General features: G+C 39.6%; 4 protein-coding genes and 1 long non-coding RNA gene across 7 annotated transcripts; all 5 read left to right on the plus strand.

Moving 5' to 3' along the window:
* The first annotated feature begins 6,174 nt into the window (after positions 1–6,174).
* Positions 6,175–7,423, plus strand: LOC121684097 (putative gustatory receptor clone PTE03). Its single transcript, XM_042064027.1, has one exon. The coding sequence runs from the start codon at positions 6,193–6,195 to the stop codon at positions 7,132–7,134; it is 942 nt and encodes a 313-aa protein (XP_041919961.1). The 5' UTR covers positions 6,175–6,192; the 3' UTR covers positions 7,135–7,423.
* Positions 7,424–10,269: 2,846 nt separating this feature from the next.
* LOC121684098 lies at positions 10,270–21,824 on the plus strand. Of its 3 annotated transcripts, XM_042064028.1 has the most exons (11): positions 10,270–10,393; positions 11,519–11,605; positions 11,701–11,841; positions 11,982–12,115; positions 12,287–12,380; positions 12,533–12,632; positions 13,130–13,198; positions 20,112–20,302; positions 20,420–20,606; positions 21,080–21,208; positions 21,302–21,824. In XM_042064028.1, exons 4-11 carry the CDS (start codon positions 12,099–12,101, stop codon positions 21,328–21,330), a joined length of 816 nt encoding a protein of 271 aa, XP_041919962.1. In that variant the 5' UTR covers positions 10,270–10,393; positions 11,519–11,605; positions 11,701–11,841; positions 11,982–12,098; the 3' UTR covers positions 21,331–21,824. The 3 variants fall into 3 exon arrangements, with proteins under 3 accessions (XP_041919962.1, XP_041919964.1, XP_041919963.1); XM_042064029.1 differs by lacking the exon at positions 10,270–10,393 and having other exon boundaries at positions 11,427–11,605; XM_042064030.1 differs by lacking the exons at positions 11,519–11,605; positions 11,701–11,841.
* A 1,114-nt stretch (positions 21,825–22,938) lies between these two features.
* Positions 22,939–31,826, plus strand: LOC121684096. The gene is made up of 2 exons (XM_042064026.1): positions 22,939–24,416; positions 30,811–31,826. The coding sequence occupies exons 1-2, from the start codon at positions 23,645–23,647 to the stop codon at positions 31,638–31,640; spliced, it is 1,602 nt and encodes a 533-aa protein (XP_041919960.1). The 5' UTR covers positions 22,939–23,644; the 3' UTR covers positions 31,641–31,826.
* A 454-nt stretch (positions 31,827–32,280) lies between these two features.
* LOC121684099 lies at positions 32,281–36,425 on the plus strand. The gene is made up of 5 exons (XR_006023029.1): positions 32,281–32,358; positions 33,593–33,686; positions 34,222–34,294; positions 35,559–35,650; positions 35,747–36,425. It is a non-coding gene; the product is annotated as an uncharacterized LOC121684099 (long non-coding RNA).
* Positions 36,426–47,936: 11,511 nt separating this feature from the next.
* Positions 47,937–48,872, plus strand: LOC121684523 (putative gustatory receptor clone PTE03). The gene has a single exon (XM_042064587.1). It carries the CDS (start codon positions 47,937–47,939, stop codon positions 48,870–48,872), a length of 936 nt encoding a protein of 311 aa, XP_041920521.1.
* The last annotated feature ends 23,217 nt before the right edge of the window (positions 48,873–72,089 follow it).

Genomic DNA, 72,089 nt, shown 5'->3' on the forward strand with positions numbered 1-72,089 from the left:
TGCAGTATCAGTTTTGGCCACAATCTTACATATGGTTCCTTTAATATCAATATGCAACACTACCAACATATTTGTTCAGTTTGTTCATTTTGCATGGGGAATCTAATCTTATTTTTTTTAACAAAAAAACAATATTTTTGTGCAATTAATAATTTGGGTTACAATGTGTACCCAATTTATACCCACCCACCATTATGAATTCAGGGGTTGTTTAAGTTCTGATTTCAGTGGACAATTCGGTTTTAACATTTCAATAGTAATCACCCACACCACCCTAACATATGAAGTCTCCTTTTAAAGTTATTGCACACCTGAAATCTCTCCATGATCTGACAAAAAAGGTAATGTACAGTCCTGCTCAGTCAAGCATGCCACAACATTTTCAGCGCTATTATACGGCAGTAGCCTACGGAGGAGAAAAGACCTGTGAGCTAAAGCAATTGTTTTTCAGTCCTTGAACAATCATGCAAGAACCGTATTTGACGAACATAGAATGGCCACAGAACATTTGCAAAGATATGCTTCCATTGGCTACACCAGACGAGCAAGTTTTTTCCCCTTTACTGTGTATGCGTGCAAGCAGCATGTATTCGCTCCGCTTCTGTTGTTGTTTAAAGATTGAATGGGAAACGGATTGGAGCCAAAGGCTAAAATTTAAAGGAGAATTCCGGTGTGATATTGACCTAAAGTGTGTTGAAACATGATACCGAGTGTGAACGTATGTCTCATAGCCCATCTCGGCTTGTCCCCTGCACTGCAAAATCTGGCGCTAGTTAGCCGATGCTACCAACAGCTTTTTCAATGGTGGTGCTCCGGCATCGAGCTAGCCATGCAAATAAATCACTGTTTTACACCATTTACGAGGCTCAATGTATCTCCACACTTCATTGGTAGACTTCCGAGGGCCCTGACATTTAAAACGAGACATTGAGAACTTTGAAAAAGCACTGGTAGTTTACTTACAAGACGATTTATACAGACAGTATCTTCACGAAGTTTAGCGTTTGCAGCCATCTTGAATTTAGTCACGATAAGTCGAGCGACGAGTAAGAATGAACAGGTATGATAAGGGATCAGATTCCAAAAATAATTCAGTGGAAATGCATGTATTCCAGTTTCTTCCAATAGCAGCAACTGGAATCCATGCATTTCCACGGAATTATTTTTGGAATACCATTGAAAAAGCTGTTGGTAGCATCGGCTAACTAGCGCCAGATTTTGGAGTGCAGGGGACAAGCCGAGATGGGCTATGAGACATACGTTCACACTCTGTATCATGTTTCAACACACTTTAGGTCAATATCACACCGGAATTCTCCTTTAACGCAGCTACAATTTGTAAGGTATCACCAATATAAATTTAATGTTACAGATGTATGGCTACATACATTCTTAAAATGGTTCTAGCCTAGACTTAAATATATATTGAAAACTTCACAATGGAGCGTGTTTTTAGAGCGTGATCTGCAGGCGACCTGTTGGCTATTTTTAGAAGGTGCGCTGGGGGCGCCTCATAGCCGTCCCGCGGGCTACCTGGTGCCCGCGGGCACCGTGTTGGAGACCACTGCTGTAGGATACATGATGGAACAGCATGGCGTTATTAGGCATGACGCCAAGCGGAGCTTGTAGCTGTTCTAAAATCAGTGTAACATATGGACTCGAGTGGCTTATTCTTTTAAAAATAGTTACTACATACAGTATTTCTATCAAGATTTCATAAAATAAAGGCACAGCAACGAGAAATGAAAAATGATTTCATAGATCAATTTCAATAGATAATCATTCTTCTGCCAATATTATTGAGACGCAGCAACTTTAATGTTTTTATCAATTCATGCCACGGTAATATAAAATGAAATGCGGTCAACATGTTGGGTTATGCTGGATTTTATAACATCAAACATGATTCAGGCAATTATAGTCAAGAACCAGAACTATCCGTTTTGGAATCTGTAATATACCCAAAAAACAAAGCATTTGTGAGCATTTCACCAGGGGTTCACAAGCAGGCACTTCATACATGTTTTATCAAGTAAGTAATTTTGGAAAACTTTGGTTGCACGTTTGCATATAAACTGAGAAAAACTGAGTTTTAGACAGCCAACGTATGCGCCAGAACTTGCATGCATCTGCGGCAAAAGTGCGACCTATGTTTACATTTTCATTTGGCTATGGCAATCATGGATGCATTCAGAGTAGCAGACGGATTTAAGTTGGTGCATACCCTTTTCGTCTGTTTGCATTTGCAAATACAGTTCAAAAGAGAAAGAGGGAGGGATTCGTTGCTGTTGTTGCTATTTTCGGGATTCTGATTGGCTAATGGGGGCTTCTCGTTGCACTGCCACCTACAGGTTTGCGGTATATTTACACAGGTTAGTGACAAAAATCTTTCTGAAAACTGGTGTGCATGATGTTATTTTTGAAAACGGAGAGGCTGAAATGTGGGCTACTTTTAACGTCCCAGATAGCAAAATCAGATTGGCAGATAGCGGACTGCTGGTGGTATGCCGCCGGTGGCGTGCCACTTGTGGTCCACTGTTGGACCCCCATCTCTTTAAATTTAACTTGTCATGCACATTAAGAAAAGTTATTAAAATGATATATGGAGTATTACTGAACAAATTAAAAAGATTTTAGACCAATAGTGGCAAAATATTGGGCAATTTGTCTGCAACACTAGTGGACCCCAGTGGGCCACCAGCCCCTTGCTATCTGGGGTGATTGGCCGGTTTTTTCACACCATACTAATCACACATTTCATCAATTAATTTCAATAAATGCAGTGCAACCAGAAAGTTTTCAGACCCTTTCAAGTTTTCTACATTTTGTTATGTTTCAGACTCATCTTAAAATGTATTTAATTGTTTTTCCCTTCTACACAAAATATAGATAAATATAGTTAAGTTGGATAGGTTTTGAGCTATGTCAAGGTGGGGGAAATATAAAAAGCACTATACAGAAAGGAATGGGAGGCTGATGAAGCTTTAAAAGCATGGATCGCACCTGTCATGCAAGATCCGTCCAAGGCACGGTGCATGTACTGCAGGCGCTATAAGCTATCTCAAAGACATTAGAACATGCTGATCTATGTTCATAAATGTATATTTCCCTTTAAACTAAAGGGATATTCCATAATTTGGGGAATTACAGTACACTCATTTTCCACATCCCCTTAAATTGATTTTTATATTTCTCCAGTTCATCCAGCCGTTCTCTGAGTCTGGCGATACCACTTTTAGCTCCAGCCTAGCATAGATCATTGAATCGAATTAGTCCATTAGCATCTCGCCTGCTAGCATCACGTTTAAAAGTGACTAAGATTTCCGGTAATTTTCCTATTTAAAACATGTCTCCTCTCAAGTTAGAAAGTGTATTAAGACCAACAGAAAATCAAATGTAGCGATTTTCTAGGCTGATTTGACATGGAACTATACTCTCATTCAGGCGTAATAATCCAGTCACTAACCGATTCGTCTGCTGCAGCTCAACCTTGTTGCTCAACCAATACAGAATGGGCACCCAAAAGTTAGTGGGAAATGACACCTTAAGTGTTTTTCTACTGTGTTTGGTTCCAATGTGAGGCACTTTTGAATATTATTGGCGGCCATCTTGAATTTGACCTTTCCCGGGCCTCAGAGGTCAAATTTGACTTCCCTCCCAATCTGAAAATAAACCTTATGGTATAACCTAACTATGGCAGAAGTTTCATGTTTCTTTCAAAAAGTGCACAATTTTCATGGTTACCCGCTGTACTACAGGAACTATTTTCAGGTGCTGCATTATATCATTGTGCTGCTGTGCCCATAGTGTTCCTTGATTATTAAGCTGGAATGAGAGTATAGTTCCCTTCTACACAAGCATGAACCCTAAAATCTATGGTTGCTACAAGCGGCACATCCGTGCATTTATTTACTTAAAGTGAACAGCATGTTATTTTATGTCAGCTTACATAAACAAATCAAAACTCAGACGCCTAGCCTACAGTCCATACACAACGTCTACCCAGAAAACCATGCCTGTCACAATCACAGACCTAGGCTACTACAGAGTAGCCTACACAAGTCAGGCGTAGGCTAGCGTACCCACAACAGGTTCTCACCAGGTTCGCACGTCTCTGCAAATAGTTTCCACTTCTACTTGAGCGAAACAAATGCAATCATCGATACTACTCAATCACAAAAAGAAACCTCTTACTCACAAATGGAAGTTCGCTCCCCCGAGTTTATTCACCAATTCCACAAGTTGTGCGAGAACATCCAAACACATTATTGTGACTGAAGTTAAATCTAATTAAGTACTGTCTCTGATAGGCCTACAGGCTACATTACAGCGGCCCTTGTTCTTGTACAAACACAAAAACAAACATCAACAGAATTTGCAGAGGCATATTGAAATAAAGTTAAGGATAAAACATCCACGAACAAACGCTAACCATTCTGATGACTTAGCGCCTGCATTTTTAAAACATGGCCACGCCCTAGTGGCGAAAGACGTTATTGACATGTCATTTTCCAGTGAAACTACTTGAATTTCAGGTTTAATGAAAATCCATGTATCTTCAAAAATGAAAAAGCAACCAAAAAATCGTCACAGTTCTCACTGCTTCATTTCCACTTTAAGACTTCCCTGAAGATATGATATAGCAGCCCCGCCACAAAAGAAATCCCAATTTAACCCCTCGTTATATTTTGTATTAAAGGTGCGATTTGTAGGATTGTTACCGAACGTTCTGTAGGCCAACACTGGTGAACGTTCTCAAGACTACCAGACGTGAGCCTCTTCTGGGTTGCCAGATGTAATGAAGACTTAGCTAACATTAGTTGACCTGCAGCTGCTTTAGTTTCTCCAACCATGACCCAGCTACACATTACGGAAACAGTGAAAACAAAAAATACCTCTCTAACCAACGTAACATATTTAGCTGAAGTTAGCGATGAAGTTTAGCATAGGCTACCTGTTGTGGAGAAATATGGCCAGCTCTGCGTCAGACTTGATATTCTTGGTTTCACGAAGACGTCACCATCTCAGGAAGCTCCTCCGATGTCCACTTAATTTGTTTCTTGTTTTAATTTTGGAAATTTGCCTGCCTCTCATAGGCTTTCATGACTACAACTGACAGCTGTTGACAGTTGGCCTTTGCTAATTTGGCAACCTAAAATAGGAGGACGCGCTAGCCCATTATTAATACGCTATTCTAGAATTAATTGTTCAAAACATAAACGAAAATTCCAAGAGATTCCGCCCCGTAACTCATTTTAGGTTAGAGTAATGTTGTCAAATAAGCCATTACTTCAATTCATTGTGTTTTCTTACTCTCTGACAACATATGGTGATCATTTTTGGAATGGTTACAGATTGGTCCTTTAAAATAGAAATACTATCAGAAATATTAAATATTAGTTGTAAAACAGAGTAGTTTTATTTGTTATGAATATACAGCCCTTCTAAAATGCAAAACAAAAAGATGATTGAAACTCAAGAGCACTGTAATATGTGGTTTATACCCCTGAGGTATCCAACGGTAAGGTTTAAAAGTGGTGTGAATGCTTGGCTGTTCAGACGGGTGTTTAAACTGATGAGGCTTAAGGTATAGGAATAAATGCACTCACTATTATTTTATAGTAATATTCCTTAGGGTCACTTGACATTCATTTCTTGATGTTAATCCTTACATACAGCATATTTTTTGTACTGCAGCTGTGTAAGATGTTGTTGTTAGGGATAATGAGTTATTCATTAAATAATGCTACTGAATGGTAAACAAGAGGCAATGAATGTACAAAATCCAGTATTACAGTTTTGCTGTAGGTGAGAACACTTTTATTCTCTCATATCACAAAGCATTTAATGCTCATTGATGTCTCACTCATTTCAAAGCAACCATAACACTACATGTTTTCATTTCTTATAGAATATGTATTTGCTAAGACTGGCATTGGAGCAACTTTTATTAAACCATTAAATCAGTCGGCATGTATATCTTTCTGAATATAATAGGTGTAGGTACGTCATGTGTAATAAAACCAGTATGTCCTATTCAGTTATACAGATATGCATGTACTGTGTGTGTGTGTGTGTGTGTGTGTGTTAATATTAATTCCTACATGTGATACATCAGTGACCATTGATTGAAATGTATTATTAACAATAAATTATTTTCCTTGTTTCAGAAGACCTCAAAAGGATAGTGAAATGGAAAATGAGACAACACCATCACACTTTTATTTCACATTATTTAAGGGTTATGAAAATGTAAGAATCATTTATTTTCTGTTAGCAGTGGTAGTGTATCTTCTCATCATACTTTTCAATCTAAGTATCATACTGGTTGTATTCAAGGAAAAGTCTCTTCATGAACCAATGTACCTTTTAATTTCTTGTCTGTTGTTCAATTCTCTGTATGGCAGTTCTGCTCTTTTTCCAAGACTCTCTGTTGATCTTCTATCTAAGAGTCACTCAATTTCCCGTCCTGCATGTTTCACACAGATATTTGTTATCTACACTTATGCAATATCCGAATTCACAGTATTAACTGTTATGGCATATGACAGATATGTAGCCATATGTGAACCACTGCAATATCATAACATAATGACACAAAAGAGAACATTTCTGCTTATTCTCAGCGCATTTTCCTGGTCAATCTTTTGGATGGTCCTTGTCATTTATTTTTCTATAAGGTTACCTCTGTGTGGCAGTCAAATACCAAGAGTATATTGCTCAAATTGGTCCATAGTAAGACTTTCTTGTGTGACAACAGTCAGTAATAATATTTTGGGATTTTTTGTCACTGTAACTACAATCTTCCTGCCTGCAGGTTTCATATTGTTCACATACATTAGGATTCTCATTGTCTGTCACAGAGGTACATCGGAAATTAGAGGTAAAGCACTACAAACATGCTTGCCTCACATTGTAAATTTTGTAACCTACTCATTAGCGACATTTTCTGATATTGCACTTAGTCGTTATGAACCTGGCAAAATTCTGAGTGCTATAGCTTTGATGATTTCCCTGGAATTTATTGTGATTCCTCCATTACTAAATCCTCTGATATATGGCCTAAATTTACCAGATATACGTAGGAAGATTCTGAGTCTGGTTGTTTCTTCAAAAAATGTCCTCAGTTCTTAATAACAGTTATTTTAACAATATACTCAGAAAGCTTTCCCTATTAAATATATCATTTCAAAGTTTTTGTACCATACAACAGTTACTTTTTGTTAAAGCCAATACCAGTTTTTCACAATGACCCTTTTGATAGCTATTGGAAAGCCTGCTTATCTATCTGCATAGTTAAGACACAGGAGTAATTTTGGAAGATTTAACACTATTTGATGGAATAGTACAAATGTATGTGCACATGACTCTGTGAACTAAATACATCTATAATGTTAACACTAATGGCACAATGTTTTATACATGTTGCACACATAACTCATATAAAAATAAAATTTGCATTAGAATGCTCTTACAGTCCTCATGACATAAATGCATATATAGTGGTGTGAAAAAGTGTTTGTCCCCTCCTGATTTCTTATTCTTTGCATGTTTGTCATACTTAAATGTTTCCGATCAGACAAATTAAATAGATAGATAGATAGATAGATAGATAGATAGATACTTTATTGATCCCCAAGGGGAAATTCAAGGGTCTCAGTAGAATACAGACATCACACACAACATGCACTTACAGCAGAAATGGTAAACATAAGTATAAGTATAAACATATAACTAAACTCCACTGTACAATAAAGACAGTAGAAGATAAGAAAGATAAGAAAACTAACACAACTAAATACTAAATACACTATATAAATTAAATTTAGAAAGTCCAATGTGCTTGAGGGTGATTAAGCATAAGACGCTTGTAGTGACAGGGCCGGGACTGGTAAGGTGCTAAAGGGAGTGAGTGTCATGGTGAAGGTGCAAAAGGTAGTCCAACATTAGTCCAACAGTGCAAGAATAAGGTCTAGGGACCAGCATAAATAATATGGACAAATAGGAGAGTAAAGTATAATGTAGACAAGGTAAAATAAAAAACTATGTCAGTGCAAGAACAGGTTGAGGTAATAGGGTTATAGCCATTCATTCATTCAGTATTGTAGCAGAAGCCTGACCGCAGCCATTGATCATGTGTGCTAATATAGCATGAAAAACAGTGTAGCAGTAAAACAGTAGTGAAAACATTAGGCTGTGTACATTAGTAAAACAGTAGTAAAACAGTAGTAAAGCAGTAGTGGGCAGTCAGTACTCAAACATGGAGAGGGTGGAGAGGCAGACAGACTAAGCAGAGAAGTCTATCTCTCCTCTTCCCTTTAGTGAGGCATTGAAAAGTTCAATGGCCCTGGGGACAAATGACTTCCTCAGCCTTTCAGTTGTGCATGGCAGTGAGCAAAGTCTCCAGCTGATCAAGCTCTTTTGCTTTTTGATAGTGCTGTAGAGTGGATGACATTCATTGTCCAAGATGTTGATCAGTTTGTTCAGGGTCTTTTTGTCAGATATTGTGATGCACTCCAGTTCAGCTCCCACTACAGAGCCAGCCTTCCTTACCAGCCTGTCAAGTCGCCCAGCATCCTTCTTCTTTGTGCTTCCTCCCCAGCATACCACTGCATAGAAGAGGGCGCTGGCCACAACAGACTGGTAGAACATACTGAGGAGCTTGCTGCACACATCGAGGGCTGAGAAGCAAGAGGGCGTAAGTGACATTTCACCAACTTTACAGTAGAGCCAAAACAAAAAATGGCCATAGTTTCCTCTTACTTTCTGTACTGATTTGACCTATTTAAAGCACATTTATTAACCCAGATGGATGACGCAATACTAAATGAATAATAATTTATCTTTATCTTTTTAAAAAACTATTTTCTACATTTCCAAATTTAAGAAATAGTCACATACGCCTTTTTGGCACCAATATTTTAATGTCATTTGGATATGACATATGGTCGTATCTGATTATTTCATGAGCAAAAAAGAATATGAATGTGCTTGTAAATGAGCAACAGTCATTTTTACACAATGAAAGGCAGTAAAAAAGATTTATATTAGATGATTTATTTCAATGCTATTTATTTTTTATTCATTGCACTATCAATAGACAGACATTAGGAGAGGTGCATCAATATCCATACATTAATGACATTAACTAAACTAATCATGTAAACAAAGTGAATAAAATATTTTGAAAACTTTTTAAAATTGCTATTATGTATTCATCTCACTTGTTGAACTCTGATTCCATATCAGTGGATTAGACAACAATATGTATTAAAATGTTTTCAAAGTTTTAAGTATGTGCAACAATATTCATTAATTCATGACATTGACTAAACTCATGTGAACACAATATTAAACAAATTTTAAAAAATGTTGCTATACAACTAGACAACCATAGGAATTAATATGTTTTTAAGTATTTGGAGTATGTACAACACTATTCATGAATGAATGACATTAACTAATCAAGTGAACAAAATGTTCAGAAACTTTTAATCTACTGTATGCATTACATCTCAGTTGATTCAGAAGCCTTCAAAGACTGGTAAAAGTCCAAATAGGAACTGGGGATACTGCCATTTGTGCATAGTGTGATCAAGTCTTTTTTTTTTAGTGCACTGATCCCTGGTTGGGATTTGTTCAACTTTTTAGGCTCAATTGCACGTGAACCTCTTGTCTCCTGTTGCCCAACCTCAAGAATGCGGAATTCGTCTCTCGTCACTCGTCAATTCATACTTGAATTGGATACATCTTGGATTTTCCTTGGTGTAGCGCAGCCATTTTAATTTCTGCCAGCGGATACTGTCTCCCTCTGTGTCTTTGGTTCTATTTCGCATTGTTTGTTGTGAAAAAGACTTGAAATCAAGGAAGTCAGTATGGCCAAGTTCTATCACATCATATGGCTTGTTTTTCCTTGCCATCCTTACAAGTGTGTAGTATCCCTGTGGACTGTATACAGGCACAATTTTTCTTGCAGTCTCAATAGCTGCATGGACATTATCACATTCCATTTGGCTGTGTCCAGACTCCATGAACTTGTGGTCAATAATAGAAATGGGCAGATTCACAGCATGGAGACACATGGTGCTGAAACCGGCATTTCTGTTCTGTCCTCCACATGTGTTAGAGTACAGCACCAAGTGATCAGTGTCTGAAAGTGAGGACAGATACACAGTAAATTCACCAGTGTCAAATATGCAGTGTAAAAGTACATTTACTCTTTCCGAGCAATTACAACAACAGATAGAGTAAGCTGCTCTCCAGTGTCAGTGAAAAATCACGTTGTTAAAATACGTGGTGTCAGAAGTGCTCTGGAGAGCTCCGCCTACATTTTCCTCATTTTTCAATTCGAACAGAAGTTTCCCGCGCCATTTTTTCTCCTCCGAGGATTTCGGTAAGTGTCTCCTATTCACATATTAAACGAATAATATGACATGTGAATAAAAGTCGCATGATAGAATGACTTAACATTCTTGTTAATCTTATGCTCCGGCTGGTCTTTCATCTTAAAATACCAGATTTTAAAGTGATAACGTTAACTTAACGTATGACTTGAGGGCTAACACTTGAATGATGCAAGCAACGGTCCACGGTAAAGTTATCTGGTGCTAATGTGTGTTATATTACATTACACGTAGCGAAACATTAATGCCGTCTAATTTAAGTAATTCAATGAGTCCCCATGTTGTAATGTTTTTGAAGCGAGCTAGTTGCTAACTTTAACTAGACGATATCAGTATGAGAGATAACGTGTAGAGGTGTGATCGGGTCTTGGTCCATAACGTTAGTTAACGTTATAGCAAAGGCTGCACATGAAGGGAGTGGTTAAAATGGCAAACGTTAGCGTTATGCTATGCCAATACCTGGGCAGTCACGTAATGTAGTTTGAAATAGCTAACAATGTCAAGCTAATAGACTAACTAGCTAACGTCTGAATCGAGGCTAGTCGAGGTAATCATAATCTTGTTGTAACATTATGGAGGGGTGATTATGCATTTTGTTTTTTTGCCATGTCCATAACCAGGAAAATATTAATGCCTGTATTGGGAGCCTCAAAATTGGCTAATGTGATGTTAGCGTGACTAGCGACACGTGTACAGGCATGTAACGATATGACATGGTTCAACACGTGCTGGCAACTCGAATGTATTCATGGGTTTCATCAGGTCCCTTTCCACAGGTGTATTAATCAAGCACCATGCAGTCTGCATTGATAATTAAGGTGCTTGATTTTATACACTTGTGGAAAGGTACCAGATGAAACCCCATTTTTGTAATGTTTAAGACAGGGTCATACGTTGGTAGCATTACATTCAAGTCAATTTTGCAAAGATAACCCCCCCCCCCCCCCCCCCTATACTTAAAATATGTGCTTGAATTGATCTACCACATTCAAATTGGCTTTGCAGCAGAGTTATTTTGTGCATGAATGACCACATAGTTTTAACATATTTATTTCAATAATTTTTGTGGACTTGTATGGACTAACCATAAGGAATGGTGCTGTTCCTCTCTACAGGAAGGATGCTACTTAAAACAAAACTTGGTGATGTCCAGAAGTTTGTAAGAATAACAGAGCTTAATCTTACAGAGTTTCTGAATGCAGGTAAGAAACTAACATGTGCAGTGAGTTTTATAGAAAATAAATAATGAGATTAATTGATCTTTCTGTTAACACAAGCTTTTGTGCTCGGTTTTTAGCATTTGCAAAGTTTGGTGTCCCACCTGTAACAGAAGGTGTGAAAGTTTTTGACAGTTCTGGGACAGAGGTGGATGAGGATGTTTTTGAGGATATAGTAAATGATCCCTCAACTGGGGTGTTAACCATCAAATTTGATACAGGTTTGTTTCAGATATAGATAAAAGGGATAATGTGTATATTTAAATGGAAATATATTTGTCAATGCAATGCTATGTTTACATTGTGAATCAGATTAATGTAAGGAACATGTATACACCCTTTTTTGTTACATTTTTGACAGAGTCTATCTCCACTGTGGCTTCTCCTGAGTATTCTCAACCGTCATCCCTTAATTCATTGGACTTGTAGGAGACGGTCATCATTCCAGATAGCCCTTCCAGAAAACGCCAGAGGCTGGATGCAGAAGCCAAGCAAGTAAGGGTTGACACAGATATCAATGCTTTCTTGTGAATTAATTCATTTTGACTTAAAATAATGTTTCATATTACGTCATGAACATATTGTTGAAGTCATATTGCATTATCTTATTCTCATTAACTTTAATGAAAGGAAAATGACTGAAAATTCCTTTCTTCATTGTTGTAGTACATCACCACCCAGACAGGTGAAAGAAAAGTATGCCAGAGGAATTGTGACCTTATTCCCGTACCTCAGTGACCCATACTCTAGGAATGGCTATGTGAGTTACATTCAGTTGGTTGTGGTAAATGCTAAACATATTAAAACGGTTACATATTTTAAATCTTACCACAGTATGTTGTTAACCATTTTCCACTTTTAAAACCTACTAATGAGGAAATATAATTGATGATGTCCTTTTTTTTGTTCAAGGAGCACTATTATGATGGTGAGAGTGGCAGTGGATATCTTGCTTGGAGGATTAAAACGATTCAGAGAGGCTCTGCTAAAGACAGACGAGCATCTTTTGGAGGTAACGCTATGAAGAAAATATTGCAAAAATGTAATGACTAAACCTGTTGCAAGATCACACATTGTTTGTGCAGCCTATCATTAAAAAAATCCAGTTCAGTCAAATTAAAGCAACACCAAAGAGTTTTTTGTACTTTAAAGTAATGTTCCCAAAATCGTTTCAGTGGTTCATCAACTCGTAACAGGGTGAACTGCAATTCTGCTTTCGCTTCGTGGCCCTCTATTGGCTATAACCGCACTATGTAAGTTTGCCAGATCGGGTAGCGGATCTGTAGTTCGATGGAATGAGACTTAAGAAACTACAAATTTGACTTGCATCTGATGTCGCAATGCATCGTACTTTCATAAACTCCTGCAACATATTCTACCTTGTCTGTGGACATCGTTATTTGCAAAGCTGGTGATAACCAAATAGCGTGTGTGCGACAGAGGAACAGTTCTTTGGTGTTGCTTTAATGTTATAGAAAGTGCATGTCTACATTTTGCCCGATTGTGTAGATTCAGCAGAAGGACCATCTGGTAAAGACATTTCTGGAGGACCAACTGTCAGACGAGAGTCCCAATACATACAGTGGGCAGTGCTTCGAATTGGCCAGCTTCACTCGCGGTCCGCGCGTGGGATCACGCGGTATCACGCGACTTTAATTTGTATTTTTCCAGTGAGACGCTGCAACAACCCAAACAACCGGTAGATGGCTCAAGTGAGCAGGGTGTGTCATAAAAAGAAATGGAGCCTGGAAAACCCTACACAGACTTCACTACAGACTTTAGCAGACTGGTTTAGAAATAATGTAATAGCCAGAAATATGCCTGCCCTAATAAAGAAATATTTGGTTAACTGCGAGTGAATCCCGTTTGCAGCCGTAGAGACGCAGGACAAATTGAACATTCTGGTTTTCTCCGAGTGCAACGATGATAGACAGACATCATTTGGACAAAATATAGAGTATTAACCTCCGTTGCTCAGCCAAATGCCTTCCTGTTACGTCCTGTTATCACGGAGTTAGGCCTACAGGCGATAAACGATTTTTGATGGTCACAAGTTTACTTCATTAGGGACTATTCGTTATTTATTTAAGGGGCTACCGGAGGAGTTTGGGGAGCATTAGTCCAAAAAGACGTGACCCTCCCTCGCCACCAATACATTTTTCTATGACCCTCCAAAGTGATTATGAAAAAATCACTGTCAACTTTTTCCGGGTTTATCGCCTACTGTATTTTAACGTTTTCACATATTTGGCCATAAGCCGTTTATCATAGGCTATCACGAAACCAAACTACAAAGGCGAACACTTTAACAGGGGGAATTGATTGGGCATGAATCATGCTGAACGCTATTTCGCTACCTTAGAATAATAAGGTTCTATCTGCGTTTTGAGTAGGTACAACCGGGACGATTGAAACGGGGACGAATGAAACATTCCGGTTTTCTCCGAGTGCAACGATGATAGACAGTCATCATTTGGATAAAAAAAAAATATTAATATTAACATGGAACATATTAACCTCCGTTGCTCAGCCAAATGCCTTCCTGTTACGTCCTGGTATCACGGAGTTACGAGCGATAAACGATTTTTGATGGTCACAAGTTTACTTCATTAGCGGTTTATTTTTTTGGATTATTAAAGAGTGTTTTTCATTTAAAGGTTTGACTTCGTGCTTATTCAGAAGAGCATTTAGTGCTCTCCCCAATCCCAGACGTTCACATTGCATGTTTGTTTGTAATGGATGCAACCGCGAGATAGGCTATGCGTTTGACAATAAGTTGTTAACAGAACCAAGACATATAGCCCAGCAGCAATCTAGGGACTGATCGTTATTTATTGAAGGGGCCACCGGAGGAATTTTGAGTGCTTCAATTGGAAGTTGCATGACCCTCTCTTGCCTGCTAGAAATTGTTCAATGACCCTCCGACAGAATTGTTAAAAAAAGACATGACCCTCCCCTGCCAATTGTCTTCCGCCCGCGCCACAACCACACACTTTGTGATAACATTCTTAAATCAATCTTTCCCGTGAGCTTGCATGCTACCAGTCCTTCCTTTTCAAATGTGTTGCGCCTGTTTGCACAATTTCACAAATAATCATATGTGATTAATAGTATGACAAATAATCCTTGTGCACGGGGACCGAAACAATGCATGCCAACTTTTTCTGTGTTTATCACGTATTTTAACTTTCCCCGCTGTCTTGCCGTTTTAATGTTTTCCCGAGAATATCCTATATTTTAATACTCTCATAACAGCCCTGCCATCGGGCCTGTCTCTGTGTTGCCCTGTTGCTACCCCTTGCCCTTCCAACGAAACAGATGTCTTCAAATCATCGTTTTCCTTGCTTGAAGGCGAACTTAGAGTGATGTTAACCTATTTAAGTTTAACGGCGCGATTGCCGTAAGAGCACGATTCATTGGCGCTTGCATGTTCGGCCTTATGTCTACGTGCGCACCTGAGGCTACTCAGCTGCAAGAGAAATAATTTCCCCTCTTTGTATGTTCACTGCAAGTTGGCCTACCATAACTTACCAACTCTGCACTGTAGACTGGCTATTTATATTTTTCTGTGAAATAAGCAAATGTATTTGTTCAACTTTATGAAGCAGAATTACGCATAGGGTACTTGGAACATAATACATTTGACAAAGGACAGATGAATGTTGCTAGTGACAAAATATTAACTTTCAGTGTTTTAAGATGTCTTTGTCATGGGGAAGTGTTTTTCCCCATGCATTTATTCTAGGTTACTGTCAGTGACTGCCGTGAGAGAAGCGGGTTCTGTGTTTCGTTCATGTCAGTGACTGACGCGAGAGAAGCGGGGTCTGTGTTGTGTTGTGTTGCGTTGCGTTAATTTATTTTCATTGGGCATACCGTGCCGTGCCGTCCACAGCTCTTCAGTTCTGACAAAGCCAAAATTACTCCTTTTGAAACAATGAGTGCAGGAGGGGGGGGGGGGGGGGGGTGTCCCAAGCAGCTTTCAGCCATAAGGCTACTTTGAGAACATTTCAATTCACCCGACACTAATATTCAAAAAATTTAAAACTATTTCGGCATAGCCTATAAAGCAGTTTAATTAAATGGAATGTTAGTTGTAAACAAACGAGCTACTTGGTGAGGCTTGGCCTAACAGATGCGCTCGTGCCTTAGATGGCAGGAAAAATCTTCACGATAGGCCTATTAACTAACCACCCGATTCACGTTGGCTGGGGGGAAGGGGGGCCATCAGACAATTGTGCCCAGTTAATCCGGCCCTTCCCCCAAAAAATCACACCTTCCCACCCCTGACAGCTTAAAAGAAGTCAAGAGGACTCCTTACTCACAGACCTAGTCACAAACCTGCGGTTTTGAAATCCTATGCAGCTACAGGAGCTTCCAATCGCGAGGAAGCAATTTTGCATTGTAGGCATAACTAACATGCAATAACGCCGCCAACAACAACCAAAACTAGGCTAATCATTGTCAACATGTAAATTAAATGTAACATTATTGTCAATCAAATTAAAATGTTCTCTTTTGCAAACGTAGGCATAGTAACAGAATAATTTAATAATGTTACAAGATACTACATCAATCCGTATGTTTCATTGGGCTACTAGGCTATTTGTTTTGCCTTGATTCATTTAGGCTAGGCCTTTTTATTCAGGGGCCATATTCACAAAGAATTTTAAGGCTAAAAGTAGCTCCTAACTGGCGAATTTAGGAGCAACTCCTAAAAATAATGGGCGTGTCACTCCTAACTTTAGGACTCCTAATTTTTTCACAAAAAGTAATTCACGAAGCATTTTAGACCTAAAAGTAGCACCTAAGTCTGGGACAGCTTAAGTCGAGAGGACTCCTAACTCACTAAGACCTATTCATAAACAGCTTTTTTGTGGCATTTTACGTTGCGATGTTTTGAAATAGCCTATGCGCAACAGGAGCTTCCAATTGCGAGGGAACAATTTTGCATTCATAAAAGGGATGCAATAACGCCACCAACAACAACACAAACTACTCATTGTTAACATGGAAATGAAATGTAACGTTTCATTGTGAATCAAATTAAAATGTTCTCCTCTTTGCAAACGTAGCCTAGGGATATGGTGACAGATTAATTTAATAAATGTTGCAAAGGTAGGCTACTGCATCAATCCATAGGCCTATGTTTCATTAGGCTACTAAGCTATTTGTTTTGCCTTACTCTTCATTCAAGACTAGGCCTTTTTATTCAGTTATTAATCATCTTCCGTCCTTCACATTACTTGTGTAGCGCACGCATTCTCCGACCTGTCACCTGTCAGTCATCATCGGAAGAGAGGTGTTTGGAATTCCCGCGTTACAATCGTCAGCCAATCAAGGTGGTCACTTCAGTCAAGCTCGTGCATGAGTAATGACGTCATCCATAGCCACGAAGACTCACTCCTAGTTTAGGAGTTGTCTGAAAGGCTTTGTGAATAACTTTTAAGAGAAAACTCCAATCTAAAATCTTTAAGTGCGATTTAGGAGTAGCCTACTCCTAGTAGTAAGATAAAAGCCTTTGTGAATAGCCTACGGCCCCAGTTATTCATCATCTTCCGTCCTTGTGTAGCGCACGCATTCTGAGACCTGTCACTCATCATCGTAAGGGAGGTGTTTGGAATCATGCCCGCTTTACAATCATCAGCCAATCAGCCAATCAAGGTGGTCACGCTTGCCCATTTACCCAAATTAATGGTCGAATATTACTGATGATCATTGTTATTTAAGAACATGCAGTGTGCGTAGGGTACCAAAAACATCTTGCTCGTAAAAAAGCATCATAACGCACATTCTGGCGGGTCTGTTATTTACTGTAGGCTGCGCAAACCACATGCCTTTATTTTGGGCAAGCCTGCATTCATTCATTCAACCTTTATTTATTCTAGGAGGGTCATTGAGGGAAGCCCTCATTTTCAATGAAGCCGAAATTACAGAAGCGAAGCAAAGCGCTCCACAAACAAGACAACATTCGAGGCCTTCTGTTGAAGAATTTTATATAAAGCCTGCGCTGACAGTAATCCTCCTGCCCCTGATAGGCCTACCACAGCTGTGGATAGTGTGGAATGTTCAAGTAATAACACAATCCAATGTGTGTCTCAATTGTCCCCCGCTGACCACCTCACACATTTCTCTAGATTTTGCAACGAACTTACATGACACAATGCCATAAAATATGCAAGTTTTAGGACACAGAATAATGTTTGTAATGATACCAGGTAGGCCAGGTATTGTCGAAGGTGCATGGTGAAGTGAAATTCTTACTTTGGAAAACAAACATTTGCCGATATCATCGCCGATCATCAGAATATTGCAATAGATTCTGTGTTCTGGACTGCAGGTAACTTGTTAAGCCAAGTGGTTATCAAACTTTTATTTCATTCCCCACTTTGATCAAGGGGCATGACTGATGATAGTGGAGATAACGTGTTATCCCGAGGCTATTGCAAGTCAGCATCTTTGACGGTAGTCTATTAAAAATTAAAAAAAGTTTTCGATGTCCTAAACGGAGAGCCATACTTTATTGTTTTTAACGATCTCTATGCTACTCACAAAAATGTAGGCATGGGGACATGATGAAGTAGGTTATCCAACTGTCGTGTGTTAAATTATTGTGATTACGAGCCAGTGGTTTTCAAACATTATGTGTGACTCGGACATCTAACTAAATGCAACAGGCTCATATCGTCCTCGCATTCGCAAAATGAGGACCAGTGTTTTGTCAAATTGCAAATAGCTATTCGTTTTAACTATTTTTTTTATGATAGTAGCCTATACAAAAAGCACTTCATACTATCTTAATCTTGGAATATGGGGAGGGAAGTGGCGCGTCTGCAGTCAGCCAAATATGAATGTAATTCTGCGGCATAAAGCAGATGTAATTGTTTATTGTACAGAAAAATAAAAATGACATGTCAAGCAGTCAATTGACTACATTGCAGTCAAGAAGTAGGGCAAATTAATTTACGAAACCAAAACGTGGGTCATAGTTGTCTAAGCCTCTATTGCGTAGCCTGTTAAAAACGTCGCCAGTCAAGTCAAGTCAAGTCAAGTCAAGTCAAGTTTATTTATATAGCACATTTCATACACAGAGGTCATTCAATGTGCTTTACATAAACAAAACCAAACGATAATAACAAATAAAAGCATAGAAGGGCAATATAGTCAAAGAATAGTTAAAAGGTAAAGATCATAATAAAAGGAAAACATAAAACACAAGGTAAAATCATTTAAAAATAAAGAATAATTAGTAAGCAAAAACAAAGGCAAAAGTAGTAAAAAAAGTAATAAAAGACAAAGTAGAATAATTATCGAGGCAGATTCAGAATTTGTAACTCGGCACAGTTAGCAGAAAGCGTCTGAGAACAGTTTGGTCTTAAGTCTAGATTTAAAACTGGCTACAGTTGGGGCCTTTTTAATGTCATCCGAAAGTTGGTTCCACAGCTGAGCCGCATAGCAGCTAAAAGCTGCTTCACCATGTTTAGTTCTAACTGTAGGTTTTACTAGCAGGTTTTTCACCTGGGACCTGAGAGGACGAGAAGGTGTGTACTGCTGAAGCATGTCTGACAAGTATTTAGGTCCTGCTCCATTTACTGATTTATAAACAAGCAATAGTGCTTTAAAGTCAATTCTGTGACTTACTGGAAGCCAGTGCAAGGACTTAAGAATTGGAGTAATGTGGTCAGTTCTTTTAGTTTTTGTTAGAGTCCTAGCTGCTGCATTTTGTATCACCTGAAGCTGTTTAATAGTCTTTTTAGGAAGGCCTGTGAACAGTCCATTGCAGTAATCAACCATGCTGGAGATAAATGCATGAATGAGTTTTTCTAAGTCATGTTTTGACATCAGCCCTCTGAGTTTGACAATATTTTTGAGGTGGTAAAAAGCTGATTTAGTTATCGCTTTCATGTGGCTGTTGAAATTTAGATCACTGTCAATTAATACACCAAGGTTTTTAACAGTATCCTTTGCCTTCAACCCTTTTGTGTCAAGGAGAGTGGCAACCCTAAGTCTTTCCTCATTTTTACCAAATATAATTACTTCAGTATTTTTACCAAATATAATTACTTCAGATAGTATTAAATCGGCAACAACATTGTTTTCTGCAGAAGCCTACCCAAGGATACAGATTAATTCTGAACAGTTATTTCTCTACTGGCTCAATTATCACACCACTGTTTTGATTTGCGTAGTTGCGTTAACCCCAACACTGACAATAATGTAGACAGCAAATTTCGATTTCGATTTTCGTGTAGTCAAGCCTTAAGCCATACCCAAGTAGCCTAAATCGAGGTAATGTTTAATTATGCATGATTTATTTTGTTATTGAATTCGTAGGCTGGGATTACTCTCGGCAACAATTATGTAAGGGACGGCAGGCAGAGCGATGTACAGTGGCAGAGCGACGCACAGTGGCTGAAAGTGGTACTAAAGCTTCTCGCAGCTTCACGCCGCGTAATGCGCGAATGAAGTGGTCATTTGAAAGCGATGCCCACTGTACCAGATACTACCCTCAGTGAAGATCAGTGCAAGGAAGCGATCTCGTTGATGAAACATTCGACGGATGAGGACACTGTGATGAAGAAAATGAAGCTGACATTTGCCTATCGCCACAACTTGGTCCTCAACCCGCAGCATTCAAACAACATACTCTCAGATTTCCCACGTTTTAAAGACGTCAAAGGCTTGGTAATTATCTTGGCACATCTATCTTAACTTTGAACAGTAGACCTGAGTACTGAAATACTGAAACTAGAATAACTCATACTATTTACTTCTGAAATTGTCCCAACACCCCAAACCCAGATTGAACAGGATTTCATTCTGATGTTTGGAGAGGATGTATCAGGCAAGCTTCTGGAGCGGTGGCCAACCACATTTAAGAAAAAGATCATCAAAGAGTCCAGAAAGCTTCCGTCCATCAGCGAGGTTGAAGAACTCCTCCTAGCTGCTGATCCTCCTGAGGATGCCACTGAAGTGGATTTTGACTCTGGTAAGTTTCTGTTGCTAGTTGTATGGCACTCAATTTTGTATTGACCTCATGCATCATGTCTAAACATCGACATCAAGGTAAAAGTCTAATTTCTAATCAGAGTGCCTCCAAGTTTTTGGCTGATGCTGTATGTTGAATAAGACCTCAAAAGCAGAAATAGTTGGTGTATTTGTTTTAGATAGATTATATTAACTTTATTGTCCCAGAAGGGAAATTTGTTTTGGGCGCACATACATCCAGCTGCCTAGCATTCAACACACATCAGTGCAATACAACATAACACATAAAACACATAAGAGATAGATTGATATCCAGACAGCAAGAATAAGATAATCAGTACCTGAATCTACAAAAAATGTCTAAACCATTATATTGCAGTTATGCCAATAAATTAATATTGCAACCTTTTCCAGTTATATTGCACGTTTCCCTAAAACTCTATCCACATTCATTGAAACCTTTGTTTTTTACAGCTTGGGACAGTGATCTGGCATCAATTCTACTGCTGCTGCATCTAATTCCACCGACAGCGCAGGGTCGGAAGAGACCAGGCAAAGTTGCGGCCTCCCAAGCAGAAAAAACATCTTGTTGTTTTCAAGAAGGTTTGTATGTTTACTTCTTTATGACAAGAAGTTTATGATATTCTTACAGCCACATTAATGTAATTGCCACTCCATGTGTATTTGTCTTCTCAGAGTGGAACAAGCATCCAGGAACATCTTGATGCAATCAGAACCAGCGCTCAGCCCTATCTCCTGGCGGTCGGACCGAAGAAGAGTGAGCTCCACCAATTCTTCATAGTCCTTGACCAGAACGCCAAAACATGCAGGTCAACCTCGTCCCTTGGTGCCTTCGATGAACTCTTCAAGGCACATTTTGTCTTTGGTACTTCGTACAACTCGATGCTGCACAGCATGTATGTTTTTATTCAGACTACAGTGTACAACATTGATGTTTCCAAAGTCAAAGAGAGTCCTCGTGTAGCTGAAATTAGGGCAAGACTGCTTCGATAGAGCTGAGTGCTGGTCGTTAATACTTGAGATTTCACTATAATGCAGTGTTTTGTTTGTAAGGCTGAGTTAGATGGTTCAAATAAGCTTGTTAGGCATATACGATCAGTTCATGGTAGGGGTGTAACGGCACACGGAAGTCACGGTTCGGTTCATACCTCGGTTCGGACATCACGGTTCGGTACGAGTTCGGTACAATGGAGGGAAAAGCAAAACAAAAATGCAGAAAGCATTTTTTTTTTATTATTGTGCATGTCTCAGGCTGTACCACCTAGTGCCATACAGTCTCTTCCCTGAGCTATCTGCAACAGCCTGAAGTGTGTAAGATGTAGGCTAAACAGTACAATAAGTACCCAGACTCCATCTGTAACTTGTAAACAAAATAAGACAATCAGTTATAAAACTGAAAATAGGCCTACAGCATCTCTTATTTCTGAAAGTGCAAATTACATAGAATAATGATTTTAAAAATCCACTTAAGCAAGACCTACAATTTGCCTCAATATTTGTCAGTGTGTGTACAGTAATAATCTACTAACTGTGAAAATATCACACTGTTTTGCCTTCTTTTAAAAAAACGAAATCGCTCCTTTCATTTCATAAACAGACTAGGGCCTACAACTAGAAGTCACGTGACTTTGCCCTTCGACTTAACTCACTGTAGCATGGTTTGTTTATTAGCCTGGTTAGCGTTGACACTTTCTTTTACCGTCTATGCACTTAACACTACCAGCTCCTCATGTAAGAAGTTACCCTGACATAAAGCTTTCTGTCATTACGAAATAATTTAATTTAAGCCATAGGTTTTGGCCCTGTTTGTATGTGTATCCAAAGGCTGGTGAAGCGCAGGGGAGGTGTTTTTTTCTCGTTTCAGTGATTGGTAGCCTGTCTGGGTGATGGCTTCGAATATATGTGTAGCATGTTCGATATAGCCTATTTCCACTCACATACCCAACAACTGCTGAACAACGCCGACACACAGTTTCATCTTATCCACCACTCTCTCGCCTGTACCACTGTAACTGAAGTTCTTAAACTTCTTGATCTTAAAGAGATCAGCGGATCCTCTAACTCTTGTGGGTCGCCACCACTCGCTTAGTGCTGCTATCTCTGACTGACTGACTCGACCGACGACCTGACAAAAAAAAAACATAGGCGCCAATCAGAGCCTCAGAGCTAAGGGGAGGCTACAGATTAGCGTTAGGTGTCGCTAAAGAACTCTCATAACTCTCGTACTTAACAGTAATTGCGCATGACATTAATTAATCCGCACACAAGTTTTATGTATTTTTATACCGTGTATTCTCCGTGTAAATTCATGCACCGAACCGTGACACCCGTACCGTTTCGGTTCAATACGAATACATGAACCGTTACACCCCTAGTTCATGGTAATTTTCCTGGAAAAAATCTTCGCCCGAGGTGTGTTCAGACTGGATGCAGCCGTGTGTTTGGTACATTTTCTGGTTTTAGGAAACATTTAAACACCAAACACACAGACAATATTGGCCAGCAGGTTGACACTGCTGTCCATTTAATCAGTAATGAAAAAGGAGGTGATGACTAATGTAGACGAAACAGTCATAACATCAGAACTGTTAAAGTCCAATAGAAGCACCTTGGATATGTGTGCTACTGCTGTGGCACAGCTCAAGGCAGCTGGATTAAGTCAGTCCAATGTAAATACGTTCATCTCATCCATGGAAGAAGTTTTTTTTTTTAGATTAATAGTCAGGCTGAAGATGCAGCTTTACAGTGCTTATCTCCACAGGACACAGAACATAAGAACAAAATGGAACAATCCTTTCAAAAATTGGAAAACCCATTCACAGCCTTAAATTCTGAAGCTAAACAAAACAAGTGAAGGGAAATGTTGAGCCTATTGAAAAGGTGCTTGGCACACGATTTGACAGCAGAAGAAATAGAACAACAAAGACATATGACCAGGTTGTTGTAACAGACAAGTTTACATATATTCCTATTTTGGAATCTCTGAAGACAATTTTTAAAAACCCAGAACTTGTAAACATGTTAATGCCCAGACACACATCCAAGGAACGTGTGTATGCAGATCTGGGAGATGGCACTTATTTCAAAAACAGTCCCCTATTTTCTGTTGACAAAGATGCCTTGCAGATTCAGCTGTTTTATGACGACTTCGAGACGGCGAATCCTTTGGGATCAAAAAAGGGCATTCATAAATTAGGTGCTATATATTTTACTCTAAGGAATTTCCCCCCAATCTTTAATTCCTCATTGGTCAATATTCATTTGTGTGCTCTTTTCCATGCACAGGATATCAAGCGCTACGGATTTAACTCAATACTTGAGCCACTAGTCCATGATATGAAAATTCTTGAAACTGAAGGACTTAAAATGTCCATGTTTAAACATATGGTTTGTGGTACCTTAGTTCAGGTCACAGGGGATAATCTCGGTATGCATTGTCTTTTTGGGTTTGTGGAGTCATTTGGAGCTCACTATTGTTGTCGTTTCTGCCTGCTTGAAAAGGAATGTTTTCAGTCTGTGTTCTGTGAAGATGATCCAAAAGTTGTACTGAGAACTGTTGAGATGCATGAACACCACTGTCAAACTATACAAACAGATTCTAAGCTACCTCATGTATATGGTGTGAAACGCAATTGTCTTTTGAACTCACTTCAGTATTTCCACACAGCAAATAATTTCTCAGTAGATATAATGCATGATATTTTGGAGGGGGTTGGTCAGTTTGAAGTCAAGCTTGTTCTCCAGTACATCCAAGACAACTTCCTAAATGCTGATCAAATAGCTGGTAGAATACAGTGGGCATCGCTCTCAAATGACCACTTCATTCGCGCATTACGCGGCGTGAAGCTGCGTGAAGCTTTAGTACCACTTTCAGCCACTGTGCGTCGCTCTGCCACTGTACATCGCTCTGCCTGCTGTCCCTTACATAATTGTTGCCGATAGTAATCCCAGCCTACGAATTCAATAACAAAATAAATCATGCCTAATTAAACATTACCTCGATTTAGGCTACTTGGGTATGGCTTAAGGCTTGACTACACGAAAATCGAAATCGAAATTTGCTGTCTACATTATTGTCAGTGTTGGGGTTAACGCAACTACGCAAATCAAAACAGTGGTGTGATAATTGAGCCAGTAGAGAAATAACTGTTCAGAATGAATCTGTAGCCTTGGGTAGGCTTCTGCAGAAAACAATGTTGTTGCCGATTTAATACTATCTGGCGACGTTTTTAACAGGCTACGCAATAGAGGCTTAGACAACTATGACCCACGTTTTGGTTTCGTAAATTAATTTGCCCTACTTCTTGACTGCAATGTAGTCAATTGACTGCTTGACATGTCATTTTTATTTTTCTGTACAATAAACAAATACATCTGCTTCATGCCGCAGAATTACATTCATATTTGGCTGACTGCAGACGCGCCACTTCCCTCCCCATATTCCAAGATTAAGATAGTATGAAGTGCTTTTTGTATAGGCTACTATCATAAAAAAATAGTTAAAACGAATAGCTATTTGCAATTTGACAAAACACTGGTCCTCATTTTGCGAATGCGAGGACGATATGAGCCTGTTGCATTTAGTTAGATGTCCAAGTCACGCATAATGTTTGAAAACCACTGGCTCGTAATCACAATAATTTAACACACGACAGTTGGATAACCTGCTTCATCATGTCCCCATGCCTACATTTTTGTGAGTAGCATAGAGATCGTTAAAAACAATAAAGTATGGCTCTCCGTTTCGGACATTGAAAACTTATATTTTTAATAGACTACCGTCGAAGATGCTGACTTGCAAAAGCCTCGGGATAACACGTTATCTCCACTATCAGTCATGCCCCTTGATCAAAGTGGGGAATGAAATAAAAGTTTGAGAACCACTGGCTTAACAAGTTACCTACAGTCCAGAACACAGAATCTGTTGCAATAGTCTGATGATCGGCGATGATATCGGCAAATGTTTGTTTTCCAAAGTAAGAATTTCACTTCACCATGCACCTTCGACAATACCTGGCCTACCTGGTATCATTACAAACATTATTCTGTGTCCTAAAACTGGCATATTTTATGGCATTGTGTCATGTAAGTTCATTGCAAAATCTAGAGAAATGTGTGAGGTGCTCAGCGGGGGACAATTGAGACACACACTGGATTGTGTTATTACTTGAAAATTCCACACTATCCACAGCTGTGGTAGGCCTATCAGGGGCAGGAGGATTACTGTCAGCGCAGGCTTTATATAAAATTCTTCAACAGAAGGCCTCGAATGTTGTCTTGTTTGTGGAGCGCTTTGCTTCGCTTCTGTAATTTCGGCTTCATTGAAAATGAGGGCTTCCCTCATTGACCCTCCGAGAATAAAGGTTGAATGAATGAATGAATGCAGGCTTGCCCAAAATAAAGGCATGTGGTTTGCGCAGCCTACAGTAAATAACAGACCCGCCAGAATGTGCGTTATGATGCTTTTTTACGAGCAAGATGTTTTTGGTACCCTACGCACACTGCATGTTCTTAAATAACAATGATCATCAGTAATATTCGACCATTAATTTGGGTAAATGGGCAAGCGTGACCACCTTGATTGGCTGATTGGCTGATGATTGTAACGCGGGCATGATTCCAAACACCTCCCTTACGATGATGAGTGACAGGTCTCAGAATGCGTGCGCTACACAAGGACGGAAGATGATGAATAACTGGGGCCGTAGGCTATTCACAAAGGCTTTTATCTTACTACTAGGAGTAGGCTACTCCTAAATCGCACTTAAAGATTTTAGATTGGAGTTTTCTCTTAAAAGTTATTCACAAAGCCTTTCAGACAACTCCTAAACTAGGAGTGAGTCTTCGTGGCTATGGATGACGTCATTACTCATGCACGAGCTTGACTGAAGTGACCACCTTGATTGGCTGACGATTGTAACGCGGGAATTCCAAACACCTCTCTTCCGATGATGACTGACAGGTGACAGGTCGGAGAATGCGTGCGCTACACAAGTAATGTGAAGGACGGAAGATGATTAATAACTGAATAAAAAGGCCTAGTCTAAATGAATAAAGAGTAAGGCAAAACAAATAGCTTAGTAGCCTAATGAAACATAGGCCTATGGATTGATGCAGTAGCCTACCTTTGCAACATTATTAAATTAATCTGTCACCATATCCCTAGGCTACGTTTGCAAAGAGGAGAACATTTTAATTTGATTCACAATGAAACGTTACATTTCATTTACATGTTAACAATGAGTAGTTTTGGTTGTTGTTGGTGGCGTTATTGCATCCCTTTTATGAATGCAAAATTGTTCCCTCGCGACTGGAAGCTCCTGTTGCGCATAGGCTATTTCAAAACATCGCAACGTAAAATGCCACAAAAAAGCTGTTTATGAATAGGTCTTAGTGAGTTAGGAGTCCTCTCGACTTAAGCTGTCCCAGACTTAGGTGCTACTTTTAGGTCTAAAATGCTTCGTGAATTACTTTATGTGAAAAAATTAGGAGTCCTAAAGTTAGGAGTGACACACCCATTATTTTTAGGAGTTGCTCCTAAATTCGCCAGTTAGGAGCTACTTTTAGCCTTAAAATTCTTTGTGAATACGGCCCCTGAATAAAAAGGCCTAGCCTAAATGAATCAAGGCAAAACAAATAGCCTAGTTTATTAAAAAAAATGTTTTTATTTAATTAGTTAATTAAATTTAGTTATTAAATTATTCTGTTACTACGTTTGCAAAAGAGAACATTTTAATTTGATTCACAATAATGTTACATTTAATTTACATGTTGACAATGATTAGCCTAGTTTTGGTTGTTGTTGGCGGCGTTATTGCATGTTAGTTATGCCTACAATGCAAAATTGCTTCCTCGCGATTGGAAGCTCCTGTAGCTGCATAGGATTTCAAAACCGCAGGTTTGTGAATAGGTCTGTGAGTAAGGAGTCCTCTTGACTTCTTTTAAAGGAGAATTCCGGTGTGATATTGACCTAAAGTGTATTGAAACATGATACCGAGTGTGAACGTATGTCTCATAGCCCATCTCGACTTGTCCCCTGCACTCCAAAATCTGGCGCTAGTTAGCCGATGCTACCAACAACTTTTTCAGTAGTGGTGCTTCGGCATCGGGCTAGCCATGCAAATAAATCACTGTTTTACACCCATTTACGAGGCTCAATGTATCTCCACACTTCATTGGTAGACTTCCTAGGGCCCTGACATTTAAAACGAGACATTGAGAACTTTGAAAAAGCACTGGTAGTTTACTTACAAGACGATTTATACAGACAGTATCTTCACGAAGTTTAACGTTTGCAGCCATCTTGAATTTAGTCACGATAAGTCGAGCAACGAGTAAGAATGAACAGGTATGATAAGGGATCAGATTCCAAAAATAATTCAGTGGAAATGCATGGATTCCAGTTTCTTCCAGTAGCAGCAACTGGAATCCATGCATTTCCACTGAATTATTTTTGGAATCTGATCCCTTATCATAGCTGTTCATTCTTACTCGTTGCTCGACTTATCGTGATTAACTGGGCACAATTGTCTGATGGCCCCCCTTCCCCCCAGCCAACGTGAATCGGGTGGTTAGTTAATAGGCCTATCGTGAAGATTTTTCCTGCCATCTAAGGCACGAGCGCATCTGTGAGGCCAAGCCTCACCAAGTAGGCTAGCTCGTTTGTTTACAACTAACATTCCATTTAATTAAACTGCTTTATAGGCTATGCCGAAATAGTTTTCAACATTTTGAATATTAGTGTCGGGTGAATTGAAATGTTCTCAAAGTAGCCTTATGGCTGAAAGCTGCTTGGGACACCCCCCCCAAGCAATATAACCATACAAACGCGCTTCCTGCACTCATTGTTTCAAAAGGAGTAATTTTGGCTTTGTCAGAACTGAAGATCTGTGGACGGCACGGCACGGTATGCCCAATGAAAATAAATTAACGCAACGCAACACAACACAACACAGACCCTGCTTCTCTCGCGTCAGTCACTGACATGAACGAAACACAGAACCCGCTTCTCTCACGGCAGTCACTGACAGTAACCTAGAATAAATGCATGGAGAAAAACACTTCCCCATGACAAAGACATCGTAAAACACTGAAAGTTAATATTTTGTCACTAGCAACATTAATCTGTCCTTTGTCAAATGTATTATGTTCCAAGTACCCTATGCGTAATTCTGCTTCATAAAGTTGAACAAATACATTTGCTTATTTCACAGAAAAATATAAATAGCCAGTCTACAGTGCAGAGTTGGTAAGTTATGGTAGGCCAACTTGCAGTGAACATACAAACAGGGGAAATTATTTCTCTTGCAGCTGAGTAGCCTCAGGTGCGCACGTAGACAGACATAAGGCCGAACATGCAAGCACCAATGAATCGTGCTCTCACGACAATCGCGCCGTTAAACTTAAATAGGTTAATATCACTCTAAGTTCGCCTTCAAGCAAGGAAAACGATGATTTGAAGACATTTGTTTCGTTGGAAGGGCAAGGGGTAGCAACAGGGCAACACAGAGACAGGCCCGATGGCAGGGCTGTTATGAGAGTATTAAAATATGGGATATTCTACGGGAAAACATTAAAACGGCAAGACAGCGGGGAAAGTTAAAATACGTGATAAACACGGAAAAAGTTGGCATGCATTGTTTCGGTCCCCGTGCACAGGGATTATTTGTCATACTATTAATCACATATGATTATTTGTGAAATTGTGCAAACAGTCGCAACACATTTGAAAAGGAAGGACTGGTAGCATGCAAGCTCACGGGAAAGATTGATTTAAGAACGTTATCACAAAGTGTGGCTGTGGCGCGGGCGGAAGACAATTGGCAGGGGAGGGTCATGTCTTTTTTAACAATTCTGTCGGAGGGTCATTGAACAATTTCTAGCAGACAAGAGAGGGTCATGCAACTTCCAACTGAAGCACTCAAAATTCCTCCGGTGGCCCCTTCAATAAATAACGATCAGTCCCTAGATTGCTGCTGGGCTATATGTCTTGGTTCTGTTAACAACTCATTGTCAAACGCATAGCCTATCTCGCGGTTGCATCCATTACAAACAAACATGCAATGTGAACGTCGGGATTGGGGAGAGCACTAAATGCTCTACTGAATAAGCACGAAGTCAAACCTTTAAATGAAAAACACTCTTTAATAATCCAAAAAAATAAACCGCTAATGAAGTAAACTTGTGACCATCAAAAATCGTTTATCGCTTGTAAGTGATACCAGGACGTAACAGGAAGGCATTTGGCTGAGCAACGGAGGTTAATATGCTCCATGTTTTGTCCAAATGATGACTGTCTATCATCGTTGCACTCGGAGAAAACCGGAATGTTTCATTCGTCCCCGTTTCAATCGTCCCGGTTGTACCTACTCAAAACGCAGATAGAACCTTATTATTCTAAGGTAGCGAAATAGCGTTCAGCATGATTCATGCCCAATTAATTCCCCCTGTTAAAGTGTTCGCCTTTGTAGTTTGGTTTCGTGATAGCCTATGATAAACGGCTTATGGCCAAATATGTGAAAACGTTAAAATACAAGTAGGCGATAGGCCTAAACCCGGAAAAAGTTGACAGTGATTTTTTCATAATCACTTTGGAGGGTCATAGAAAAATGTATTGCTGGCGAGGGAGGGTCACGTCTTTTTGGACTAATGCTCCCAAAACTCCTCCGGTAGCCCCTTAAATAAATAACGAACAGTCCCTAATGAAGTAAACTTGTGACCATCAAAAATCGTTTATCGCCTGTAACTCCATGATAACAGGACGTAACAGGAAGGCATTTGGCTGAGCAACGGAGGTTAATACTCTATATTTTGTCCAAATGATGTCTGTCTATCATCGTTGCACTCGGAGAAAACCAGAATGTTTAATTTGTCCTGCGTCTCTACGGCTGCAAACGGGATTCACTCGCAGTTAACCAAACATTTCTTTATTAGGGCAGGGCAGGCATATTTCTGGCTATTACATTATTTCTAAACCAGTCTGCTAAAGTCTGTAGTGAAGTCTGTGTAGGGTTTTCCAGGCTCCATTTCTTTTTACGAGACACCCTGCTCACTTGAGCCATCTACCGGTTGTTTGGGTTGTTGCAGCGTCTCACTGGAAAAATACAAATTAAAGTCGCGTGATACCGCGTGATCCCACGCGCGAACCGCGAGTGAAGCTGGCCAAGTCGAAGCACTGCCCACTGTACATGCATTTGACTATGGTTACAATCAACAACGAAATCGACCACCAAGAGTAAAGCTGTTTGATGGAAGTAATGATTTGGGGTTGAATGCCATACAGTCTTGCTGCTTATTGCGCAATATGCCTTTGCTATTTGGGGACTTGATACAGACGGAGGATAAGTACTGGCATCTTCTTCTTTTACTTTTACAAATAGTAAACATTGCATTTTCACCGATCTTGTCAGAAGGCATGACCATTTACCTCAAACATTTAATCATTGATCACCATGTTCTCTTCAAGCAGTTATTTCCTACAGTCAATCTCTTACCAAAACATCACTTTTTAATTCATTATCCACGTAGCATAAGAAATATCGGCCCAATTCTGCACATGTGGTGCATGCGTTATGAAGCTAAAAATAATTTCTTTAAGAGACAGTTAAAAAGCTTTAAAAACATTACACTGACATTAGCCAAAAAGCACCAAAGTTGTATGGCAATATATCAGGAGACCTTCAGTAATGAAAGACTAACTTTGGGTCCAGGAAAGTTGGTGACAGTTTCTGATCTTAAAAGTGGTCCTGAGATTGCTTCCAAATTAGGAACTTGTTTGTCGGCCAGGGTGTTTTCAGCCAAGTGGATAAAACATGGTACAGAATACCGCCCTGACTTTGTTATTTGTATTGCGGTAACATGTGAGATGCCTGTTTTTTGTAAGATCAAGACTATTGCTGTGAAAGATGATGATGTGTTGCTTTGTGGACAACTGATGGAAACTATTTGTTTTGACCATCATTACCATGCATTCAGGATTAGGCTGCATCCAGACAGAGTTTCAAAAGTGTTATAAATGAGCTTTGTTACTTCAAACCTTTTGATGTTCAAATGAAGTATGGAACAATAGATTCGTCATTATATATTGTCCCGTACTGCCATTTCATACAAACCTGAAGTTGTTTTAATGTGGCTTTTGTATTCATGAGATATGTATATATATCTTGGAAGTTGAGAAGCTAAAAATAAAGTTTTAAATGTATTATGAGATTGTCATTTGTACCCACTTCATGGTCAACAATGCAGTGTTAAACACGAATTAAACTCTTATCAGAGTTAATTTGACATTACAACACTAGTTATCAACACTATTAAGAATTAAATTTACTCTCCATTGAGTTATTTAACATGTAGTGTTAACTTTAAATAACACTATATAGTGTACCAAGTGTTAATTCTTAACTCTATTTAGAGTAAATTATCAACACTCTTAAGAATTAAATTTACTCTCCATTGAGTTATTTAACATGTACACAGTAAAATTGACAGTGTTATTAAGTGTTAATTTTTCAGAGACATATTTTTCAGTGTTCATTAGTGTTAATTAGTGTAACTTCGGGAGTTGTTTGAACAAACATGTACACCCACGGTGTAATTAAAACTCACAACCTAGTGTTTTAAGTGGGTGTGAATGTACAAACTCTGGGGTGGAGTCATTTACACTTCCGGTCCTTCAGTTGAGATTTTTGAAAAGAAGATGGACGCCATTGAAGTACAGCGTGGGATAGTAAAAGGTAAATTAATTTGTTCCCTCTACTTCTGTAAGCTAGCATGAAAACTACGACAAATACACAATTAAGTAATGTCACATCACAGGTATATGTTTTCATACCAACGTGTTTTACCTACTATGAAATATTGGTGACGTTAGCTTGGTTGCTAGCTAGTAGCAAGGTCGCTAGCACTAGCTAGCTCAGAAAATTATTGGTAAAACATCCAGCAAGCTAACATAACTTCGGTGGGTTATAACCTTATCAAATTGAAATGGTTAAGTTTATGTTAATTTGTAATACTTAAACTGTAAACTGACATTAATATAATATTGGAGTCGACAACGTCTTAAAGTCCTTTCTGAAATTCTTAACTCGAAAACTTCGAACTTGAATTCGAAAAGGCGGTTGGAATTTGAATACCCACTGAGGGAATAGCTCTAACATGCTAACGTAGCCTAGCTGATTAACATTAGTTACAGCCAGAACTCCACTGTTCATAGCGATCTAACGTTAGTGTGCTGCCAAATGCTCACCTGGCACAAATGGATCTGTTGACTGACTAATTATAACAGTCTGTCGACTCATTGACGTTTGGTTGAACTGAACATTATTGCTTGGTCATAAAAAATTGCTGCTAGCTAACATTAGCTGAGACCACGAGGGCATTCGTTTAACTGTTAGGCATTTGTAGCAAACAGAGGTGTAAGGTAACCGTTAGCCTGGTTGGTTTGGTGCAGTCTCCATTCTCTGTATGGCACTGGTATTAGTTTCTGTTAGAGTCTGTTGGCTTTATTTGGGTTAGATCAATTTCTTTGTTTCCTAACTTATAAAGGGTGCAGGTAAGCCAAAGAGTATAGAAGTTAGTTAATTTTAGATATTTGTAGAAATTGTGGCTCAATAGCTTGCAAGCACGTGCATAAGGATATTCAGTCCATCAGGCATAACGTTACAGCTGAGCAGAGTAAGAAATGTTTATTCTCTGAAATTATGAGCAGTTTTTTTTATGGATATGGTAAAATATAGACGAGTTTACTGCCTAATGAAATTATTTAAGTTATTACCAGTCATGTTGCTTAAAAAGTAGGGATTATATGACACATTAAGACAAAACACTTGCGGTTGAAACATTTGGTAACCTGTGGTAAATAATGTCAGAATAAAGTTTAGAAGTCCTTTGCTGGTTAGTTGATATACTGCTGATAGTCAAATCATTGTTGTTCTTGTATTGATGTAATCATTTTCTTTGTTTTAACAGGGTCAGCAAAATGCTCATCAATGTCCAGTACCATGGAGAAAAAAGTACCTCAAACTGCAGCCTGGTTTTTCTTTTCAAAGTTTAATTCGAGAAGGTGAGGTTTTATGTGAGTTTAGCCAGTCCTTTTAGGCAAGTCCCTCCACTCGGCAGCCATATTGCAACGCTTTTTTTTTCTAGCTTGTTTAGACTATGAATCAGCCTGACCTTAGGCATGTTTCTTAATGATTTCACACGCACACTTTGTATCCTGGCTGGAGTTAATGCAGATCCTTATGATCCTTTTTAAGAAATACATTTGAAATTAATTAAAGTTCAAAATCCCTGTGCACAGCCCTTTTGCAGGTGCTGATGGTGTGCAGTATAACTATTAAAAAGTCAAAAACTAGTATAAATCGCACACTGGAGGGTATATTTTGTTGACTTTATTTGGCGTGAAGGCTTTAGGTTCACGTTCAAACCTGATGAAGAAAATTGTGAAATGTGTTGTTCATGGCAAATAAAGTGGGTAAGGTAAAAAAAAAAAAAGATTTTGTCACCCTTTAGTTGAATTAAGTGAAATAAAATCGGAGACCGAATTTCTTAAAGCAGCCCAATTTTCCAATTTTTTTTTTTCTTGTTCTTCAAACAAGGCACATCAATCCACTGGTGCAAAAGAAGAGAACACCTCTGCCATAGGAGATTCAGCAGAAAAAGGCCAAACAGGTGAGCATTTAAAATTAAAATATCACTAGGAGAAATCCTTGTTTGTCTCGTCTCCAAAATGTAGAAGCCTGGCTTTGTGTTCCGGTAGTGTCAAATCAGTGGGCACATTCAATCTTGCAGCTCTGCAGAGATCTGGCTGAACGTAAAGTATGTTTATTAGATTCAGTCAGATCTGCTTGCAGATCCAGTGCTGCAAGATCAAAATCCCACTGATTTCATGCTACTGGAACACGAAGCCAAGCAATTTGCTTCCTTCAGATACAGGTCTTGTTATAACCTCTCAGTACACTTTCCAAGTTTACAATACTTCTGTTTGTCTGTAGAGACCCTCATCACACAACCACAGAAGTGTAATTATATTTTGAGCACTATCAGTGGTATTAAATAGCGTTTGTTTTTTGACGTTCTAGCTGCCCCCTTAGCTTTCTTGTTTGTACTCTGGATTTACACTTTTTAGAGGGTGCATGTAAGTTTTCTCTTTAGAAGTGTATCACTGTTATTGTTTCTTTTTTTACGCATAGATGGTCCAGGAGGTTCTGGAGAAGAGGGATTCCATGGGTGGGGTTATCTCAGGACATCCCTACTCAGACTTTTCAGTGGTAGTGCCATTTTTACATTGATCCAATGTTATCATTCCATTTATTCAAAGTGAGAGAACAGTGTAACATAACATCACAATTGACTGTTTGAGTGAGAAAAATAGAGTGCATGTAATAGGGTGAATAATGTAATGTGAAATAAAATGAAAAATCATTATAGTGCACATATAGCCTCACACAACCTGCCTGCAGAGTGACAAGAAAACCCTAAATTGATGTATTTTAATCCGGGTATTGGGTAGTAGAATTGCTGTGTAAAAACAATATTGAACTGGTGATTGTGGGGTTGATAAATGCTATAAGGCAGAACCTTAGCTGTAGGGATATCTATTACCAACTACACAGTGGCTCCATTTTCAAAAAACTCCTGAAGACCCAGCTCTTTAGAGAACATCTCCTCTCATAGCACTACTTACAACAAGTCTTGCTGATCCTAGTACTTACCACCTGTCTTGAACTGACACTCAACTGTTTAAAAACAGCAGTCGCTTTGGTTAAAAATGTGTTAGCCAAATGTAATGTAATGTAATATTACTTCAGCATATTTTAGTGGCAAGAAGCGTTAAGTCTATATTTTATCCATAATCCATGTTTAATCACTCTTCCATTTTATAGCTTGTAATGTTGTCTGAATATATCTAATATAATTTTCCTATTGTTTTTAGAAGGATACCAGTACGAAGTCAAGGAAAAAGATATGCACTCGGCATTGTGACTGTTTCCTAATCTCAGGGATCCTTACTCCACCAATGGCTATGTAAGATTTTACTCATTTCCATTTAAGGTTATATATAATAATAATGTTCAACTATTGATCTAGATAATCATAGTTCTTGCCCACATTATTTTGCAGGAACACTTCTACGATGCTGGAAGAGGGACGGGCTATCTGGCATGGCGCCTAAAGCAACGAGTGTCGCAGCGTTTGGTCAAGAACAGCTCGGGAGCCTTGGAATACATGAACACCATGAGCTTTTTAAGGAGGTAGACTTTCTAATGAGGAGACACAGCACTCAAAAAATCCTCCATAGAAATGCATAGGGTTAGTTTGTAACGTATGGTGTTGTCTACATATATCACACCCCCCTCCGTGGCAAAACGTGGACATGTAAATACATTGAGCCAATCATGTGGTGTGTTGTGAAGACATTGATTGTGCCAATCATGTGTTGTGATCTTGCCGCTGGAGCAAGATTGGTGTTGTGAAGCCTGCCGAAAGTGCCCAAAATGCGTTGCAATATGGCTGCTGAGTGGAGGGACTTGCCTAAAAGGACTTTGGGTATACCCACATGTAACATCACTTCATGGTGCATTATCTGTCTTGCTTATGGAAAATTGGCCCATTATTGCACATCTCTAGTAATAGGTTTGAAGCAAAACACAAGTTTGTGAAATTGTAAAAAACTCTTGATTATATTGTTTTATTTCTTGTTTATGAAATGTTTACTCAGTGTTGCAGAGCATTTTCATGCATATGTGGTTATGGATTGTGAGGAACATTGTTTTATTGTTAAAGTCAATGATTTGTATGAGTATAACGCCTTTGCTCAACAAAATGCTTATGGACCAAACTTTGACATATATATTGTACCTCTGCACATTGATTTGAGCCATATCATGGCAAATGTTAATAAAAAAAGAAAAGTAATTAATTTGCTGTGGTTTGTTTCATATGTTTATTTTGATAAATATATGGCTCTAGAAACTAATTAATTACTCCAATAGAGTTAATTTTAACTCTGATAGAGTTAATTATGAAACACTAGGCTAGTGTTAATACGGCAACACTATGGCAAGTGTTATTTTAACACTGATGAGTGAGGATTATATAAACTCTGGAATAGTGTTAAAATTAACACCCATAGAGTAAAATTAACACTGGCCGATTTACTGTGTAGTGTTGACTTATATATATGTATATATATACATATTGACTTATATACACACACATACATATATATATATATATATATATATATATATATATATATATATATAGATATATATATATATATCTATATATATATATATATATATATATATATGACTCATATGCTGTAAGATTGTAGGTGCTTAGCTTCCTTGAGTAAAAGAGACTGCTCACATTACTCCATGGAGTGGTAAGCACTTGCTCAAGATCAAAAGTGACTGCCCTGAATTAAGACTCTTGTTGTGCTTGTCTCTTATCTTATTCTTTCTGATCACGGGCCTGTGTTTTTCTGTTCTGGTGTGCATTGTATTCCTCTAAATTGACTTCCTTGTCACTGTCAGTCAAACGCTTGTACCATTCACAGTACTTGCATGCATCCTTGGTAGGTTGTTACTGTAAGTTAAACTCTGAATTGAAGATATGCCGGTATAAACTAATTTTCTCTGCACCCATTCCTCATTGCTGACAGAGGTCATACATCTTAGAAACATTCAAATTCTCCCCAAGATATTGCCTTGCTGTGTCTTTTCGGCAATAGTGTGACTCAATTGTTGGGAAAGAATTAATGTGATTTCTGATCAAATTTTTCCTCTCTTCTGAGATTTTGTTACCAGGGGTATGATTTCCGTGTGTGCTTGGTGGAGAGATTCCTAAATTAATGGAGGACTGCCCATTCTCTGCAGACCTGGCAAACTTTTCTGTTATATCAAGGGTTTTTAAGAAGAAATCTTTGCAGGTTCGAATTTGCTTTCCCTGTGTAGTAAGTCTGTATTCGATTGAGTTGTTACGCTTTGATGCAGTTTGGGTTGTCTGTCTCTCTTTTTAATCGTTCTAACAGTGTGGTTGATCTCGTTGTCTAGACACATTTCCCATTGACCAGAAGTGGTCAAAGATGTTTTGCCTCTCGAGCTCAGGGAAGTTGTTGTTACATTTGTAACGACAGGTGGTACAGTCTTTTTCCTTGACCTTTCGTGCGGGAACATTAATGTTTTTGCCATTAACATAGCTTTGGCCTGATACTCTGAGCCTCTTTCTGATATTTCTTTGCCAGCTATCGGGGTTCCGCTGTCTTTTTCTTCCCCTTTGCTCACCCTGATTCTCAACCTCAACTCTCATTGTCTCCATGTTAACATGTTCCTCAACTCTCACTGTCTCCATATTAACAACATGCTCCAGTTCCTCAGGTCTAATCTCTGCTCCTGCACTGTCCCAGATTTCTTCCATTCTCACTGGCTCCAGAGTTAGGATGATGCACTGTTCTTGATCCTCATAGCTCATCACTGTACCTGCCTGCTCCATGATTTTGTGTCCCCCCTCTGCCTGCTCCACTGCATTGTTCACATCCTGTGCCTGTAAGCCTAGCACTGCACTGTCTCCCTCCTGTATCAGAGTATCACTTTGCTCGCTCTCCTGTCTCTCTTTTTCTGCTCTCTCTCTCCTGTGTCTGCTCTCCTGTAATACATAAACACACTATGTAAGCTGTTTCTGCAATTGTCTGTAGAGTCCTACCCCCACCCAAAGTCAAACATGTTGAATTGAAAGTCTATTCACACTTAAAACTAGCTATTTAGGCAACTAGCTTATGCTAAACTAGCCAGCTAAAGATATCTTTACTGAAATATGTTAATATTAAAACTTATTCTTATTCTCATGAGTCTGACTCAGGGCATCTTCTATAATATGTAAACTGTTTCTCTTATGATCAGCAAAACCCCCTTCACATGTCTAACTAAACAGTGATCAAACAAACATGCTGAAATAGGCTACTCAGGCAACTAGCTTTTGCTTGCTAAAGGCTAAACTAGCCAGCTAAAGGCTAACTCATACTATCTAATGGGATACTTTAGCTTGCTGAAAAATGTTGAAGAAATATCCTCATCAGTCTGACTCATGGCATTTTCTATTATAGGCATACATGCATCCTTCATCTGATTTGTAGCTAATCAGTGACCACACAAACATGCTGAAATAGGCTATTTAGTAGGCTAGCTAGTTGGGCAACTAGCTTCTGCTCGCTAGAGGCTAAACTAGCCAGCTAAAAGCTTACGGATAACTTTACTGAAACAATTGGGGAGTTACAACTTACCCTTATCACTTGTTGGTGTTTGAAATAACTGGCACAGTACTTCTTCAGTGTTAAACAACACTTTTTTCCTGCAGCGTTTTCTAGTCTGACTTTCAGCCATTTTGACTTAATATCTCATGCTTTCTCAGTGCCAAAAGGGCGTAAATGCACTTACGCCCTTCTGACTCCAACTGTTTATGTATATTCACAGTTAAGACCTTTGGTTTTTGTTTAATAACTTTAAATGTATAAATATTCTACTTATATAATTGTAAGTAACAGTTACAAAGAGCTCATCAAGAGCTTTCAGGTGATATATATAACTCAATTTTGACCAAAATGTCACTTATGCCCTCTTGCTTCTCAGCCCTCGACATTGAAGGACCGCAGCCTCCTCAGGAAGTACAGCCTGCTCCGTCCTTTCTTGTAGAGTGCATCAGTGTTGGCTGACCAGTCCAGTTTATTGTCCAGGTGGAGACCCAGATACTTGTAGGTGCTTACCACCTCCACATTGACCCCATCAATGGAGACTGGTAGCAGAGCGGGCTTAGACCTGCGGAAATCCACCACCATCTCCTTGGTCTTTGAGTGTTGAGTTGAAGGTGATTGAGTTTGCACCAATGCACAAAGTCCTCCACCAGGCTCCTGTACTACTCCTCCTGCCTGTTCCTGATACACCCCACAATTGCAGTATTGTCAGAAAACTTCTGCATGTGGCATGACTCGGTGTTATAGCAGAAGTCAGATGTGTACAGGGTGAACAGGACTGGAGAGAGCACAGTTCCCTGTGGCATTCCGGTGCTGCTGATCACAGTGTCAGAGAGACAGTTCTTCAGTCTGACGAACTGTGGTCGCTCGGTCAGGTAGTCTGTAATCCAGGTGTCCACACCCATCTGCAAGCTTGTCTCCCAGTCTGAGGGGTTGGATTGACGTGAGCTCTCTCTCCCTGCCTGTTAACGAGCCTTCATTGCTCTCAATTATCTGCCACTCCCAGTCTCTGTCTCTGCTCTGCCTGATTAGCCGCACCTGTCCCTACCCTTGCTCTCTCGTTGACCTGCCAGCTGCACTGCATTTCCTGTTAACCATCCCCTGTATTTAAAGCCTTGTTTTTCAGTCCACCTTTGTCAGAACGTCTGCAAAGCCTGCACCTGTAACCTGCACGACTACGCGCTACGCTGACTCCTGCTTTTGTACCCAGACCCGCTTGACTCCCCTCTGCTCTCCTGCTGCGGTAACTCAGCCTGCCTGCCACCTTTACTATTGCGAGTTCTGCCTTGGTTTTGTCTGTGCTGCTGCCTTGTTTCGCCTGCCCTGTTCCTCTGCTCTCCGTGTGTGTGTGTGTGTGTGTGTGTGTGTGTGTGTTCCCCAGGACTTCCAGGCCCCTGGCGTGTAAGCCCAGACCCTTCGTCCCCACCAACGTTTGACGCCTCTTTGCCACTGGGACACACACCCACACACTCCTTTTCCCCCAACCCTTTAATAAACTGAAAGAAACGTGACACACTTGTGGTCCTCGTCGGTCTTGCCCGTGACAGGATGGTGTTAATAGCACTTGAGAAATCAAAGAACATGATTCTCACAGCACTTTTCCCCTTGTCTAGGTGAGAATGTGTCCTGTGTAAAAGATAAGTGATGGCATCGTCCACGCCCACTATCTCCTGGTATGCAAACTGTAACGGGTCTAGTGCAAGGCGTACCTGGGGTCTGAGCATACCTAAGACCAGTCACACTTGTTTTCATCACATGTGATGTTAGCTCGACAGGCATGAAGTCATTAAGCTCACTGGGGTGTGGTTTCTTGGGGACGGGGGTGAGACATGATGTCTTCCACAGTGTTGGAACTTGTCCGAGACGTAGACTCCAGTTGAAGATGTGCTTCAGTGGCTCCCCCAGTTCAGCAGCACAGGCCTTGAGCAGCCTTGGACACAGTCTGTCAGGCCCGGCTGCCTTACGAGGATGAAGTTTATATTGGTCAAAGATAACACAAGTAAACACAAAATGCAGTCTTCAAATGAAGGTTATTATTAAGGGGAAACAAAATCCAAACATGGCCCTGAAAAAGTGATTTCCCCAGCAACAACTGCAATCAAGTGTTTGTGATAACTTGCAATGAGTCATTTACAGCACTGTGGAGGAATTTTGAGCATGACCTGCCTTTTTAAGGTTATGCCACAGCATCTCAGTAGGATTCAGGTCAGGACATTGACTAGGCTACTCCAAAGTCTTCATTTTGTTTTTCTTCAGCCATTCAGAGGTGGACTTGCTGGTGTGTTTTGGATCAATGTCCTGTTGCAGAACCCAAGTTTGCTTCAGCTTGAGGTCACAAATGGCCAGACATTCTCTTTCAGATTTTTTTGGTAGACAGCAGAATTCATGGTTCCATTGCACAGCATGTCTTCCAGGTCTTGAAGCAGCAAAACAGCCCCAGGCCATCACACTACCACCAGCATATTTTACTGTTGGTATGATGTTCTTTTTCTGAAATGCGGTGTTGCTTTTATGCCAGCTGTAATGGGACACACACCTTCCAAAAAGTTCAACTTTTATCTTGTCAGTCCACAGAGTATTTTCCTAAAAGTCTTGGGGATCATCAAGATGTTTTCTGGCATAAATGAGACGAGCCTTAATGTTTTTTGGTCAGCTGTGATTTTCATCTTCACTTCAAAAAATGATCTCTTACCAAGTGTTATAATCTTATATTAAGATTAAAAATCTAGTTAGTATTGTTTTTAGTAAAAAGATGCTTACTTTGAGCTTTCTTATAAGATTATTTGCCTTAAAATAAGTCAATTTTTTTTTAAATTAAGACATAAAAACAAGTAAATTTATCTGCCGGTGGCAGGTAAATTTATCTTAATTTAAGATAATGTAAGATAAGATTCTTAAATTAAAATACAATGACTTAATCCACTGGCAGATAAATGTACTTGTTTTTATGTCTTAATTTTCTTTCATAGAAATCAGGAAGGGGGCAAATCCTTTTTCACACCATGTAAAAAAGGTTAAGTAAGGGATAATGCCCGACGAGGTGTCCATTATCAGAAATAAATGGACGACGCGGAGTCTTCCGCAAAGTCCATTTATTTCTGATAATGGACGCATCGAAGGGCATTATCCCGTTTATACCATGGTCACTTACGAATAAATAAATATGAAATCAATTATTAATACTAAATGAGTTTTAGAGCTAAAATCGTTAGTTTTTTCAGCTGTTTATCGCAACGCTGTGGAATGTTGATAAGTCACAGCTGAGCGAACTAACTCAGGCGTTGTCAAGCAACGTCATAATAATTTTATAGGTGTAGTATATCACTTTTTAAACGACACCCTTTTCAACCTAGACCATGGTATAATACTATTTATCTGCTAAGCTTGGACTTTGGCCATGTGCTTCTCCAGGAACTGATTAAATAATAGAATAGAATGAAATAAAATAAGTAGTGCGGGGGGGGGGTATTCTGTAATACACATTTCCTATCTGGAGTTAAGATAAGAACACTGACTTTAGGATCGGCCGTTCTGTAATGACTTTTTTCCTGAATCCGATCCTAACCCTTACCGTAGTTACCAAACAGATAAGATAGGATTCCTAATTTTCGAGTTAGGAAGTTTCTGTAATACGGCCCCTGATTCCAAAAATAATTCCGTGGAAATGCATTGATTCCAGTTGCTGCTACTGGAAGCAACTGGAATCCATGCATTTCCACATAATTATTTTATGTTATTCATATTCATTTCTATTTTTGTTATTTTATGTTATTCATATATATTTCTATGTTTGTGATGAGGGAAGGAGAGGGGGCGCCGCGAACTGAAGGCGCGGGTTGTTGTTGCTCCGTGCCCACACTTTGTTTGTGATGAGGGAAGGAGAGGGGGCGCCGCGAACTGAAGTTCTTTGCACAGAGGCGCAGTGCGGAGCCCAGTGTGACATTTAATTAATTTAATTGTAACAGTAGCTGCTTGAAAAGACAGTGGCAATCAGCCTAATGACAATTGTATGTTTGCAGTCAACTTGACTGAAGAGTCAATAATAATAACAGGCCTAATAATAATAATAATGAATCTAACGGTGCAGCTCTAACAAGAAACTCTAACAACTCTCAGTCAGGACGTCCTAACATAGCCTAACAGAAGCGTCCTCACAAACGCACATTGGGCTAAAACAAAATGGTGCGGCTGACAGCCCTCCAGTACGACTGCAGGTCTCTGTGACCCACCGTGTATTGGCGCTTCAGCCTCTGGAGGCGGGCCTCCAACTCCCTCCACTTGCGCCTCCTTGTTGGAGGAGCATCTCCACGATCTGCCTGCTCCAGCTTCTCCTCAGCAAGCTGCTGCTGGTCCTTCAGATGTCGAAGGAACGTCCAGAGCGATGGGTGGCGGACTTGAACGGCATCGTTCAGGGTGCGATGATAAGCTATAGAATAAAAGACATTTTAAACCTTTCGCGAAAATGGTAATAGTTCCATTGTTTTAAGATTACACATCAAAAGTAGGCTATTATTATTCATTTCAGGCCACATTACTGTTGGCTAAATAGCCTATTAATAACGAAACATGCACAATTTTATTTTATGTAGGCCTATATGAATGTTGACAGTTTTAGTTCACTATGTTGTAAGACGCTTTCAGCTGTAGCCCTCGCCCGTTTTTGATCAAATACAGGTTAAATTCAAGAAAGAAAGAAAGAAAGAAAGAAAGGCCTTTGCCCGTCTGTTTTATTTGCACTGCTGGTTTTTGTTGTATAGGCCTAATCCATTATCATGTAGTTGTATAGGCCTACACATTTTCTCCGGTAAGGACATCCAATAAAATGTATTTATCATTATCTTAACTTCAATAACTTACACTCCACGTGGTTATTGGTCCTCTGCTCCATGTTCCGCCGGAACACATTCCACATGGCAGGAGGGAATGCTGCACGGTGGATGTATGTATTCCGGACGGACTGGAAGAAATCCTGCAGCTCCGGGTGGTCCCGTTGAGCACGCCTGGTGTTGAGCCAGGAGCTCGAAGTTATTTCTCACCAGCGGTAGTGGCAGGTGGCCAAGCGCCATGACCTTCTGGACCACCTCCCTCAACCTCTCATCATTCCGGAAGGCTGTAGCCAGGCCAAGGCTTTGGACCCTCCTCCACAAGGCTTGGCTGAAGTGGAAATAGCATCCACATACGCGAGCCCTCGGAAGTTCCGTTTCCACGGCAGCCACCAGCGCCTGCTCAAAGTGGCAGATGACTTTCTTCGGTCTCCAGGTGTGGCCAGATGTTGCCCTGACTGCATCTTTGACGCTGGCCAAAGCGCGTCTATAGTGCCCAATCGTGCGCTGCCCCATGAGGACATGAACTAGTAGAACGACGAACCCATGGACATCCCCCAGCACGGTGAATATCTGTGTGTATGGGCGTGGGCAAGACTTGAATGTGGCATCCATGTACAGTGTATCGATGGATCGTAGCCTCCGCAGGTTGGCCTCTGTTGCAAAAACTGCGATGCCCCAGTCGACTGGTCCCTGCCCCATGTCTCAGCCCATTGACCCCCTATTCTGACGTCTTCAATGGCAGCTGGGATGGGAGGCATCACGGAAGCCCTTGCCCTGCCCATCACGGACCTCACTGAGAGGAACCCTGGTGCGCCTCCATGCAATATATGTTGCCGCGGCTGTTGCACCCTCTGGGCATTGTAAATCCGTCGGATGGGGACAGTAGGCTCCCTCCGTATCTCATCCGTCACTATCCATCGGAAATCTGCCCGCTCCACCATCTCGTCATCAGAAGGGTGCACATGCACACCAACATGGTGCACCACGATGTGCGGATCCTCTTCTTCGATATCGAAGATGTTGGTCCGCAGCACCGCTCTGCATCCAACCTTCCAGCATCTCCATCTTATGTTATCCTGGTTAATCCGGTGTTTGTGGTATCGGAAGCAGTCATTGACCAACACCATACCAGCTCGATCCCCCACTATCAATCTTGCCATTTTCTCACTTGCAATGAATGAACTAAGGTAAATGAAAATGTGTAGGCTGTCCCGTGTCAACCGGGCAAAATTTGTTACAATTTGGCGCAAATGTTAGAGATTGGTGTATTTTGATCATGTGGTTTTGGATGTAGCGAAAACATGCGGCGCAGATGACTTATATGCGGTTTAATGTGCATCGATAATTTCAGAAGATGAAAAGAAGGTTCAACAGATGCTAAGAGAGCGGGGTTTAAGTTAATAATGCTAGGCTACTTAACTTAGCCTACCTATAAAGCATGCTTATGACATCAATAAATAAGGAAAATATTCAAATATACACACACTCACATATATCCGTTTTATTTAACCAGAAACACACAATCCCTTCAGTCAACACAGTTACACAACAGACGTGCGGACTGGTGACAGCTTTTGGTGGAAAACACTTTGTTTGTGATGAGGGAAGGAGGGAAGGAAGAGGGGGCGCCGCGAACTGAAGTTCTTTGCACAGAGGCACAGTGTGGAGCCCAGTGTGATATAGTCACGTTTAATTGATTTAATTGAGACACTTAAGTCTTGTATGTAACAGTAGCTGGTGTCAGTGGCAATCAGCCTAATGACACAGCCCCACCTGTTTTCCTATGATATTAGGATTGGCTCACTGTCTTGCTGCAACGGCCTGCTGTGTTTAAATCTAGCCGAGTCTGCATGGCTTCAGTCCCAAGCTTATCATTGTCTTTGCACTTGGCATGTCATTGTTGATTCTTACTGTACAAGAGGTGAAGGAGGTGATCTAAAATAGCCTTTGGTTGAGCTGTCGGAAGAATGGGATTAATTTTAATGGAACAAAGATATATCAAACTATACTGGGCTGTAGACCCAAAGGGACATTTTTGGATTATTGACGAGTCAGACCAAAGGGGCTTCGGAGCAACGCACAGTCCCCCCTGCAGCGTGCCAGCGAACGGAAAAATGAACAAAACAAACCAATTAAATATCAACTTTAAAAGGTATGTAGTTGTAGCGCGTTTCTTCTGTGAGAGGTGCAGCTCGTGTGTGTTGCTGTCCTTAATTTAGTGCTGAAGCGGACAATGCGAAGTTACCTAGAATGTTAACTTTGAACTCGTTATATTCAGTAAAGAAGCACTACACAAGTAAAACCATTGTAGGCCTATGTTATAAAAAATGTTCTTCATCTATTCTTTTACTCCGCTATACTCAACGTGGAAGTTAGGAAAATCGCCCTTCTGGCTTGTGTCAATATTGCACCGTGAGCGTATGTGTAGGTCTACCTGGTGTGCTACGGCAAGCAACATTGACAGAAAAATACACTTTGCTACCGCTTGTGCACGAAATGTGCACTCGCAAGCATATCCCATGCAATTTCCGTGGTCAGATACAAGGCAGGGAACATAGGACCCTTTTCTACAAAAAGGGTCCTATGTTCCCCGGTCCCATACAAATAGCGGGGAACATTGGACCCGGGGAACATAGGTACGCTCCCATCTGTTTTTGGCTACATGCATGTAGGCCAACATGAGAATTTATTTTTCTCGGCTCAAGGTGCTACTCAAAAAAATTCTTTAAGGTTGGCAGGTCTGATTCTGGGAGCCAGTTAGATTACAGGATTCCAACAGCCAATCAAACAAAGCCTAAATTAGTTCATTGGTTAAATTTGGTCATGTGATTCTCTTGCTATGAACAGTGCACAACATGATGTCCTTAAACAAACCAGCTAGCCTTGCATCTGAGCTCTGGAAACACAGATCAGTACTGAGTGATCACTCTGACTAAATGCCAGAAAGCCAGCTCGTACATCATCAGCTCTGTGAATTTCTGATAGTGACAGATCTGTCACATAACAGTCCTGAATTCCTCAGCAATCTCTCTACAGATGCTGGAAAAGCAGCTCAGCACGGTATTGTTACCAGTCCTATTTACTATGATTGCAAAAATGCTGAAATCAATCATAAAATTCAACTGTGGGTTTTAGCTAATTTATTTAACCACTGGCTGCGAACGATAAAGGTCAGTAGAAAATGGTGTCATTATCACACCTAATTCTGCCCTCCATGAGATATGTGCTGCTGCAACAACAGGTCAGAGATCGGATGTTAAACTAAGACTACATAAACCATTTAAGCATGCAAGAGGGCAAAGCCACACATTTCATGTTAGCACAGACAGGTGAGGACAATAAAAGTGATTATGTATTCTGGTAGACCAAGAATAATTGAAATATTTTCTTTAGCATGCATTAACTTGTATGGTGGGTCTAGCCTGGCACCTTTTATTGTAACCAAAATCTTTTCAGGATCATTTCAAATATCCTGGATCGCCTGTTTGGTCCAAATATTTTCTATTAATACATATGGAGGATGTGAAATGATGAATTTAATGATGATGGCTTATGATCGGTTCATTTCCATATGCTTCCCTTTAACCTACTAGAAATTAATGTCCCCTTCAAATGTCATCATATGCATCATTTTCATTTGGCTCATTCCATTTGGTCGGGTTACCATTACCCTCTCAATCACGGCAAGTCTAAGATTTTGTGGGAACATAATTGAAAAAGTTTATTGTGACAACTACTCTGTAGTAAAACTGGCATGTTCAGACACTACAAGCAACAACATATACAGTACAACTATGACATTTATTTATGTCCTTCTGCCATTTTTTATTATAATTTATTCATACGTAAGAATAATTCTAATTTGTCTTCAGTTCACAAGAAAAGGGCAAACTAAAGTAATGAATACCTGCACACCACACCTGATATCAATATGCAGCTTTTTTATTGGATGTGCATTTGAACTCTATCAAAGTAGGTTTGACATGAGTCATGTTACGTACACACTTCGAGTCAAACTGGGGTACGCGTAAGAAATTAACAATTAACCAAGGGCTGTCATACTCTGACTAGAGATTAAGATTAATGTAGTATTTATTCCAGTCAGGAAAAAAAGGTTTCTTTGTTATTTAGAATTTCTCTTCTCTTCTCTTTTAACAGGACCCCAGCAAATCTGAACAGTGTACAGCTCATTAGTGGACATTATCTCTGCGTTATCTCTCAGGCCAGGAGGATTATGGAAAATGGATCTCACCCATACTATTTTTACCTAACTATGTACAAAGATCAACGGAATATCAGATATGTATATTTTACATTAGTATTGATATTATACCTTGTTATTCTGTGTTTAAATATATCTATTACACTGGTCATCATTTTGGACAAAATGTTGCATCAACCCATGTACATCTTGATTGCCTGTCTTTCAGTGAACTCTATTTACGGTGCCACTGGTTTGCTTCCAAAGATGTTAACCGATCTTCTGTTAAATACTCATGCAGTATCTCGTTCTGCATGTTTTCTACAGATTTTAGTTGTCTACACATATGGGTCATATGAATTTACTATTCTAACATTAATGGCGTATGATCGCCATGTAGCTATTTGTGAACCCCTGAAATATCACAGTATCATGACAGCAAGGGCACTTACCATAATGGTAGCTGTTGCTTTGATATATCCATTGTGTGCCATTGGTTCCAATGTAAGTTTAGCTTTTAGGTTACCTTTATGTGGTAATGAATTAAGAAAATTGTACTGCAGTAACTGGTCTGTAGTTCAACTTTCTTGTGTTGACACTACATTGAACAACATAGTTGGAATGATCATTACTGTAGTAACAGTTTTTCTTCCATTGTTTTTTATTTTGTATTCCTATATTAACATTCTTGTAATTTGTCAAAGGAAATCCTCTGATTTCAAAAGAAAAGCCATGCACACATGTCTTCCACACATAGTGACATTTGTCAACTACTCAATAGCTGTATTTTGTGAAATAATTTTTAGTCGTTATGACCTTCCAGATGTTGTAGCTGTGATTCTATCTCTGGAATTCCTTATCATACCACCAGTTTTAAACCCTCTTGTTTATGGATTAAATTTTCTAGAAATACACAGGAGAATAATTATTTTCTTAACTCCCTTAAAAATGTCAATGACTCCTGATTAAAAAACTGATCTGCTTGTACAGTATGTCTGCTGGGTTTATTTTACTTCCAGTCCATTTGTTTGAAAATAATACATTTTAACATGAAAAAATAAGATTTATTCTATATGCACAAAACACTTGTTTTCCGTAAATCTTATATACAGGGCTATATTTTGACTGTCTAAAATGCATGGGCACTGGCGAATAGCTTAGGGGTTTGTCCAGTCCACATTTAATTTAGTTAGGAAACGTTATCAAATGTTTAAGATTAGATTAGATTCAACTTTATTGTCATTTAGTAGAGCACAGGTACAGAGCCAATGAAATGCAGTTGACATCCAACTAGAAGTGCAAAGAAGCATTAAATGCCAAGTGCAGGTATGGTTGTGTATACAATAGAGATTAATAATGTACAGTTATTATGTGTATAGTTAGATAAATACAGGTTTTCCAGATGACATGTCTACAGAGATAAATATGTATATAGAGAGTATACATGTTGAGAGTATATACAGAGAACATATGTACAGAGTATATATGTTGAATATAAATAGACATTCTATATAACTAATATATTAGGGCTGTTAAAAAATGTAATCGAATTAATTACATACTCTGTGATAAATTAATCGCATATATAATTTTTGCTGTAAAAGTATTTTAAAGGGACACCAGGCAAGCTTGATGCTTTTTCTCTACGAAACTCCCCCTTGCTCGGTCTGAAGCTCTTTTCCTTTTCTTTGCATCTTCCGTCAAGGGTTTTCGCTGCTTATTCGCTGGCTCTGCCATTATACACACGTTTGCAACAATCGCTAGCGTTTCGTTAGCCTGCCTCTGTGCTGTATGCAGGATGTAAACTGATCCTGCTTCGGTCGGCTGGTACGATACATTGAACTTGCAAGCGGGATATTCTTCCTACAGGCAGTAGGGGCGGGCGAGAGAGTCTTCATTCGCCCTGCAATGAGTCATTTAACCATATACCGACTTATGAAGATGAGTAATTAACACGAAAACGTTGCCTGGTGTCCCTTTAAATATTTAAATTCAAATGAATCATTGAATAATCAGCATTAGTAACATTAAACTTCAAAAACTCTTTCATTATTATTTTCGCTGTTCAAATAATGGCCATAATAATCTATGATCTGACCTAATGCGCTTAGGAAATAAATTCAAAAGTGCTTCGGGAAGAAGTTTTTTTCACATACAAGGCATTTCAGGCCACATATATAACCTATAGGGGACACAATGAAAATAAATGAACACTCCCCTCAATGTCAACACTATTTCTTTGCATTGATGTGTGACTTTAGAGTTGACGAACTCCGGTGATATGCAAATTCCTTGCTGCAGACATTGCAGAGGACTTTATTTTAATCAACACTTTATTTTTATCAACACCATCAGGCCGTTGACCATCAAGTAAATGTTCCCATCAATTATCTAGGCAGCACATTTTCTTCTCTCTCCTTCATTTTACAGTGTAATGGTTACTGAATGGCTCGGGGTCAAAGGTCATACGGAATCTATTAATCTGCGCTATTTTTTTAATCAGTTATTTTTTCTAAAATTAATTAATCAGTTATTTTGACAGCCCTATACTATATAATATGTAATATATATGTACAGTATATTGCACAGGTTAATGGGCAGGCTATGGAATATATATATATATATATATATATATATATATATATATATATGAAAATATAATGTAGGAGTAAATGTAAACAGGTAAGCAGTGCAATACAGTCAATGTAAACAGGTAAACAGTGCAGTAGTAAAAAGTAGGCAGGTAAACTAGTAACAGCTATCAATGTGAACCAGACATGAATGGTAATGTGTTTCTTTTTAATAAACTGCCTGTACACTTACAAAGTTCTCAATTCTTCGGTTTACATGTAGAGACCCTCATTATGCTACCGTGTAAGTGTGGTGCTATTTTGAGCCTTGTTAGTGGTATAGAAATAGCAATTACTTTTTACTGTACGTCTGCCCCTAAGGCTAGTGTTAAACGCTAATTAGCGGTTTGCAATAAAACTGGTCACATTCGACTAGCATGAAAACAAATCCCAGCGAACGGTCGAACTCGGTACACATGTGTTATTAACCCCTAGGTTAATTTTGCGCCGGAAAATTTTCCTTTAAAGCTAGACACGTTCCACCTCCACACCGCTGATGTGGAGGGGGATGTGTGCCCTGCTCTTGGCTCTCCTAAAATCCACAATGATCTCCTTGGTCTTCAGGGTATTGAGTGCCAGGTTATTGTTTTTGCATCACATAGGATGCTGAACCTCCTCTCAAATGCTGTTTCATCCTCCTCTCTGATCAGGCCCACCATCATTGTGGTGTCATCTGCGAACTTGGTTATGGCATTGGATCCATAAACAGGGGCGCAGTCGTGGGTGAAGAGGGAGTAGAGCAGCCCTGCGGCACGCCAGGTGATGGTGGAGGAGGAGAGACTTCTTAATTTAACAGTCTGGGATCTGTTAGTAAGGAAGTCCATAATCCAGTTGCAGAGTGAGTTGCTGATGCCAAGCTGGCCTAGCTTGGAGATCAGCTTGGAGGGGATCACAGTGTTGAATGCTGAACTGAAGTCAATGAACAGCATTCTAACATATGTATTGGGACTGGCCAGATGGGTGAGTGCTAGATGGAGTGCTGTGTAGATGGCATCCTCTGTTGATCTGTTGCATCGGTAGGCAAATTGATATGGGTCCAGTGTAGCAGGCAGACATGATTTCAGCTGTGAGAGGACCAGCCTTTCAAAGCATTTTGCAATAATGGGTGTCAGTGCAACGGGCGGAAGTCATTCAGCTCTTTGGCTGTGGACTGTTTAGGCACCGGAACAATAGTGGCAGATGTAAAACTGTGGGGGACTGTTGAGTGGGCCAGAGACGTGTTAAAGATGTCAGCCGAAACCTTTAAAAAAAAAAACGTTTGAATTCAGATAAATGCCCAGGACACAGAAGAATCGCAGCAACAAGTTTAAAAATAAGTATCAATTTTATTAAGTAAATATAAATAGTCCTTTAAAATAGCCTAAGCTAAGAAGAAAGTAAAATAAGGAAATAAAGTTGAGGCAGTTCAGTTATGGCGTGCGCACACACACAGGACTTTCTCACTTTCCTTTTGGGGGAGAAGAGCAAGCGTTGTATACAACTCGGGTCCAGGCTGCGGTTCCTCGGGTTCGTCCGGTCTCGTCCTGTGCTCCAGGGTCCACTCGTCTGCTGCTGCGTCCGATCCCTGCCGAATCTCTTGTAAGTCTAAAAACATCCCTTTTTATACCCAACCCCTTCAACATCCAGGTAACAGGATAGGCAGAGTCATAATTGTCCGTGAGCAGATCTAATTCAAAGCAATAGAGTCATTAGTGAGCCGCCAATGAAGAGTTAGTATGTGGATGGCAGTCCATTGAAAACACCGGTGTACTCACAGCAATCCAATTGTATCCACAGCACAGCAAACAGTATGTAGGCACAGCAAACAGTACATAGGCACAGCAAACCATAACACAGCAACCAGTATATATATACACACACACACAACACAGCAAATAGTAAATAAACCACAGCAAACCAAATAAACAAAATCCCCACACCTCCCAGCAGGCTGACAAAGACACCAGCCAACTGCTCCGAGCAGGCTCGCAACACACGTCCGGGAACTCCATCAGGGCCAGCAGCTTTCCAAGCATTCACTCTGCCCAGGATGTCGCAGACCTCTGAGGTGGAGAATTGGAGTATGTCCTCGTCCGGTGAAACAGCTGCCTCTTTGTTTTCCCGGTCAAATCGAGCATAGAAGTGGTTCAGCTCGTCTGGGAGGGATGAAGAGGAGGGTAGGGAAGAGTTGCAAGGGGATTTGTCCTTTAAACCAATGAAAGTGATGATATCTGTCATTCCCTTTAACAGCAAGCAGTGCGACTTCAAACAGCGCATCGGTATTTTGATAGTCACCGGTGCATTTAAAGGAATCTGCTTCCACACGAGACCATATGGAACAGGTATTTCACTAAACCATGCTTTACTGAAACCTAGCAGAGTATATTGTCTACACACATCTGCACTCGTCTATTATTTGAACTCATTGGCAAAGTGAAACTAACTTCAACTTCAAAAAAGCAACAATTACTCCAATAATGTATAGTAAGTCTTTTGATCCCGTGAGGGAAATTTGGTCTCTGCATTTATCCCAATCTGTGAATTAGTGAAACACTCAGCACACAGTGAACACACAGTGAGGTGAAGCACACACTAATCCCGGTGCAGTGAGCTGCCTGCAACAACAGCGGCGCTCGGGGAGCAGTGAGGGGTTAGTTGCCTTGCTCAAGGGCACTTCGACTAGGGCTTTGACTCCGAACTTCGTTAATCGAATATAATTAGATTATTTTAAAAATTAAAGATATTCAAACGATTTTTAGGGATCTCTTAATGTTCGAACCTGTAGCCTATGGAGATAATTTCTATAAATGTATTTGGTTGTAAACGTTGTTTTCAATTCAGATTCCGAGGTTTTTTTCACGCCTGGTGATGTAAAATCGCGATCTCTTTAGCAAGGCTATTATAGAGCATCACAGTCCCGCCCACAGGAGTTTCCGGAAGTAAGAATTCAATGCAATTTCTCCATTGACAATTCGGGTATAAGCCATAAAAAAATTCAAGGGGCACTAACCTTGTTTTGAAATAAATGTATTTTAATCGCGATGTCTTGGATAAGTACTTCATTACCCACAATCCTGAACAATCCCACAGTGATGCCTCTGTTTGTTGGAAGGTCCGTTATGATCATAGTTTGAAACTTTATCAGCGAAAATTATTGACAAAGATGGCGGAGTCTTTTACTGCCCATGGCGAAAATCTTAATGTGAATAAAAACTTTCTAGACGAACATTGGTACTTGTATCAACAAGGATTGGGGTTTATATATCACACGAACTTAGTCAGGGCCAATACACCATCAAATAGAACACTGTAAATGCTAGTTTAAACACTTAACTTTTTAGGTAGCGATAGGCTGATCATTAGCCTTTCAGACATTAGAATGTCATTATAATGCTGCTAGCATTAGCCTACATGCTGCAACACAGGTATGAAATATGTTTTAGTGACCTTGTTGTTTCTATGAACATGAATTGTTAAAACTTTTTATTGTACTTAAACTTTTGAACTAGCTAGCTAGCTGAAGCACATGCAAGCTGGATGCTACCACCGGCTAGCAGCTAGACACTGCAGTAAAATGGTTAGCAAACCGTCCATGCCCCCGTAAATATTTCACTGTTTCAAGGACGAAATCAAGAGTGTCCAAAGGGGTGAAAACCACTTTAAATCGGGTCACATTATTGACTGTTGTGTGAGGGTTAGCTTGTGGGTTTTGTAAGGGCCAGCATGAGGGACAAGACCTACAAAGTTGTGTGGTGAGTTTTGCAGGGAGGTTGGTAATGCTAGTTAACATTAGCTAGGCTACTGTAACCTTCATACTGTACGAGTCATATCATCAATCATTAACCTAGAAATACTTCTTTGTACATTTAATGAACATTTTGTGTAATAATTCACAGCAAACTGAATATGGTGGTCCAAGAGCAGACCATGCACCAGTCCATGCATCAGGATGGCAGTCAGATACGAAGCACTGCACAATGTTGCTAATGTTAACCGCTTTCACACACACACAAACACGATATAAAATACACGATGGTAAATATAACATTCAATACCAAAACACTATTATTTGCATGATTACTCCTGAAATATCTGCTATTAACTGCACATTCAATATATAAAAATCACTGTTTGGAGGAAAGGGTTCGCGTGCTGTCGCCGGTTGGAAATGATTTCGTGCTGGTTCGTGCATTGCTTATATATTATTCAGTGAGGCGCGGTGGTTTATGGGATGAGTAGTTCCTTCGCTCGGAAATGAAAATATGTACACAGTCTTGTACCTTTGACTTTTTTTGGACTTTCTCTTCGTTTTTTCACTCGAAATGATATGTTGTATGCTTATTAGTTACTCCGTAGTTGATTAGCTCTTAAACTCTTTAGATACGGATTTTTCCAAAACGTCAATGGGAGAAATGAATGGGAAATTTACTTCCGGAAACTAAGCTCTCTCGGAGGAGGGGCGGGACTGTGATGCTCTATAGAGTGCTGAAGTCCAGCCCCTTCCGTTTGCCTCCATGGGACCTATCTTTCAAAAAAATTTGAACGGCAGTCTATGGCGAAAAATAAATTATTTTCTGGTCCCGGTTGACTTGTGCCTTGAATTACCCATATGATGTTTGTCAATTTTAAAGACAATTTTTCATGTAAAGACATTTGCAGTTTGTTTCGTAACTATTGAATTACAACATTGTGAAAGATCGTAATTCCAACGACTACAAACCCATCAGTCGCGCTAGTGACGTTAGCTCATTCACAGCCACACTAGATTGTACAAGCATACCAGCAACAGGTCTTAATTGGGCTTTCCTTGCCGAAGAAAATACCATGAGTCAGAGGATTAAACACATCAGGTAAGTTGTATTCGTCCATAGACTGTACATTCCATACTGTTAAGTGACATAGCTGGCAGCAAGATGCAACCGTTAACTAGCATAACAGCTCTTATCGTTTCATTATGTTGGTGACGTACATCGTTCGAGACGAGAGATGTAGTCCACTGAGTGGATTCGCACAAAACCAACATAACTTTTGAAGTCTATCAAACAACAGTACTTTCTTGACATGAAAATTTATCTTTTAAATTCACACACATCATATGTGAAATTTGTGGCACAATTCAAACTGGACCAAAAAATAATTGTTATCTCTCCATTAACTCCCGTTCATAATTTTTTGAAAGATAGGTCCCATGGACCGGAAGTAGAAGGGGCGGGACTTCACCACTCTATGGGTCATCTAGGCTCCTGTAGGTGACGTTAGCATCCTGGCTGGTTCGCGCTTAGTGAACTCACACATAGACATAATAGACACTTTTATTTTAAACTTAACCTTCCTCTGATTTTAATCACCTAAGTTATCAATCAAAGTGAATATGGAAAAGAAATGGCAACACAATCATGAAAAACACTCAAATAAATAAATGTGCAGATAAGTCTGAATGAAAAGCAGCACTGGTTGAAGCCTGGAAATATTGTAAACAAAGTAAAGTTAGCTTAATTTGCTAGTTTATCATAGTCTGGTTAGACTGTTCAGTTTCCCTATGTGCGTTTAAGTTTCAACAGGGTTCCCGCGGGGTCTTAAAAAGTCTTAAAAAGCCTAAAATTCAGAACTTTAAATTTAAGGCCTTAAAACGTCTTAAAAACGGACAGATTTTCATTCCGAGGTCTTAGAATTCATTTAGTCAGGTCTAAAAAATATTTTATCATCGTTCATTTCCAGAAACGCTGGCTGCAGAAAGTTATTACAAAGTAGCAAAAAAGTATTGAGTTGTAGTCTTTGCTACTGTAACCCACCTTACAGTTTGGTTACTAAGACCATAACCAAGCTGTAGAACAGTTTGAGTTCAATAAATATTTTAATATATAAATATGAATAAATAGAATAAATATGAAGAAGTAGCCAGAACAAGAAGCTGAGTTTACATGATGATATGTATTTCTTTTTCATTCTCTTTTTGGTCTGCTTGAAAGTGCAGGTATTCTAAAATACTTTTATTGTGGTATAGTCATCTCCTAGGTGACGGGTTTGTTTTTCACTCTTGAGACTCCACTTGAATGAAATTGATTAGACGTTACTGATAATCCTCTTAAGAAAAATAATACTCTTTATCTAACTCTAATCTAACTTTTTCTAAATCTATCTATCATATTGAATCATTTTACCTTTCCTTATATCTATTTTTCTACGGATTGTTGAAGACCTGTGTTGTTTGAACCTCGAACTCCGATTGGTTTTTTATGTACACTGGAACACTGGATGGCGAGTCAGTCCCCTTGGATCGATTGAACTGTTCTACCCTTTCATACTGGATAACCAACCCCTTGAACTGCCCTTTCATACTGGATAACCAACCCCTTGAACTGCCCTTTCATACTGGATAACCAACCCCTTGGATCTGTTCCCTGGATACAGATAAGCCTTCACACATACACTGACATTGTACACTCACACCACCTTACCCGGGTATTTCTTTTCTTTTGGACATTTGAGTTTTTAACTATTGATTTGATACTTTGCATTTTTAAGAGCTCTTTTATTATTTTATAGGGTATTTAGTATTTATTTACTATTTATTTTCTATTTACTAATATTTCCTCTTCTTTTCTCATAGAGAAAAGATATTCTTGCATTTAATAAACCTGCATTATTTATTTATAACATTTTACATACTGGTGTCCTTGTCAATTTACTCCCCCCTTAATGCCGAACCTAGAACTGGCCTAAACTTAACAGTAACTCATAGAAGCACCTCCTTTTGCTTTAAAGTGCAATTTATTATTAAGTAGAGTAGAGGGGTGCTACATAAACATTGTACATTGTAACAAAACCAGCAGAATGCTCAGAACATTGGTTCAGTGTGTTGTAGTTCTTTCTGGGGGATATTGGTGTTGGTACGTAGCCTACGCAGTGATAAATCTACAAATACCGTGATAAATGCTATACCTGCCCGCAAAATACGTCTGCGTCTCAGAATTTGTTAAAGTTCGGCTATGTGTGGAAAATGGGAAAGTGTAGGCCTACTTTCAACGAGACATGGCTAGATCCAGTGATGCCGCATTACTCTATTTTGACCACTTTTTTCGGTAACGAGTCTAACGCGCTACTATTTCTAGCAATCAGATTAAAGTGACTTATCCAAGTCACTGTGTGTTAGGCCTAATATTTGTCATTTACCTTAGTAAAATATATATTCTTTGCTTTTTTCTTGTCTCGGGGATTAACGCTAACGTTTTCAGCATGATGACTCACGTGTAATACCACGTAGCAACACAAACATAAACAACAATAGAGGGAGGAGAGAGATGCGCATTTTAGCTATACAGTCATTATTTTGAGTTTGTGTCCGCTAAACATGATAACATTAAGGTACGTTGTACACTCTGTGCTGGTGACAAAGTGCTGTATAGCTAGACATCCCAAGTCTCCCGAAGTTCTGGGAGTTACCCGATAGCGGCTCCCTGACACCCGCAATCTAGAACGAACAAGAGCGCGCAAGCCAGACCGGGAATTCAAATCGCTTGTGCATCTGAGTTTAGCGCGCACACGACGGAGAGGGAGAGAGAAGGGTGGTGCGTGTGTGCCTGAAGCGCATCCAAGACAGAGCATCCTGGCCTGTTTGGCTAAATCAACCAATCAATTTTCAGTGTAGGTGGGCTTTTATCTTTTTTCTCCCGAACTAAATTAATCAGTTCAGTGTATCTAGGAACAGGAGCATCATGGCAAAGTCAGTGGCCCCCAAAAAGGAACATTTAAGACCCATTTCACATCAGACTACACGAAAGTGTACCCTTGTCTCATAAGAGTAAAACATAATGATAGTCTTGCACACTGCACTGTTTGTAGCATTGGCTGCAAAAGACTTGTTGAGGTGAGTTTAACAAGTGTCATTGCATTGCATGTAAATGCAATGGACTATTTTCGCTGTTCTTAATATTATTCTTATTCCGACCAAATTTGACGTTCAAAGGCTCTAAAACCACTGAACCGTTCGACGTCATTCAACCACTCCTACAAAGGTCTTGTAACGGGGATGTTTTTTCACATTTGTGAACTTTTTGAAATTCTCATAGAGTTAACATTGACCGCCGTGGCGGCAACTTTTAGCATTATGACGTGACCTGCAGCTGAAAACAGTCAACAGCTGAACGCGAGCTACTAGGCCTACTACCACTAGAGCTGTGAATCTTCTGAACGTCTTCGCCTGCTGTGCCTTGGTCACTTTATTTGCTCGTAAAACTCTCATTTAGAGGCACATTTCTCTAATTACAGACAAGGTAAGTGTTCCGGTTTTTGGTATTGGAGTAATTTATGTCGTCAAATATTATGTTATGTAACGTTAAGTTGTATGAAATGATGGGTCACAAATAGCTAAACTAACGTTAAAACGTTAGGTCACGTTAGCACCTTGCTACGTTGATGTTATTTAAGGAAACCCACTGTTAATCAACGTAAATATGTCGTCAACTTTACAGTGACCGGTTAGCTGTAGGTTTCGATAGCTAACGACAATCAAACGTAACGCACTATCGTTACATTTGTTATTAGGCTAACCAGCAACGTTTCTATAACCAGAGCCCGTCTGTCTTCTCTGCTAGAACGTTAACGTAGGCCTACAGATAGGCCTACTAATGGCTCTGGTTCTATTCAACATCAGGTCACTTTCCACAGGTTTATAGAATCAAGCACCTAGAATAGATTATGAATGCAGACTACATGGTGCTTGATTAGGCTATACTGTGTGAAGGGACCTGATGAAACCCATCATGTGTTTCATTCATGGCATAACGTTACTCATTGTTGATGATCATAACGTTATAGCTTCTACCGTTCACATTTAGTTAAAGCTAACATATGTTACTGTTTTTATTTTACCAAATTTTTAACGTTGTACACCGCTTGTTTGTGTATCAAATAGGCCAGGCTAAGTTTTCATTCTACGCTCCTGATTCTAAGTAGCCTAAGTAAACACTATCACGGTATGCTATCGTTCGTCTATTGTTTCGTCAGGTCCCTTTCCACAGGTGTACAATCAAGCACCTAGGTTATGAATGCATTGGTGCTTGATTAATACTCCTGTGGAAAGGGACCTGATGAAAGCCATGAATAGGCTACTGCTAGGAAATGGACCATATCACTAAAGTCTTGTTAAAACACACTACAGAAGTTGAGCTGTACCGTTTGTGTTGTCAACATAAGCTACAATAGTATGTTTACTTGGCTTACTCATTTCTGCATTGTTCTGGTCTATAAATTAAAGTGTAGCCTGGCACGTGAATCAAGCTTTCCAGTTGTAGTACATAGTAATCTGTAGGAAAAAATGTTGCTCACAGACCTAGCAAGCTGTTTAAGTTATAGCAGTTGGTTATCAAGATACTTAGTATCAGAATGATCTGTCCTTACTCATATGATTATTAACAGCAACAACTAAGCAGTTTATGTTTTATATTTAACAATAAAACACAGAATTCTGCTTTGTTTGCAATTTAATATTATAGGCTAGTATTTAAGCTTGATGGTACAACAATTGTATTATACTCTACCTTTTTTTTATTGTCCTAGAATTGTTGAGAGAATTGTTTAAAACGCTTAAACTGTTTACCATGTTAGTCATTAGGTTAAAAATGTGTCAGCCTAATGTAATGTAACAACTTCACTTAAATAAATGAGTTGTATTAAACAATTGTACAATTGCAGACATTCCTTGTATTGTTTTGGTATAACTGTTAAACTTGTTTGCTTTTGTCTTTTAGGTTCCAGACCAGACCAGTGGTGATGGCCGTGTATGACATTTTGTGTGTGCCCGTCTGTGCACACCTGTCAACCAATCTCTGACAATGTTGCTAGAAACATACCTACTAACATACATTCTTACAAACATGTGACCATATCTCAACATATCTGTGCACATACCATTTAACCATACTGAGACTTATCCAAGATCTACACTGAGACATTCTGAGAACTATATTGTTGTGTGAGGACTATACTAACTATATGGAACTTGTATACTTGTGAATCATATTTGTCAACCATTCATACCTTTGAATCATACCTGTGCTGTAACATCTGTGAAACTTAGCTGTGCTGTTAGTCCTCTGTTTTTAGACCTGAGCTGTGCTGTGTGAACATTAAGATTCTAACCTAAGTTCGGATCACCTGAAGGGCTGACTCTTTTATTCTTCAGTATATATCACCATCAAATTTGACCTATTATCATTAACTGAGGCCTCTAGCTGCTGCCAGTTCAGAATTAAAACTGATAAATAGATCTGTCTTAGGATAATATGATTGGCATCATCAAGTTCTGTAAGAATGCAAATTGAGACATCTGGTTTCTCCCTTATCATTATTGGTTAACTTTAAAATGGGTTTCAACAACTTTTTTGACTTCAAGCTTGGTTGTTAAGTGTTCATTAGTGTGTTCTGAGTATCATTCTGCTGTTTCTGCAGTACTGTATTAAAACAAAGAATTGTTGATCAATATTGAATTGACAATTTATTTGTACTGACCGTCATATACTCTAAGCTAACATCTAACCAAGTAAGTGGTTTTCAAAAATACTGTAAGTCTACATGTATGTAATCTGAATAATCATACTGTAAGTAATGTGATACACAACAGTTTTTACATTTACATGCAATGGTAATTCCCTGGAATTACATTTTCTAGTTTAATTTGCTATTATTCAGGCCTATACTAGATGGCTAGTTGCCAAGGCTACATGAAAAGCCTTTTCTTTGCAAACACAGCGCTCTCCCGTTTGTTCTCTTTTTGAAAATGAAAAGCCCAAACTACCAAAATCTACGTATTCTATCATCACAATTTATATCTATAGGCCTTCCTTATTTGGTGTACTGACTAGACATTATTGAACAAACATCTGAATTTCAGTATCTAAGTAGGCTAAAAGGCTACCTCCCTAAAATTACTTTTTTTCATGTTGAGATGTCTGCTATACATTGTTGACATGACTGTTAAAATGCATTTCCAATAGAGTATTGGCAAAACCGGTTGTCATTTTTATGTTGAGGCTGCGGGGGGTGTTGTCGGCAGCTGCTGAAAGTAACTAATAAAGTAACTTGTAATCTAACTCAGTTACTTCACTGATTACTTGATTTTAAAAGTAACTAAGTTACTTTTTAAAGGAGTAATCAGATTACTTTTTCAAGGTAACTGTGGCAACACTGGCTAGATCACAGCGATGTCTGCTGTTGGTTACAAGTGGTACACAAGTGCAGTGTCCACCCAAAACACACTTTCACACCCAGTTTCAACTCGTCTCATTTTTTACTTCCTTGCTGAAATCTATTCTATTTGAGGGCTAGTTTGTTTTAGATTATTTTCATTTTGGGCTTAAGGTTTAGGGCATTTGGTACGTGACACAGATATTTTTCCTTGAGTATACTACAAGTGAGCAATGTAAAAATCAGTTGGGTTGTAGACGTTGGGTGTGGAAGGTTACTAGTTTGATTGCTTTATCTGTAAATTAAATGAATGCTTTTTCAACGACTTTTCAATGATTTTTTCAGAATTTCTTTGATTTGAATGTTTTTTGGTAATGCGTCGTGTAGGTCTTAAATTTCAATCTTTATGGTCTTAAAAATGTCTTAAAAAGGTCTTAAATTTAACTTATTGAAACCTGCAAGAACCCTGTTTCAAATGAATACTTTTTCTCCTTGGGACAGGCCCGTTTGAGTCTTGGAAAATACTTTTCCATTTGCATCGGGATTGAGATGATTAGAATTTAGCAGTCAATTTGAATGCAACAGTTTTGAACAAATTCGTGCAGCGTTCTAATGATGCTAACCGGATTTAATAGCAATTTAGCCAGTCGTCTTGCACGATTAATGTTTGGATTACATGTGCATGCTGAGGAGGGATGCGCCTGTTGAGAGGGAGAGAGAGAGAGTGCACGGGGCAAGGAGAGTCTGTGTTGAGGTAGGCCTACTTCTATCGCCTACTCTGGTAGAGTTTGACATACTACAATGCAAGATATATTTAGCCTATTGCTTTATGCCTATGCTTTAAGGCAGGAGGTGTGTGTTGCTTTTAATTATGAATGTTCTATCGAACGTATTTTTTTATTGATATCGATTACATGTCTATTGCGATACATATCGCTATCGTTTTATCGCCCAGCCCTATGCTCAATAACAGTGGTCCCCAAACTTTTTCTTCCGAGGGCCAGCTCACTATGCCTGGCTCTAAGAGAGTGCCAGAGACTCGGAGTATATTAGTAACCATAAATAGCTTAGACTGCTGTTGTTCACAGCACTATCTTAGTTGAATATTCCATTACATTTAATCTACTGCAATTTAATACCATTGTTAGCTGTGTTTATGTTGCCATCATGCCATATCAGTGTAAAATGTATAGCTCAAATGAAATAATGCTGATAAAAAGACTTTAGCATTCCCAAAAGTGTTAGCAGGGAGTCCCAAAAGTATATTTTATTCAAAATGTGTGAACTCTGAACTCTGTGTCTTTGCATACACAGCTCATGTTGTGAACAAGTAATATCCTACAAATAATTCAAATAACTCAAAATATGAGAGTTTTATGAAGTGCTGGCAAAAACATCTGAAATGACCACCATTCTAACTTAACGAGTGAATAAAAAATAGAAATAATTATCCCAGAAAGTCCCAGAAATATGACTTGAATAGAAGTTAGTTAGTTATTAACAATTAATTGATAAACTTTTAGAATACTTTGAGCACTGATGCAGTCAGCATAGGCCTCTTACATGTTTGCAGGTAGGCCTACATTTCATTCTGTTTTCAACGGCAAACGCAAAACAGCGCCAAAACAACCACCAGTGGACAAAAAGAGTATTACATGTGTACTGTTAAGACTCGCCATAGAGAATGAATGGGGGAAATTGCCATAGTTGGAAGATGTCATACTCCTGTGTGGGCCAGACGCTATATACCACGGACATGATTTGGGGGGCCATACAATATGAGGTGACGGGCCGTAGTTTGGGGACCACTGCTCAATAATAACAATTTTAACACACTCATAAATACTCAGCCTTTCATCGGTCTTACTGAAGACATTTAATGGTTAAAATATTATTGATACATATTCGAATTTTAATATTAAATATAGCTGCAAGCAGCAATGTGGGCCAAGCAGACAGTTGAGCAGGCCAGATTTGCCATGCAACTCAATGCTGTGGCATCAGGCATATAGAATTAAGCAGTCACAGCAAGTTCCATGTAAAACAACCCAAGATTGGCTGAGTTACAAGGTCAAGTTTCACATCAAAACATAACTGATTTTGTGTGGCTGAACCAGGGCTTAGTGTCGCCGCCCCCTCAACCAGCCAACTCACCGCCGCAATCGCCCCTGCCCGTCCCACCCTGCCCCACCCTTGCACGCACGCATTATAATTAATTGAATGGAACTCGCTGTATCAGTTTCACATCAAAAATAAAAGATCGATTGAGATATGATCATGCTTGCTGTGATTTCAATGCCCCCATAGAGGTCAAAGGTCACCAAATTATTTGTGCATCATCAGGATGAACCAGACGGTTCTATGGGCTGCCATTGACCTCCATTGCAGAATAATGCAGCAACTACAGGCCAAAATACATTTTTGCCAATTACAGAGCCCACTAGAGGTCAAAGGTCACCAAATTTCTTGAGCGTCCCCCTGATTGGGTCCTGAGTCCATGCACCAATTTTGGCTTTGATAAATGCAAGGGTTGCTGAGATATGAGCTCACTTCCTGTTTGGCGGCTTTCGATTGGCTGTTACAGCCGAATGCTACTGTCAAATGTTCCAAAAAGCAATGCACTGATAAGGCATGGTCTGAAGATGGTCACTGATAAGGCATGGTCTGAAGACGCTGAAATTTGTGACCTGCGAAAACTTGTATGTGTTTTTGATTAAATCCAATATGGCGGCCGAATCAATTACGATGACATCACAAATTGGCTTGGGTCGGCCTAAGGACATTCAACAGTACTACCAGACACCACTAGTGCATTTTAATTCTAAGCAAAACTGCTGCTACAGGCCAAAAGGAATGATTCTTAATTACAGCGCCCCCTAGTGGTCAAAGGTCACCAGATTTCTTGAGCGTCCCCCTGATTGGGTCCTGAGTCCATGCACCAATTTTGGCTTTGATAAATGCAAGGGTTGCTGAGATATGAGCTCACTTCCTGTTTGGCTGCTTCGCCGCAAAGTTTGATTGGCTGTTACGGGCGAACGGTAATACTTCTGAAGACAAAAAGTGATAACTTTTGTGAGGCTTGGTCTGAAGATGATCTGTGTAAAATTTGGTGGGAATCAGAGAAAGTATGTGACCCCTGATACATTTTAAGTGTTTTTGATGAAATCCAAAATGGCGGAAAATCCATCATGGCGGAAAATGACGTCATAGGGTGCGTTGAACTCGGCTTGGTCCAAGGATTCCAACGATACCTGACTTTTGAAAATCGAACCTACGGGTCAAAAGTTACATGAGTGAACACACTTCCAACTTTGGCCTGTTGGTGGCACTAGAGGGTTCGTGTTGCCGACATGAAACTTGGTGACCTGAATCATGGGACCGTCCCCAATTAGTGTGCCAAATTTCCCAACTTTTTACCAGACGGTTCTATGGGCTGCCATTGACTTCCATTGCATATAATAATAATAAATATAACCGCAAGCGGTGATTTACGGGGTCCGAGCAAAACGAACATGAGGTAGCATAGCTTTTTAGTTTTACATATGCTTTGATTGTTTGGGCCCAATTGTTCAAAAGAAACGTGATTGGATTTCGGTTATCGGATTTCAGTTACCGGATTTCGGCTATCGGATTGGATCAAATCTTGAAAATGGCTTGTTCAAAGGGAAACAAGGATCCTGAAATTGGATTAGATCACATAATCTATTCTTGGTTTTGATCTGGATAAAACCTTCACTTTGTGTTGTTCAAAACTTTTGAGTTGGATTGGAATAAATTTGATGCATAAAATTAGGATTACCCTGTGCTGTAACGTTATAGTGTGCTGACCTCCACAACCTAATAGTATTCTAACAATACCCTATTCTAGTGTGCTAACCTCCACAACCCAACAGTATTCTAACAGTAGTATTCTAGTGCGCCAATCTCCACAACTCAATAGTATTCTAACAATACTCTATTCTACAGGACTATGCATTTGTCATGGATAAGATGAAGCGTCTGTTAATGGAAGGCAGTGTTTCCCACAGAATGGAATTGTATTTGTGGTGGTAGGTGAAGGGGGGTGGGGGTGGGTTCTGTGTTGGAGTCAATAAGATGAACAGCCTATAATTATGCAATTTTACTTGCCTTGCACGACAAGTCCTGAAGAGTAGCTGTAACGTTATAGTGTGCTAACCTCCACAACCCAACAGTATTCTTAACAGTTTTCTATTAAGGAACTGTAGGGGGCGATGTGGGTCGAGGTAGAGTGAGTGTGTGGCGAGCAGGCAGAGCCTCGGTCAGAAGGCTCAATGGTATGGAGTGATGACACGGAGATGGCAGGTTTTGGTGCAACCAGGGCTTGAAAACGAAATTATTTTTCAAACGTTCCGTTCCGAACGGTTCAGGTAGGCCTATGTTTAACGTTTTCGTTCTTGCATGCGTTCCGCCACCAACATATCGGTCCTGAACCGGTTCGGAACGCAAAATATCGTTCGTTCTTAAAGTTCCGGCAGTGTTTGGCGGGCCTATCAAGTCTATTTTTGTGGACTTTACCTTAGAATAGACATACTCATTATTTCCTCTTGATTTAGCCTATATCGTAGCTATGCCCAAAAATAATAAATCACAGGCGGCATTCAAAAACATTCAGATGGGCTATCCATCCCATAGCCTACAGACTTACTATAGGCCTAACCTATGCCTATAAATAATTTCTTATCAAAAATATTTCTGGATACGTGCTAAACTCCTTACCAAGTTTTATCCATATGGAGATCTTCAAAGGCTTGCGCTATAATTCCAACCCTGTTTACAAACGAACCTGTCTGTTGCTGACAAGGCCTATCTCAAATTTCCTGTTTAACTCTTCTACATAGAATAGGCTATAATTGCGCAAACATTTCAAATCCCGACTTTAAAACGACAAGGCGTGGACAGGCAAAATAGGCTATTACGCATAGGCTACAAACAATTTCCAAATCAGTTTCAGTAGCCTACGCTACGAGCTGGCCTAAGATCCGAAGTGGCAGACGGATAGGTTACATTACAACAGTAAGACAAAATATACACATTTGGACCAAAGGTCCATTTATTCGTTTTTTTTTTTTTTTTTCAAACTGCAGAAATCAAATTATTAGGCTGTTCGCCTACAGTAGTTGGCTACACAGCGGCTTGTTATCTCACATTAACAGTGTAGATGCGGGCTTGTTTTTCGCACAACCGGAAATACTCCCTGACATAGGATATGCTTTTGTGAAATTTTATAAAATATATAGAGAACGAAAAAAAAACGTTATTAACCGGTTTTGTGGATTTGAGAATAACGTTTCTGTTCCGGAACAGTTGAAGACCATTTTGTTTCCGTTTCTGTTTCCGCTCCTCATAAAATTCCGTAAAATTCTGTTCGTTTTCGGTTTTCGTTTTCGTTCCTTGAACCGGTTCGGAGCCCTGGGTGCAACACAAGTGAACTTTATTTGAGTTTCAATTCATCTGTTCTTTTGTTCTTTACTTGTATGTGTGCTGCATCAAAGAGGAAACAAACAGAAAATGGAGTAATCAGTGAAATGGGGTAAATCAGTACAGATCCCAACTCACAAACAAACCAATTGACATTTGAACAATAAACTGAAATCATATGGCTATATAAGGTACAACTAAACAATACTTGACATCCCAAGTCAACCAACATCACCTAATCATCTCTCACATGGGACTCCAACACACCAAACCAACAAACAAAGACCTTAACTTTACACATGATGGCAGAGCTACTCTACAAACTGATAAACATCACAAAAGTCATAGTGAGGGTCATTAAAGTGATGACTTACGTTAACTCAAAGACGCACACAAAGCAGGACACACTGGAGTGCTGGGTTGAGATGAACAAAAGAGTGAACTGAGGGCGAGCAAACAATTTATCCTGGTCTGAGCCCCTGCTCCGGAGCTACAGGGTTTCCCAGCAGGTAAACTGGGTGTGGTTAGGTGGCAGAGCCAAACAATCCTGCAATTTCTCCACAGCACTTTCACCACAAGCCCTCCTTACACTGACAGACTTTGGAAAGATTTGCAAAGATTTGGAAAAGATTTTTGAAAGACTACAGTCTCAGACCCTCTCACATCTAAAGACAAGTAGTAGAGTTTTAAGTCACAGACTATGATTTTGCAATGACTAGGGATCTTGCAGGGTCACTATTTACAAGACTGCAACACGATTCCTTTAAATTATTACCCATCGTGCACTAGATAAACAGGAACTGAAAATTATAGCCTACTAAACTCAAAGTCGTATTTTCGTGTTTCTGCAGCATTGTTTCATGCGTGACATCCTTAACCGATACAGAGTTGTTCTGTCAAGTGGAAGAGCCGACTAAATATGTATAAGAAATGACATCCACATCCAACAGTATTCTAACACTAATGCTTCAAGTGGGATTTGAACTCTCAACCTAAGGATCACCAGTACAAGGCATTATCCCACTGAGCCACTGTCAATCCTACATGTTGGCCAGTCACATTCACATCGTGAAAATGTGTATTGGTAAACACACAACAAGAAAAACTCTAAGCATACATTTTTACAATAAAATGAAGGGCTTTCCTAAAAGAGTACACCTGAAAACTTTTTGAAATTCTGGGGCAATTAGACATTTGTAGAGATGAACACTAATGGATGAAATATAAATATGATAGACTTAATGATGAAGGAAAAATAGTAAACAAAGAAGTTGCCCTAAATGTAATAGAGAGTCCCGGCATTCTGATTCTTGGCAGCTGATGAGTGTGAATGTTGATTGGCTGATGTCATTCAGGTGCTGTTCAATGGTGTGAATCTTAAATGACAAATCCTAAAGCTCTAACAGGGATTCGAACACTCAACCTAAGAAACATCAGTTCAAGGCATTAGCCCACTGAGCCACTGACAATCATACACATTGGGCAGTCACATTCACATGGTGAAAATGTGTGTTGGTAAACACACAAGAAAAACTCCAAGCATACATTTGACAATAAAATGAAGGGCTTTCCTGAAAGAGTACACCTGAAATCTTTTTGAAATTCTGGGGCAATTAGACATTTGTAGAGAAGAACACTAATGGATGAAATATAAATATGATAGACTTAATGATGAAGGAAAAATAGTAAACAAAGAAGTTCCCCTAAATGTCAGAGTGTCTCGGCATTCTGATTCTTGGCAACTAATGACTGTGTATGTTGATTGCCTGATGTCATTCAGGTGCTGTTCAATGGTGTGAATCTTCAATAACCAATAGTATTCGAGCTAGAGCCTGAAGCACTACCAGGGATTCGAACTCTCAACCTAACAAACATCAGCACTAGGCATTATCCCACTGAGCCACTGACAATCCTACATATTTGCAGTCACATTCACATGGTGAAAATGTGTGTTGGCAAACACACAACATCAAGAAAATTCCTAGCATACATTTGACAACAGAATTAAGGGCTTTATAAAAAAGAGTGCAGATCTGAAAATGTGCACTGTTAATGGTATCCACATAATGATGGTTGTATGGTTGTTCTCCAAGGAAAAAAAAATACTCATATAGGAATATAGGTGATCTAGGAAAATTGGCCTAAGTGGTCTAACTTTATTGGCCTATATCTCTGAAATGGAACAAAATATCAAAATTCTGATCGATAACTTTTGTGAGGCTTGGTCTAAACATTGTCTGTGAGAATTTTGGTGAAGATTTAATTATTTTTGAAGAGTGTGAAACTTTTTATAATGTTTGGCTTTTCCATGAAATTGTGTCAAAAGTAAACATTTTTAGACCATAAGACAAGGGCCAAAAAGATGCATCTGAGTTTAGAGATTAATATTATGAAAGAATTTTGAATCTAGGTCAATCTGGTAAGGAGAAATTAGCATAATTAACTTTTTTTTACAACAGCGCCACCTTTGGGTGCAGTACCCCAAATGTTGGGTTATGGGCAGAGGGGGGTACTGGTAACCATACCTGAAAATTTGAAGAGTTTTGGAGTTACGGTTTAGGCTGCAGTATGACTTTTACAGAATTTTGGCCAAAAATGAACGGTACAGAAACAATAGGGGTCCTGCAGCTACGCTGCTCGGACCCCTAATAATAATAGGAAAACGTAGAAACACAATGAGGTCCTCGCAGCTTCGCTGCTTGGCCCCCAATAAACAAATGAACTTCGAATATGATTTTTGGGCAAAAGTCAAAGCCCTAACTTCGACCGTGCCTACTGGTCGGGGTTCGAACCGGCAACCCTTCAGTTACAAGTCTTAAGCGCTAACCTTTGGTACTTGTTGTCTAGCAGTTATCAGTGAGAATTGAGTGTGCATAATGCAATTCAGTGAGACAGAATCCTATATGCCTTTCACCTTTTGTTTTTAGCCAGCAGCCAGACCAGCAGATACCCTGACTTTGCTGAATGACTGAAGCTAAGCAGGCTTAGTTAGTACTTGGATAAGAGACCTCCTTGGAAGAGTAGGTTCCTGCTGGAAGCTAGCCTGGGTGTTCCCATGCTGCCTTGCGCGCGATTTGATTCACGCTGCTAAGGCAGCCTGGAGACCATGGAGCAAATTTTCGCCTGAGATAGGGAACCAATCACAGAACAGGGGGGAAAGCAAGACGATGATGAGCTATGCACAGACGCATTTGATAGACATCCGTGGCACCCAATAAACGGATCTGGGCATTTTTTTCAAATACGAGAAAATGTATTCTTTCTCGTATTTGAAAAATGTATATGAACGTTTGGTTCCCAGACCACGTCTCATTGAGAAGTGGTGGCACTCTTCCCTGTGGCCAAAAGCCACCAAACAAATATCAATCCCAATGTCCTATTGCAGTGACAGGGACACTGTACTGCAGGAGATGTTTTCCTTTGCATGAATGGTAAATTGAGGTCCTGACTCACCATGGTTGTTAAAGATCCCATGGCACTTATCGCAAAGAGTAGGTGGTTCCCTGATTTGCTTTATTTATGTACACATACAGTGGGCAGTGCTTCGACTTGGCCAGCTTCACTCGCGGTCCGCGCGTGGGATCACGCGGTATCACGCGACTTTAATTTGTATTTTTCCAGTGAGACGCTGCAACAACCCAAACAACCGGTAGATGGCTCAAGTGAGCAGGGTGTCTCGTAAAAAGAAATGGAGCCTGGAAAACCCTACATAGACTTCACTACAGACTTTAGCAGAATGGTTTAGAAATAATGTAATAGCCAGAAATATGCCTGCCCTGCCCTAATAAAGAAATATTTGGTTAACTGCGAGTGAATCCCGTTTGCAGCCGTAGAGACGCAGGACAAATTAAACATTCTGGTTTTCTCAGAGTGCAACGATGATAGACAGCATTTGGACAAAAATAGAGTATTAACCTCCGTTGCTCAGCCAAATGCCTTCCTGTTACGTCCTGTTATCACGGAGTTAGAGGCGATAAACGATTTTTGATGGTCACAAGTTTACTTCATTAGGGACTGTTCGTTATTTATTTAAGGGGCTACCGGAGGAGTTTTGGGAGCATTAGTCCAAAAAGACGTGACTCTCCCTCGCCAGCAATACATTTTTCTATGACCCTCCAAAGTGATTATGAAAAAATCACTGTCAACTTTTTCCGGGTTTATCGCCTAATGTATTTTAACGTTTTCACATATTTGGCCACAAGCCGTTTATCATAGGCTATCACGAAACCAAACTACAAAGGCGAACACTTTAACAGGGGGAATTAGTTGGGCATGAATCATGCTGAACGCTATTTCGCTACCTTAGAATAATAAGGTTCTATCTGCGTTTTGAGTAGGTACAACCGGGACGATTGAAACGGGGACGAATGAAACATTCCGGTTTTCTCCGAGTGCAACGATGATAGACAGTCATCATTTGGACAAAACATGGAGCATATTAACCTCCGTTGCTCAGCCAAATGCCTTCCTGTTACGTCCTGGTATCACGGAGTTACGAGCGATAAACGATTTTTGATGGTCACAAGTTTACTTCATTAGCGGTTTATTTTTTTGGATTATTAAAGAGTGTTTTTCATTTAAAGGTTTGACTTCGTGCTTATTCAGTAGAGCATTTAGTGCTCTCCCCAATCCCAGACGTTCACATTGCATGTTTGTTTGTAATGGATGCAACCACGAGATAGGCTATGCGTTTGACAATGAGTTGTTAACAGAACCAAGACCAGAACAGAATATAGCCCAGCAGCAATCTAGGGACTGATCGTTATTTATTGAAGGGGCCACCGGAGGAATTTTGAGTGCTTCAGTTGGAAGTTGCATGACCCTCTCTTGCCTGCTAGAAATTGTTCAATGACCCTCCGACAGAATTGTTAAAAAAGACATGACCCTCCCCTGCCAATTGTCTTCCGCCCGCGCCATAGCCACACACTTTGTGATAACGTTCTTAAATCAATCT

The sequence above is a fragment of the Alosa sapidissima genome, chromosome 15, assembly GCF_018492685.1.
Source record: "Alosa sapidissima isolate fAloSap1 chromosome 15, fAloSap1.pri, whole genome shotgun sequence".
Taxonomy (NCBI): Eukaryota; Metazoa; Chordata; class Actinopteri; order Clupeiformes; family Clupeidae; genus Alosa; species Alosa sapidissima.

Bases quoted from the DNA above. Each gene is read 5' to 3' on its own strand.
- LOC121684098 (XM_042064028.1), top strand. The intron at 12,633-13,129 runs GTAACGCTATGA...CCGATTGTGTAG, and splicing joins CAGACGAGCATCTTTTGGAG to ATTCAGCAGAAGGACCATCT. The intron at 20,303-20,419 runs GTAATTATCTTG...CCCCAAACCCAG, and splicing joins TTAAAGACGTCAAAGGCTTG to ATTGAACAGGATTTCATTCT.
- LOC121684523 (XM_042064587.1), top strand. From the start codon at position 47,937: ATGGAAAATGGATCTCACCCATACTATTTTTACCTAACTATGTACAAA.
- LOC121684096 (XM_042064026.1), top strand. From the start codon at position 23,645: ATGTTAATGCCCAGACACACATCCAAGGAACGTGTGTATGCAGATCTG. The intron at 24,417-30,810 runs TACAGTGGGCAT...CACTGCCCACTG, and splicing joins TGATCAAATAGCTGGTAGAA to TACATGCATTTGACTATGGT.
- LOC121684097 (XM_042064027.1), top strand. From the start codon at position 6,193: ATGGAAAATGAGACAACACCATCACACTTTTATTTCACATTATTTAAG.